This window comes from Lissotriton vulgaris, chromosome 5 (genome assembly GCF_964263255.1).
Source record: "Lissotriton vulgaris chromosome 5, aLisVul1.2, whole genome shotgun sequence".
Classification (NCBI taxonomy): Eukaryota; Metazoa; Chordata; class Amphibia; order Caudata; family Salamandridae; genus Lissotriton; species Lissotriton vulgaris.
The window spans coordinates 1,752,948,523-1,753,020,611 of record NC_141693.1 but is presented as its reverse complement, the minus strand read 5'-3'; the positions used below and the strand labels follow the sequence as shown (position 1 = coordinate 1,753,020,611).

The 72,089-nt window shown below is 43.4% G+C and overlaps 1 protein-coding gene across 1 annotated transcript; it reads right to left on the bottom strand.

Annotated features, from left to right (window-relative positions):
* Nucleotides 1-18,595: 18,595 nt before the first annotated feature.
* On the bottom strand, nt 18,596-63,957 carry MEOX1 (mesenchyme homeobox 1). Its single transcript, XM_086924010.1, has 3 exons — nt 63,172-63,957; nt 21,394-21,566; nt 18,596-19,190 (listed from the first exon to the last, which is right to left on the bottom strand). The coding sequence occupies exons 1-3, from the start codon at nt 63,623-63,625 to the stop codon at nt 19,068-19,070; spliced, it is 750 nt and encodes a 249-aa protein (XP_086780136.1). The 5' UTR covers nt 63,626-63,957; the 3' UTR covers nt 18,596-19,067.
* Between the last annotated feature and the right edge of the window lie 8,132 nt (nt 63,958-72,089).

Sequence of the window (72,089 nt, the reverse complement as noted above, 5' to 3'; positions counted from 1 at the left end):
CATGAATAGGGGTCCCCGAAGGAGGAATCGGACAAGATTCTTCCAATGCGGAGTCCTTCGTACAATGACAACAACACCATTTCTGGAATTTACCAAATCCAGGCATCTCTAGATGTGTATCCTGGTTCTAAACAACAAAGGGTAAAATATATTATTCAGTATACAACTGTACTTACCCCTTGGCTTGGGCTTTTGCAAAAGTCGAATCAAATACCAAAACCAAAATACAATTCACCAAATAAGTGGGCCACTCCCACTCTTACCTGACCGTTAATCTTCCATCACACGGCAAGTGTCACAAAGGTCTCGATCTCCAAAGACCAGGAACCAGAACTGGGGCGTCAGTCGGGGCCGCAGTCGGGTAGCCCACTGGAAGGGGGAATCACGCGATCCTAGACCTCAGCCCACAAAGAAAATGTTTTTTTTGTCAATGTAGTGGCGTGCCTCCCTTAGAATTCGATCACGGGCCCCTCACGACCACCAGACTCGATGACGACCACCGAACATGCCCCACGTTGGGCGCCAAATTGTAGAACAGGCTTTATGGAGACCGCTGCCCCACTAGGAGAGTCAAAGCCAGTGGTGCAGGGCACACCTTAGAATCTACGGGTTCTCCTTGTTCAAGTCATACATTACCAAAGAGACCAGGACAACCAGCCGTGGAGGGAAGTAAATTATTTATTAGCTCGAGCTAAGGAAAGAGGTCCCAGAATGGTACAAAGACAATTCTACGGAGACTGCTGCTTCAAACCGCAGCACACACATACTTACAGCGCTAGCCACGCCCATTTACACAATACACAGTTCCACATTTTGATAAGTTCCTCATCTGACAAGTTCTTCGTCGGTCTTGTGGTGCAATCATGGCCAGGGGACATCTGTCTCTAATTGCACAATATCAGAGCCCCGTGCTCCCTTGCTCAATGGTGTGGTCACAGGGTGCAGCCTTGTGCTTCCTTGATCAGATGGTGTGGTCACCGGGGACAGCCTCGTGCTTCCTTGACCAGATGGTGTGGTCACGGGGTACAGGAGTTGTGAAAGGCTGAGTTACCAACAATGGACAGGACGTAGCTGGGTCTTTGACACAACTGGGGGGCTGAGGCACACAGGCAGCTTCTCGGAATTGGCTCAACCACAAGGAGCGGGGAGGGTTGTGCAAGTATCAACAGGGACGTAGAAAACAGTTCTTCACCAAGTTCTTTGGTCGTCGCGCTCCTGACTGCTGGTGCAATTTTTTTAACTTGCTTACTTGCTATTTTACTCGCGCTGTGTGGTCATCGCGCTATAGAGCGTCTAGGGCTCTTTTTATTTCGCGCTGCCTCTTAGGTGCCGGATCATTAGGCCGGGGAATCAGATTAGGCTTACCTGCACATTAAATTGGCTTTCACCCGCATTTGGCGGGATACAGATAGCGTAGCGGGTCCGACCGCCATCTTGGGTGGGGGTCAAGGCTGGAAGCACTTCGGGCGCCATCTTGGTGAGGGCAAGGGACGCAGGAGGCGGACTTCCGCACTTGGTAAGCTTATTAGAGCTTCCAGAGTGCAGCCAGGGCAGATCTTTGGTCGTCGCGCTCCTGACTGCTGGTGCAATTTTTTTAACTTGCTTACTTGCTATTTTACTCGCGCTGTGTGGTCATCGCGCTATAGAGCGTCTAGGGCTCTTTTTATTTTGCGCTGCCTCCTAGGTGCCGGATCATTTGGCCGGGGAATCAGATTAGGCTTACCTGCACATTAAATTGGCTTTCACCCGCATTTGGCGGGATACAGATAGCGTAGCGGGTCCGACCGCCATCTTAGGGGGGGTCAAGGCTGGAAGCACTTCGGGCGCCATCTTGGTGAGGGCAAGGGACGCAGGAGGCGGACTTCCGCACTTGGTAAGCTTATTAGAGCTTCCAGTGTGCAGCCAGGGCAGATCTTTGGTCGTCGCGCTCCTGACTGCTGGTGCAATTTTTTTAACTTGCTTACTTGCTATTTTACTCGCGCTGTGTGGTCGTCGCGCTATAGAGCGTCTAGGGCTCTTTTTATTTCGTGCTGCCTCTTAGGTGCCGGATCATAAGGCCGGGGAATCAGATTAGGCTTACCTGCACATTAAATTGGCTTTCACCCGCATTTGGCGGGATAGAGATAGCGTAGCGGGTCCGACCGCCATCTTGGGTGGGGGTCAAGGCTGGAAGCACTTCGGGCGCCATCTTGGTGAGGGCAAGGGACGCAGGAGGCGGACTTCCGCTCGGTGGACTACCAGATAAGGATGGAGAATCAAGCGTGCAGCGGTTACGCGCAGCGGGCGCGTCGTAGGCGCGCCGGAGGTGCGCCAGAGGTAAGCCCGTTTGCGCCCGTTCGCGCAACGGGCGCGCATAGGGCCGCTTCCTCTGGTCTTCCGCACCCCCACCGTCTGGTTTATTCTCGGGCTGCCTTATTGGAACTAAGACCGACTCAGGCGCCCCCGACTCGGAGGGCTACTGCTCCAGGTTCTTCTCAATCTCTGTCTTGCGGACTTCTTAACGTTAGGTCGCTTTGCAAGCACCATACTGAGATTGCTTTCCTGATTGAATCCTCAGGGTTGGATGTGCTGTTTTTAACAGAAATGTGGACCCGGGAGGACTGTCTGGTTGAACTAGGACTGGCCTGCCCATTCAGGGTTTAAAATTATTCACACCCCCCGACTGAAGAACAGAGGCGGTGGAATCGGTATTATCTATAGAGAGTAGTTGGGTCTTTTCCAGCTCAAAATCAGTGCGGTTTCGGGCTTCGAATTGATGGGATTCTCCATTAAAGACCTGGAGCGAACACTACTCGCAGGTGTGCTATGCTATCGCCCACCGGGCTCTGCTCCCTCCTTATCAGACTTTCTTGATCTGATATATGACCTCTCGAATTCTCACTCTAAGCTGCTGGTCCTGGGGGACTTCAATCTATGGCAGGGCGGTCCTTTGGACGGGGCGTTCACGACACTCTGCCAAGCTTTTGGTGACATTCAGCTGCAGCAACTGGTAGGCTCTGCGACCCACAGGGGAGGTCACGTCTTGGACTTGATTTTCGGTGACGCTCAATCAGTAGTGATCAACGATATCTTACGCCAATGCTGGACCGACCATGCACTGGTGGCTTTCTCCCTTTGTATAGGGGTTTATCCCTCTGAAGCTGCCGGGGTAGGAGTATCGAAACTGGGCAGACCTTGGTCTCGACTCTTTAAGTCATCTTCACCACCTGCTTTGTTACCAGCCAACTTTTGTCTGAGCAACTCGGTGGAGGAAAGCTACCTCTCCTTGTGTCGGTCTATTACTGACTCGTTGGACAAGCTGGTGCCTCTTCGTAGGTCCCGAGGGAGAGTGAATCGTGCCTTCCCCTGGTACACGGAAGAGCTACGGCTGCTAAAGTTGAGTTGCAAACGTGCTGAGAGAGCGTGGAGGAAGCAGTACTTACCATCGGCAAGGGCCTCGTTTAGGCACGCACTGCAGGACTACAAGGCGCAGATTAAGTTGGCAAAGACGGCCTTTCTGGAATCCACCTTGAACAAGGCGCCTAATAAATCTCAAGCCTTGTTCAAAATTGTCAGAGACTTGTCTCACCCAGTGTGTGTGGCCAACACGGTCGTGGCGTCGCAGGCCCTGTGCGATCCACTGGCGGGTGCCTTTGACGAGAAGACTGCAAAGATCTTAGAGGGCTTAAAAAACCCTCTGCCCGCGGCCCTCGGTCTGGGAGCTCCAGTTAGCCCGCTCAGTCGACCCCGGCCAGTCGGGTTTTGCCCTGGCTCGGGAGCTCCGAACGGGTCACCCAGTCGACCCCAGCCGACTGGTGCAGCTCTTACACAGGGTTCTCTTGGTGTGGGAGCTCCGGGTGGTCCGCCTAGTTGGCCCCAGACGGATACGTCTGGCCCCAATCTGGGAGCTCCGGCTGGAACACCCAGTCGACCCCAGCCGAGTGATCCAGTTCTTTGTTTGGGAGCTCCGGAGACCCCCTCCAGTCGACCCCAACTAAAACTGTTTCCTGTCCCTCTTATGAGGAATTTTGCAGCCTGGCACCCACGGTTGCCTCAGGCTCTCCGCTTGACCCTTTACCTCCCAAATTCTGGAAGGCCTTCCACGCAGAACTCTTTCCGCCTCTGCATTCCATCTGTCTCCAGTCTCTGGAGCTGGCCTCGGTTCCTGACTGTTGGAAGTTAGCAGTAGTGTCACCTCTGCTCAAGAAGCCAACGCTAGACCCTGCTTGCCTCTCCATTATAGGCCAATCTCCCTGCTCCCATTTCCTATCAAGATCATGGAAAAATGGGTGACCCGCTCGCTCTCAGGCTTTCTGGAGAACATCGGTTGGTTTGATGAGGCGCAGTTTGGCTTCCGCCCCGGGCACGGGACGGAGTCGGCACTGGTAACCGTATTGGACAACCTTCGTTCGCGTGTCGACAGTGGTCGGGCAGCCTTTTTAGTGCTGCTCAACATGTCGGCCGTGTTCGATACGGTCTGCCATCAAACCCTCATCAGAAGACTGGAGGAGTGTGGGGTCACAGAGAGTGCAAGAGATTGGCTGACTTCCTATTTGGGTAGGCGGCAACAGTTGGTCTCGCTTCCTCCATTCTGCTCCGAGCCAAGGAAAGTTGGACAGGGGGTCCCACAGGGCTCGGCCATCAGCCCTATACTTTTTAATCTGTATCTTCGCCCCTTGGTCCAGCTTATAAAATCTTTTGGTGTCTCGGCTTTTAATTATGCCGACGACACCCAGCTGGTCTTTTCTCTGGAAGGAAACAACGTGGTTCCGCTGGAGACATTTCACCACTGTATGGCAGCCACAGCAGACTGACTACGGGCCAACTCCCTCCAATTTAACAGCTCAAAGACGGAGGTGCTCCACTGTTCCATTGACCGGATTCCGCGGGCTCTTCCAGAGAACTTCTGGCCTACCACCTTTCCTGAACCAGTAGCGGCGGCGGAATCAGCTCGCAACTTGGGGGTAATCTTTGGCCCAAATCTACAGCTTGATCTGCACGTAAACAAAACCATCTCTACGTGCATGATGCTGTTACGCAAGTTGCGTAAAGTTCTGCCCCTTCTCCCCGCCCAGGCCAGGCCAGAGGTAGTCCGCAGTACCATTCTAAGTCGATTAGACTATTGCAATGCGCTACTTCTGAAGGCCCCAAAAAATCTGCTGGGGAAGTTACAACGGGTGCAGAACATGGCCGCCAAGTTGGCTCTCTCTCGTTTCAGGTCTAGCTCTTCCACTCTTGCTCTAAGAGACCTACATTGGCTTCCGATACATCTGCGAGTGGTGTACAAAGCCGCATGCCTGGTGTTTAAGGTAGCACACCAACAGGGCCCAGTACCACTTCGTAATATGTTTGCCTGGTACTCTGCCTCGCGGCCCCTCCGCTCCTCTTCGGCACAACTGCTGGTGGTCCCGAGGTTTCAGAGAGCTAGGATGGGTGACCGCTCATTTAGTGTTGCAGCGGCCAAACTCTGGAACTCCCTGCCTCTTTCTCTGAGAAGCCACAAGGACTACCTGCCGTTTAGGAAAGCGTTGAAAACGCATCTCTTTCCGAAAATTGCCTGAACAGAGAGAAGCGAATCGTCCCGAAGTTCAAAGCGCCAGGATGCCTTCTGGGTGACAGGTTTGCGCTTTATAAATACACAAAATAAATAAATAAATAAGTTGCCGAGAGCATGGCAACATAAAATGGAGTTGTGTGGGTTCTTTTAAAATACAGTTCAACAATGGGTGCAGTTGCCGGATGGTGGGCAATGTTTGACATGGGAGTATTGGAATCAGAGGACTGAAGGGGAAATCTCCAGATTTAAAATACTCCAAGTAAATTCGTGGTTGAGAACTCAGGCCTGGGTAAAAATCGAAACTAAGCAAATGGAGATTTACCTCCAAGATCCACAACCCAGGCAAAAGGAGGTGGTGATATGGTATTAACATCTCCTTACAGCGGCCAATGAGAAGCTAAGAGCACCCTTCACCGTATGGGATGGATACTTGCCGGATGATGAAATGGAAGAGCTGTGGCAAGTATCTCTATCTACATTATATTCTGTAGTTTAATCTGCTGCACTAAAGAAGAACCACTTTTACACCCTGTACAGAGTCTACTGGACCCCAACAAGATTGGGGAAAATAAGGGGAGATGGTAATTTTAAGTGCAAAAGGTATGGGAGTAACGATGCGGATGACATGCACATGTTCGCTCCTTGCCCGATGTTGGAAGGCTTCTGGTCAGCTGTGGGTAAGAACATATCAGATGAGCTTGGCATAGAGGTAGAGGTAAGCACTATCCTGGTTATGTTTGGGATTAGGCAACAAGACGTGTGGGGTTCAAATCTGAACAATAAACAGAGAAATTTGATGTTCTAGTTAAAATTGATTGCGAGAAGGGAGATATGTAAATTGTGGACTCAAAGTATTTCCAACCTATGAAACGCTTGGAAGAACTCAGTGGCTTATTGTGAGAGAAGGACAAAATATATGGGGGGATCGAATGATAAGATATACAGGTTTCCTCTCTGAAGTTCAAACCCTCCTGTCTTTGTTTCTTTTCGGTACCGATTTGTCCAATGATTACATCTTCTTATAGCAGTGGGCATGGGAGGTAAAGGAATACAAAATAGCCCAAGAACTTATCTGCTAGAAGAAGAAGGTCCAATTCGATTGATGAGCGGCAACCACAGTACGCTACCTAAGGTGCCGGCTACTTGTGATTGGAGATAGTATGAGGACTTTAAAAAAAAAGACAGTACCATCAATTACAAAACTTCACAATTTGAAAGAGACAGAAATTCCTTCAACATTGAAGTGGTATATCCATATCTTAAGGAGGATTCTTACTCATGAGCAGAATCTCGAAGAGTCCTATTTGATTATAGATCCAGATCAAAAAATGTTTCTTTCCTTTTCTGAAACCTCCTCCTACGACTCAACGGGTGACTCAGACCCTGGTGAGGCTGCTTTCTATTATAAAAATGAGCATCAAGATAGATTAGCAGAGGAGGGACTCCAGCTAACCCCAGAGGTCCGTACATGCTGAGAATTCACCACTCAGTGGTCTCACATCTCATGAGTGGTGTTCAGTCCATGACCAATACGGGATCCTTCATTCTCTTCCACCAGGTAATGGGGTTGGATCGTACCTTGGGGAATTCGTATAGTAGGGGTACGCTCAATTACTGCCTTGTTTTATATGCCTGCATATAAGCATTGTTTTAGAACCATGGTGGAACTATATCTACAATTCACACTTATGGTGCTTTTAATCACTGTTATCTGCTTCTGCCTATTAATCATTGCAGCACATGTATTCTATATGAGAATAAAGTTGGTTCAATAAAGATTTTGAAAACGTCCCACTGTGTATTCTCTGTATACCTCTCTGAGAATAAGTTAGTACAAGTGACTGAACAAAAGGTTCAGTACTGTTTCCACTATACCTGAGGGGACAGGGTTGTCATGCTGTGCTCGTCCATGTTTCTTTAATACTTTCCATGCCTTGACACCATCTTGACACCTTGACACGTCTTCTATTGCTGCTGCCAATTTGTTCTGCTGGCAATACATCATTCTGAGGGATCCAATGATAGGCCAAAAGCTTCACCCAGAAGAGCTAGAGATCCTGGCTTAATTCCCAGACAAGGTAGCCTCGGTTATATGGCCCAGCAGAAAACCAGGTAACTGGACAGCACAGTGATGTTTGACATTTTGGCCTATGGGGTTGTGGTTCCAGTAATGCAATTTATACTTGTTTAGAAATTTTCTTTTTTCTCATTGAGATTGTAGCTGATGTAATCATACATGAAAATGTGAGGAAAGGCATAACTGTTAATTAACGGGCATTATAGTCAATTAATATATTAAAGAAGCTGAGTTGTTATGTGGATTTTTTGATGTATTATTGCACTGGTTAAAAATGTCCAAGTACCTTTTCATTTTTTAGCAAAAAATAACTCATCGAGAACAATTTTCATGCAGCCAGTGGAGCCATGGAGTGGCCACACAGAATTATAAAAAATATTTGTGTAAACCTTTGTGGTCTTACAAATGTTTTATTTTCAACTGGATAATTTATAAAAAAAAAGCAGGCTGTGTCCTGAACAGAGGAGTACAAGTCTTGTAATATGTTTTAAAAAATGTATGTCTTGGCAGTCTTTAATCTGTGACACCAATGGCAAGTTCTCCTATAAATAGCGGAATATACTTGGCCCCTTGGCTACATTTATTATTCTTAGCCAGTTTTCTAGACATTTGCATGACTTAAAAGCATTGTATGCCTTGCCATGATGGGTTCTCTCAAGACACGGTAGTATTGTTGCACGTTTAACAAGTTGAATATGTATGCGCACCCAAAAAAGTATTCATTTTAATTGTGCAATTCATAACTGTTTTTAAATAAGTGGATAGATAGTTTATTAACATAATTAATTCATATTTACAAGAAACAATTTCGAGTTCTTCTGTTTAAGAGTACAAGGCTTCCCCAGTTGGTGTGCAAGGCAATTGAAAAAATTAAAACCTAAAAAGGGTAAAACATCCGAGTAACTTTCACTGAGGTCCCAATACTTGTCCTGCCTTCAATAAAAAAAGTTTAGGCTGGCAGAGGCAGCAGAGGTTACTTGGATGTAATAATGGAAAATCAATAAGCTCTCCAAAGAGAGAATGAAATACAACTTTTTCCAGACATAGTGCTCCATAAAGTAGAAGCACATCACCCTATCAGTAAAAAACACAATATGGAACCTATACAGCAGGCCCTGCATCAAACACCTTTGGACAGGTTAACCAGTCCATCACAATAAATATAGGGTAAAAAATTATTTTATCTTTCTGTAAAATATTTTCACTTATTCCTCTGCATAAAAAATACTTTTAAAAAATATGGATAAGTCACTCCTTTGAAAATAATTTTTACCAGCAAGGTGTGTTGCTAGACAATATATGAAAAAGAATTGCTGAAATTTACAAAAAAGTAATGGTTGGAACGCAGTAATTCATCTCAGACACTGGTAATAGCCTGGGGCCCTATCTCAGTCCATCGTTATTTTGCACACCAAGGGGCATATGTATGAAAATCCCCATTTGCGATTCTCAAATAGCGATTTTTTGAGAATCGCTATTTGAGAATTGCAAAAAGGAATGTATGAAAAAAAATCGCAATTTTTTGCGATTTCTTAGTTTTCCTTAATTGGGATTAGCAAATTGCGAAATCGCAATTAAGGAAAACGTTCCCATTCATTTCTATGGGCCAGGAGGCCCATAGGAATGAATGTGAAGTCATTCTCAATTTGCGATTCGCAATTTGAGATAATGGTGTAATCGCAAATTGAGAATAATTTCAATTGTGCAAGGGTGTCATAAGGACACCCTGATGCACCCCTCAAATTAACATGTGTGCGCATATGGCACACATACATGCCTCCCTTAGGGCATATATGTACGCCATATGGCAACTTCACAAATGCCAAAAAGTGCATTTGTGAAAGAAATCGCAAATTACCACCAACATGAAGTTGGTGGTAATTTGCAATTTCTTGAGGAGAAATCGCAAAAATTGAATGCCCCCATAACCTTTAAATTGGACCCAGTCATAAGCAAATCAGTCTTAACCCTGATCCAATAGGAACAGTACAGCTGAAACTGACAGGCCAGGTCCTCCCTGATCCAGAATAGAAGCAGCCCAAGATCAGTTTTGCCCAAATTGTGGCTCTTTAAACAGGTGAATAACCGTTTCAGTACCACCATGAACACTGGACTCCTTGCGACGCTATATTAAAAAAAAGTAATGGGTGGAATGCTTGAATTAATGTCAGCCACGAGTCATAACTCTACTTAGCCCAGCCCATCAGTATTTTGCAAGCCATGCCACCTACGTTTAACCCAGCCATGTGCAAATCGGTCTTGATCCTGCTCCAATCGAAGTAGTCAAGCTCAAACTGCCAGGGCAGGTCCTCCCTAAACCAGAACATGAGCAGCCCAAGACCAGTTTTGCTCTATTTGGGCTCTTCAGTCGGGTGTAATTTGGGTCCAGTGGCACAGTGAGCAGGGCCCACCTCTGGGCATATTTGTCTCACTAAAGTGCACAAACATGCTACAGATGGAATGCTTGAATTAATCTTAGCCATCAGGAATAACTTCAACCAAGTCTATCGTTGCTTTGCACACAATGCTGCCTAAGTTTGAATCCTGTCATATGCAAATCAGATGAGACGTTTCTTTATGAACTGAGCATCCAATCTGCACCGGTGCAAACTATACCCTTGAATTGAAAACGGGGGGCACTTTGATATAGAGGTCCTGACCTTCACCTGAGCCTAATCACACTATTACTTTGACTCGAGAGGGAGGTGCCCAGACCACAAGGGAGGACATGGGGAAAGTAGCAGGGAGAGGCACCACCCGACCCCATCACCCAGGACACTAAATTGCAACTTGTCTATATTTTATGTTCAGTTTTTTATATTAGTGTGCATTAAATTACTTTTTTCATGAAAGTAAAGCACTGGGTTAGACCATCAGTTATTACACTATTGTGTGTTGGTTGGCTCCTGAGCTCAAACACCTCCACCCTACTTCCCTGAGAAGCCTGTAACTGCTTGCCACTACCACCAAGAGGAAAATGCTGAAGGTATTTTACTTAGTATAGTTCCCTGAGCGGTAGTAGGCAAATTACTAGGAATGTGTGAAATTCATATAAATTTATTTTTGAGTAATTGTTTGAAATTCTGCAAAAATAATGCAAGATGCAGAATCATCATTTTTTCTATTCTATTTATTTTTATTTTTATGTATAGCGCTCAGCTACTCCGAAAAGTGTCCCGGCGCTTCGAACCCAATGCAGACCAAGAACAGGCGATAGATGCTAAACCCTACTGAACAAAAAGCCAGGACTTAAGATCTTTTCTAAAGGCTGACAGGTTGACAGTCTTTCTCAGAGAGACCGGTAAGGCATTCCACAACTGAGGCGCCAAGCGTCTAAAAGAGCAGCCTCCCATACGGGTTCGACTAATACCAGGAACAGAAGCCAAGGCCAGCGAGGCTGAACTAAGTGATCTCCATGGCTGGTAAAAAGCCAACCGTTTCCTGATATATTTGGCGTCAGTGTCATGGAGAGCCTTAAAGGCCAAAGTGAGCGCCTTAAAAACTGTACTTTTTCGAATTGGAAGCTAGTGTAGAGTTTTCAAAAGTTCCTTTGCACTGGCTCTCCGATGAAGGCCAAAAATGGCTCGCGCGGCTGAATTTTGGACTATTTGCAGACGTGATAGGAGATACTCAGGAAGTCCAAGATAGAGCACGTTGGCATAGTCCAAACGAGAGCCAATTAGTGCCTGCAAGGTGATTTTTCTATGGGCCTGAGAGAGCATGGGAAGAATTTTCCTTAGCATTTTAAGGAGGCCGAAGCATTTACCAGCTATGCCAAGAATCTGGGGCCTCAAAGTAAGGCAGTTGTCGATCTTCACTCCCAAATTCTTGGCCATATCGGAAGCAGCGGCAGGAGGAAACATGGCCGCAGGCCACCAAAACTGCCACCTAGGATTGGAAGGGCAGCCAAAAAAGAGCACCTCAGATTTGTCCGAGTTGCACTTAAGGCTGGAACCATTCAAACACAGTCCCAAGGCAACCTCTGATATTCTGAAATCGGAACCCTTCTCGCAGGAGAAGAGGAGCTGGGTGTCATCAGCATACGAGACGATCTGGGCACCGTATAACTCTGCCAGTGCCGCCAAGGGGGCCATATAGATGTTAAAGAGAGTAGAGCTCAAAATTGAGCCATGTGGAACTCCTACCTCCAATGGCGGCACCGCGGCAGAGAAAGGGGGGTCCCAGATCATTTGACGGCGGTCCGCTAGAAAGGACTCAAATCAGCTGAACACCACCCCCCGCAGACCGATCGCACTGAGTCTTGAGAGGAGACCACTGTGGGGGACAGTGTCGAAGGCCACCGAGAGATCAAGCATCACCAACTTCGCCTTTCCCCCCGAATCCAAGACCTCCTTATTTGCCTCCGTTACTTCTAGCAGCGCTGTCTCCGTGCTCATATTTGCACGGAAGCCAGATTGAGAGCAATGCAAGATGTTATTGGTCTCAAGGAATTTGGAGAGGGAAAAGTGGACAATGCTGGGAGGAGAGAGATGGGCCTGTAACTGGCGTGTGCCAGAGGATACAAATTTGGCTTTTTCAAAAGCAGCAGAATAAGGGCCTGCATCCAGGCTGGCGGGACCACGGGATAGAGATAGATTAAGGGCTAGATGTAGGTAATTTCTATTTACTGATTCCTAAATACCGAATTTTACTGATTCGGTATTTAAGAATCGGTAAATAGAATGTAGGTAAAAAATAGGCAAATTTTACTGATTCAGTAAAATTCAATACCGAATCGGTAATAAGGGGAGCATATTCAGGGGTGGTAGGGTGTCACATTGACACCCTGTTGCACCCCTGAATCATGCATGTGTGCACATGTGGCTCACATACATGCCCTAAGGGCATGTATGTCTGCCACATGGCACTTTTAAAAAAGCTCAACATTGCTTTTTTAAAGGTATTCGGTATTTACCACCAACTTGTAGTTGGTGGTAAATAACGAATCCTTAAAACAAAAATGCACTCACTTGAGTGCTCCCTACATAGGATTTAAGGATTCGGTAATTTACTGATTCCTTAAATTAAGGAATCGGTATTTTACATATTCCTTAAAATAACGAATCGGTAAATTACTGAATCCTTAAATCCAGCCTCCTACATCGCAAAGGGCTAAATACCGGTCGGTAATGGGAAATGTATCTATTTTCACCCGTTACCGACCGTAATTGCCCACCTACATCTAGCCCTTAGTGCTATATTTAATGTGAAATGCATCGCATGTCCATTTTGGATGCAAGAAAGTATTTTTTGCTAAAAACAAAGCAGCACAAAAAACACAAGTGCCACAAACCACAGCTGATCACGATTTGGTCTTTTGCAACATTCCTGTGCGCTTTTGCAAAAATCTGTAATGAAGTAACATAAAATAATGGTGTAATTTCCCAAATTTCCCGTAACAGGCTTGATATGAAATTTACAGAATTGTGCGAGAGAAAGCCGGCATGACAGACTAATTGTCGGTGTTTAAGGAGGTTGAGTTATTACATTAATGTTATTAGATTGTTATTTTGTAAGAATATTGTTCTATTTGCGGTCTATATGCATTAATAATTTGTTTAACAAGTTAATCGTAGGACGTTAATATTTGTTTTTGGTGTACTTTTCTTTAAGGTATTGACAGAATTAGTATGTTATGTTTCTCTGTAACAAAGAATTGCAGTTTGTTGCGAGTGACTTGAGGGTGGAGGTCACCAACGATGTATATGTGCTGTGTTGGGTTTATGTGACTTAAGTGCTTTGTTTGCATGAGGCATAAATTGTTGGTGATTGGAGCACTAAATTAGGCAACTCGATTACATACATGTGCTGTTTTGGGTATATGTGAGGTGCGCTGATGTATTTGAGCTGGTGATTTCCAGTGCTCAGCACCCCCACTTATCAAGACCAGTGCTTTCCATGAGCACCATTAACCGCATCGCTGCTGCGGTGATTTTTGCGCTGTGCGGCTGTTTTCTAATTACCGCGTTACATGACGAGCTCAGCTCGTCATCCGCACACGTCACCCGCGGCTGATGACGAGCTGAGCTCGTCATCAGCATCGAAGGGGTTAAGGACACATTCATTTGTGGTAGACACTGGGGGGCATATTACCAACAACTAGCGATGCTTATCGCTATGTTGGTTTAGCACGATTATTTCCAAAAGTTGGTAATAGGAGATAGAGATGTTAGCGACTGTTTCCAGTCGCTAACATCTTGGCACGCCCACTTTGCATGTCATGAGCGATAATTATCACTGACATGCAGAGTGGGCACCTAAATGCCCGCTATCTCCTACTAACTGTCGCTAACTGGTGTTAGCGACAGCTAAGTAATAGGGAGATACAAATATCGCCACTTTAGCGGGAAAAATTCCCGCTAAAGCGGCGATCATGCCCTTGGTAATATGCCCCTGGGAGATTAAGTGATTTGCCCAGAATCACAGCGGATGCAAAGACTCAAACCTAGTTCCCCAACTCTGAAGTCCGCAGTTCTGGACATTACGCCACACCCTATCCCCCCTTTCGTGGTTAGTAGTTGGTTCTGTTGTAGGCCCGGGCACTTATTTTTTTACAAATTAACCACTGGACTGAGGTGTACTTTTTAATATGTTTGGCAAGCTGTTTAACTAAGGCATACCTTAATGGCAGGCAAAAGTGTTGGTGTTTCTTCACCTGTGCCCTGCTTTGTAGCTGTACTCACCTGTTGCGGTTGGATAGTCATACACAGCAGCGGTCTGTGCAGGTAAGTGCCGCGGGGCGTAGTGGGGGGATGTCGACAGACGACAGAATAGGTTTTCGTTATTTATTTAATTTTCCCTTTTCCGTCACCTGTCAACTTCTGCCCCCGCCCCACCCCACCCCGCTTACCTTCACGGACTGCCGCTGGCCATACATAGTGGTTAATTTGTAAAATAATAAATGCTGTGGCTGAGAGTTTTGCTCAGAACTCTACACCCAGCACTATGAATATCAGGGATGCTGAAAACGAGGGCTACATAGACTTGACCCCACCAAACACCTCTTTAATCCCACACCAGACACTCGAAGTCCCTTTAACTTTCTTTTGGACATCCTTTTTCATAAGTTTTCTCCCTTTCTCACTGTTTTCAGTCTTTCTCTTCTTTTTTGCCCCTTCCATGTTTTCCTATCACTTTATATGGGTGAAAATCTGACGAGAAAAATAAATGCCGGTCCACAAAAATGAGTGATGGTGGGCCCCACCTGCAACCAATGGCTCATATCAAGAACTGGTCATATTAATTTTCTTTATGGTGTGCTGAGGGTGCAAAACATGATGATATTATTATTGGTATAATTTGTTTTATTCAGCTGAGATATACAGTACCATTTGTTTTATTCAGCTGTAATATTTGTCATTGAGCAGAAATGAAGTTGGGCATAACCAGAACAGGATTAATGTCTGCCTGTTCCAGTGACGCATTCCTCTGGCTATACTGCTTTTTAGGTTGTAATCTATTTCCTTCTGCTCTACTTTCAGGTATATACTAATAGTACATCTAATCTAAATGCCTGGATGGCGTGCTAATGTGGGCGAAAAATTCATTTTTTGCAGATTTTTTCTCCACTAATGTTTAAAAAGTCCAAAATGATGTGTGTGTTGTATAAGAATTAGCGAAAAATGTAATTAAACATTTCTACCCATACAAGCACAGAGCTAAATACACTCCATAGACACAGTGCACTAGTGGCCCACACACCAATGCACCATGTCATCCCCAACGCTGTATTTAGTGCTACAAATTAATAGGAAACACCTAACAACGTGACATTATATCAAATGGGGAGAGCAGTTAGCCTACGGGCTAGGGCTGTTGACCTCGAATCTGGAGAACAGGGTTCGAGTCTCGGCAGTGATGCTGAACATCCTGTGAATCTGGGCACATCACCTTATCTCCCTGTGCCTAACAAAAATGAATGGGTCTTCATGATTGTGTCCTCATGTAACGCAACTGGTGCTATGTAAAGCATTCTGATACCCGATACCTTTGGGTCAAGTTCGCCCTCGAATCTGGGGAACTGGTGGGCATATTATCAAGGGGGCTTATCTCCGCTTTTTTGTCTTTAAAAGCCAAGAAAGCAGAGATAAAATGATCTCCCTATTACCTATCTGTCGCTAACACCAGTTAGCGACAGCTAGTAGGAGATAGCGCCCATCTTGGGCCCCGCTTTGCATGTTAGTGAAATTTATCACTAATGACATGCAAAGTGGGTGCAAACTTTGACAATAGCAAGGCTCCTAAGCAATAAAAATCGCCGCAGCACGGCGATAAAAATATTGCCGCTAAGCCAACATAGCTATAATTATCGCTAGTTGTTGGCAATATGCCCCTGGGTTCGAGTCTCAGCAATGATGCTGAACATCCTGTGATTCTGAGCAAATCACCTTATCTACTCGTGCCTAACAAAAATGAATGTATCCTCATGTAATGCAACTGGTGCTATGTAAAGCGCTCTGATACCCGATACCTACAGGTCAAGTTTGCGCTATATGAAAATCTGTTAAAAAAAAATCTTTTTCAGTGACACAGGATGGAGAACAGCCATTACCACAGAGAATGTTTGGTGACGATTGGCATCTATTTTGATAGGATGTACCAAGACTTCAAGCATTATGACAATTGGAGTGCGCCAGCATCAGATTAATGTCACTGTAACTGGGAAAAATGTAAAGAGTATTCCTTCAATGTAATTGTACTTTGCGGTGGTCCTTCACAGTCTTGTTGACTCCTTTGAATTATCATGTGTGTGAAGCGCCGGGACACTTCCGAGTATCCGTGCGCACTATAAATGTTGGTTAACATAACATAACATGACACAACTGTAACAATGCCACAGTGCTTAACCCGTTGCCTGCTTATGACGGAGCCGTCATGAGCCACAGGCGGCGTGTGCTCATGACGGCGTGGTTCCGTCATGCGGCTGCCGCTCCTCCCACGTGGCATTAATTCCTCGCCTGTGCTGGCGAATTAATGAGCGGGCCGGCCGTGATGGAACCACGCCGGCATAAGCACACGCCGCCCGTGACTCATGATGGTGTGGTTCCATCACGAGCACAGTAGCGCCGCCCTCACCAGGAAATTCCACCACGGCGAAGGGGTTAATCTATAGCGCTCTAAAACCTCTGATGTTGGTATCATCACCATTCACATTCACCATTCTGAAACAAAAGTTTTAATATCTGTTTTTATTTTTATTTTTAATTCGCTATCTTTACTGTCCCATTGTTGGCAATAATACTGTATTTTGTTTAACTTTCTAGTAATCTTTTATCAGCAAAACCACGTGGCAGTCATTACAAAAACATTAACAGAAATATAATTTATTCCACTTGGAATGCATTTGGCAAAACAGATTTTTATACCTGTGTTTTTGTACATTTCTGTATTATAAAATTAAAAAACTCTCAGCCTTTATTTTGGTGCTTCGTACGTATGAAGACAGAACACTAACAAAATGCACTTCGACTGGAACACAATACTTGTTACAGTAAATAGGCACGCAGCATTAGCTGCCTTTAAAGTTCACTCTTACTCATATAGAGGGCATCTGTACGCCGAGGAGATCTATACACTGATAATTCCTTTCCTCCAAAGTTTGTACTTATAAAAGCCTATTTCGTATTGTGTTTCTTTGTTTGGATGCTTATACTTGTCAACTGTATAATTTCACCCATCAGGTCTGCCACTTTTTCGCTTGTGCTCGATTTGTTCTTTAAAATACACATCTGAACTGCATAAAAGGAAACACAGTTTGCAGGATAAGCATTGTCATTGTCTGCAGGTATAAATATAAAGGCCACGCCCACACTCTCGCTTCTTATATCACAGGTTATGTGCGGATGTGCACATTTAACAATTAATCAAATGGACGTATGCTCCTTCTATTTACATTTCGGTGCACCCTATAATTACATGTTGGCATATAGAGCGAAAATGGCACTCCTATTTCATAATATATTAATATAATGGCTTCTGTAACCGTTATTAGGATTTAAGACTAGATTGCAGAATGTGCCATGACATTTTTGCAAGATTTAAATGAATGAAAAGATGCAATAATCACTAATAAACCTGGTCCACTTCTTGTTGACCTCAAATATAGTTGGAAGTCGAAATTGTTTGCACTATTCTGTGACCTGCCATGCATTGATCTGACAAGAAACAAATTGATCAATGTGGGCGTTCTTTCATCTTTAGGATATCTCGTTGTTTATTTTTTAATTGACCATGGTTTACAGACACACCCTATCAGGGGTAGACCATGGGCTGTATGGCTCCCAAATGGTGAGTGCAAATATCTCTCATTTCGTTCTGATTGTTCGATGATCAATGCATGTAGGCGACTTTGTTGCTTATGTCAGTTCGGTCTCATGTGATAGTGTTCTTATCATTAGAGGGGTGACAAATATAAAGCATTAAATATTTTGCATTGAAATAATGGCACCATTTTAGAATGAAAATCAATAGCAAAGGTTATTGTAAATTGCATCACCACAAAAAACTCAGAATCTTTCTAATCGACAAACACTCCGTTGGGAGTTGGGGCTTTCATGCCTCTCGGATTGAACTGAATGTTTTTATCACAAAAAAAAATAGTGAGTTCCCTCTTTCAAAACATCTGAAAAGTGCTCTCATGAATTTATATACGTTTACAAATGGCTGGTGCAGTACAACTTTTAGAGTAGCATGACAATAAAAAACACAGATTATGCACAATAAAGGTTTTTGGTGGTCTCATTGACTTGGCACAGTTTTATCAGATTTGGCACTTAGAAAGTAACTAATACTTTTTTTTAAAACAAAAGGCAGCTAGAACTCAAAGCATAAGTATTACTGGAAAATCAGTTTTAATAATGTATAAAAATAATAACTTAAAAAGGAATGCTTCAACCCTGTCTAGGCAGCAGAACATATTATTGCCCATAAGAGGAGTTCATGTATCCAAGGGCACATGGTAGTGTCTTCTTTTCTTTTGTACGTTTTTCTTGAACAAATGGATGCACACATGTGTCAACACACTTCAGCGCAAAAACAATGGATAGCATCGTATTTGCTCCTTCGCATCCTTGGATTCAGATTCCAAGAAGTATGTGTAGAACGAATGTCTTTCACCAGTACAGAACATCCTTTATGTATTTTTTATTTTATTTGTGTAACTGTTCATGAACGTTATTGGCATTTGGCTTGAAGATAAACATAAATGTCATGATTTATTCTTTGAGCATGTTTTTTGTTCATAGTCCCTATGGCACTTCTATAGAAAATATGAAGTTTTTTCTTCACAAAATAATGATGTTCATGGTTTTCATTTCCACAGTGTTGAAGGATGCGGTTCAATGCAATCAAGGCAATCCTCCCGTGAAACAGCCGACAGAAGACTGCCTGGCACCACCTGCCAGAGTCCAGCTAAAAGTACTTGAGGTTTAATCAAATACATGTTTGAGAGGGGTGCTACTCCGAACTTGGGGAGTTTGCAGAGTCAATATCTTCTCCGTCCTGGTCGTTGGGAGATACTGGTTGTCCCCCCTTAACACGTTTCCATTTCATTCTTCTGTTCTGGAACCAGACTTTCACCTGTAAGAAGAAGAGAACACCATAAGTAAACTAGTTTATGTTGTGTATACATATTGACTCCATACCAGGCAGTCTATGCAATGGCCTATTACTCTGTTGTGTTGCTTTTGGACCATTCACTTTCTGTATTTGTTCGTAATGCACCTGCATACATATGTTTTCTCTGTCCTACTAGCTGCTCTCTGTGAGTCTGGCTTAGACCTCCAGCCTGTAGAGGTCTGTTTCTCATTCAGAACCAAGGGTGATGTCCCTAGGTGCAGAGTCCTGGAAACTGACCATGGGAGAATTCCTGATTCTGTGCTCCGGAATCACCCCTTGGCTAGTTAACGCTGGCCACATCCAGAAGGTGGTGCAGTATATGGATGCTCCTACACATTTCTCAAACCACCTTCCCTTGGTTTCCGTCAGCAAACTGTATATCACCTTCTGGGTGGTCAGAATCCCGCCTCTTAAACGGAGAACTTCACTGGTACATTTTTACAATGGGGAGTGTTAGGAACCATGAATGTACTTATTTCTCAAGAAGAACATATTTTTGCGAGAGAAGGCTCCCTGTCAGCACCAAGGTTCCAAACTACATACATGTAAGAGAATTAAAGCTGCCACATAAAAGAGTGTTTCCTAAGTAGGATACGAAAAGGAAAGGTTACTTGCCTTCAAATAGTCATTAAATGTTTCTTTTTATTGTGAATTAACATGCTAGTCATGCTTCTGCCATCTCGCCACTCTGCTCTCAGTGTATATTTACTAGGAAAATAGTTTCTTGACAAATATTTCTAACATTTAGCTCACCTTTGAGCAACGCTTTCAATGCTTTACTTACACAAACACATTCTTTTATTCTGATTGCATTTATAAAGTATATTTCTACTATGTGTACGGTCTCGAATTGCTTACTGGTACTTTGTAAGAGACGTTAAGATTTGGGTGGGGGGGGTTAAAATGCAGGCGAGAACAGTCTTTAAAACCAGTATTTTGAATTCAAAGAGAGTTGGAAGCATGAATATGATGTAGACAGGGACAGAGGACAGCCTTTGTTTGATGTGATTAGTAGGGACTAGGACTGATCACCTTTTTGATCGATTGATTTTGGATGCTAAAAGCTGCTCCTTGACCTTTTCCTTTGAGTTTGACTTCCATCCGAAAAGCACCACCCCTGCTAGGAAGCTCGTATGAACTCCAGCAGAACATTACACTCACTGCTACGAAACTACATCTAAGGTGGAGCCTGTGTACTCCTTCATTCTGGGTTTCACAGGGCATGATTGTCAATCTTCAGCGCAGGCCCTAGACCGACACAAATACTTTTAAGAAAAACAAGTTGTGATACTCTGAACCCAACAGCAGATGGCAGAAGAGTGCAGAGCATGTGATCTACTGACACACATGCTGCACGCGTCTGCCACAAACTTCATTTTCTAACTAGCACTAGTAAGCACCTATATCAGCAGTTTTTCATCTTACGAAATAATGTATTTCTATGTTAGAGCTTTATAACATATTTTTAAGTGTTGAAAGACTGTACACTTGTGTGATTTTCTTTGTACAAGACTGACATATTTAAGTGCAAATAAACGTTTAAATCATTGACAGATAATTCAGAACACATTTTTGTATTGTCATTTTGCATACACTTTGCAAAAGTATGCATATAGATTCTTGCACAAACGTCTGCATGCAATGCAGCGGAAGTGTGAAATTTAAAGGCCTTTATTTTAACAGCTAGTGGTTGAGCAGATTGTTGGAACAAACAGGCTCTGTGTAATTACCGAGCCAAGTCTAGTCAGGATTATTCCTTACACTTATTATTTACTAAAATGTGGCTTTATAGGACAGGCCAGGTAGGACAAGTGCTGAAGAGGTTTTTAAAAGTGAGGTAGAAAAACGTATATTTATAAGATTTTGAAATCTATTCTGGCTTTCACAGAGTAGTCTATGTAGTTCCTGCCGTGCCAAGGTAACTGTTTTTATTTTTTTGTTTACCTCAGGCAGTAATGAATTGTTAGGTTGCATTATGGACAATCTAGAACTCAGTTGGAATTTTGGAAGGTGGGAGAGACAATATATTTTAGGGGGATATATTTGTTAGGCCCTGGTAGAGACACTGGATTTAGTACTTTAAATTGTTTTAAGAATCTCACGTTTTGTGGGAAAAGAGCTCAGCATATGACAATTAAAATGGTTTCATTAATCGGTTCAATACCTGTCGTTCAGTTAAATCAAGGTTCACCGCTATTTCATATCGCCTCAGCCGGGTCAGGTAGTTATGGTGAGCAAACTCTGCTTCTAGTTCTCGTAACTGCTCCTTGGTGAAGGCGGTCCTCTCCTTCCGCGCCTTGCTGTTCCCCTCCACCTTGGAAGTGGAATCCTGGTTGTCTAGAAGGAGAAAGAATGCATCACAATGATGATCTGGTCTGTGTGCGACTTAGGCTGACATGTTGTCTTCAAGTTGAAAGCAAGCAAAGACAAAACAAGATAAAGGTTTATTTTCTCTGATATTTGAATAGAGTACGAATATATTGGCTAATCTATAATCGTATTTCAAATGTAAAAGGCAGGGTAAGATCTCAAGAGGAAATCATCAAACTTTCCTGTGCACTGTTAGATTCTGAAAATCATCAGAAGCAAAATATAATTGTAAAAACAATCTGAAAATAAGCATTGCATAAACTGTAAAGACTCTCTTCTACCAGTGTGTATTTTTTAATATATATCGTAGTGTTAGGAATGACCGCTGTCTTGCTGCTAAATTGATATAAAGGGGCAGTCTCTGTGGAGCCCATTTGGGATACTGGCAGCTGAGAGTGCGTGTGTTTAGCCCCACCAGTCTTTCCTTAACTTACCAATTCATCACTCTCTGTGGCTGAGTGGCTGATTATTACTATACCAGGCCACATGGCTCCTTTGTGCTGGAAAAATATTGTTTATTATGGACAAGTTGTTCGGTTTTAGGTAAGTATTTCTCAAGTTTGAACTGGCACAAGGGTGAAGAAGGGGACCTAAACCTGCACCAACACAAATCACCTGTAGTGACGTGGGGTTTAAATATCAAAACATGGAACAATAGTACTAATGCAAACTCATAAGAACTACATTGAAACAAAAAAAACTGAAATTCTGTGAGCAAGAATTAGGAAATGCAATAAATTATGAGAATTATTTCTGATACAGTTAAAATATATAATTGCTCCAATTTTTACATTTAGAATACCTATTATTATTTTTTTAATTTCTCACGTAATATTCCAAGTTGTTTAAAGGGGACTAATGCGTTTAATATTGAAAAAAAAGAAATGTAGGGGTATCTGCAAAAAAGATGTAGAACAATGAGAGGGAGTGAGCAGGAGAACTGCATATTACAAACCCGGGTCGTTTAACTGTTTCCTGAGCGCCACCGCACGAGACAGTGGCCCAGACGTTACGCCATGATGTCATTACGAAAACCCTATCCTCGGTGCTCGGTGACATTTTGCAGCCAGGTCTGTGGAATGTTTTGTCTCATCTCGAAGGTTCCCAGTTTTTTTACTCACGAACATTGTTTTCAGAAGTAACAACTTTCCATTGCGGTTTCAACCTCCGACAAGCGAGAATCCTCGCACATTGGCGGGTTAATGAGGCTGCGTCTGGTTACCTCATTGCGGGCCATTAATATGGCGCTCCTGACAGCTCTGGAGCGCGACACAATGGGGGGATATCAGTCGCGCGTAAAATGAAAACAAGCAGCGGAGGAAAATACGTTTGAGGATTCCAGAATGCAAAGAAACTCGATGAAGGAGGGATTAGCCTGTGTCTTGGAAGTGCTTGGGTGTCCTTCAGGGCAAGCTGGTGGCTACCTTCCAATCTGCCGGACTTCCAAATATGGCCTCTAAAGCCAGCTGCTCACAGGCGTGGAAAACTGGCGATTTTTTCCTCATGCAATGTACGAAATTTTTGGGGAAATTGTACATATAAGGCTAAATAAAATTTGCTGCTATGCATAAAGAAATGTTCACGTGCATACTGAAATCATATGAGATACTACTAGGAGATTGGCTCAAGTAGAAAATGTCTTGCAGTTGTGGCACACCTCGCTTTCACAATTCTTGTTAAACATTTTCTGGTCGAAAAAGTCTCCTGCTGGTGAAAATGAGGTGAAAACACCTTCCTAATAGGAAAAGAAAGAGTTTGTGAAGTAGGCAAAATGTGTTTGCCAAAATGGCAATGAGTTTAGTGCATAGCCTCTAATATCCGTGCTAGCTGCAGATCACACCTTCACATCTAAGTGGGGGAGAATAAGCCCTCCATCTTTCTAAGGTTGATATTTTGAGGGATATTAAGTTTAGCTAAAGTAAAAATTGTAGCTTGCATCTCTACACCTTCAAATTGTGAAGAAAAAACTGGTGCACAAGTGAAAAAACTCTAACAACTCAATGAAAGGAACTATCATTAGACGAATCACCCAAGTGAAGGTTTTGAAGAATTTTTAACTTTGGGTTGTACAGTGGAGAAGCCATCATCAAGGATCGTCAGGAAAATGGAGGACACTTTTGGTGAAAAAGTGAGCATTAATGGGGCACATTACAATGGTGCACCATGTGAAGAGATGCAGCCTAGAAGTGGTTGCTGCCCATATCAAGCCCTGAGTAATTTGAAAGATCAGAGGTTTGATCCATAGCACTAGCGGTGACATACTCAATCACTCACTGGCTATCTGGATCATTTTTCCGGGAAAAAAAGAAATTTGTACAATGTCCAGTGGAAGTTTAGACAGCTCAATAGACACTGAGGTACTACCTAACATAAATCGACCTTTACTCAATACCCAGCCTTTATGGCCAAGGTCCGACAGCGATATCTTACTTTGCAGAATGGTCAAAGTCTTACTGTTGAACTAAGTATACTTTTAAAGTCTATCTATATTCAGTGAATATTTTAATGTGAGCGGCTCTATCCTTCTTTGAGTTTTTGGGTGAAGATCGAATGTTTCTTTTTCTGCATCAACACAACCATCAGAACAAAAGAAACAATTAGGCTGCATCCTAGCATGTTATCCTTCAACGCAAAGCACACATGCATCAGCTGTGCCTGCGATCTCAACTTAGAACATTTAAAGAGTCCGTCCAGGTACTATGTCATCATTGTTCTCAAAACCCAAGCTGGCATCACCAAACAAACAAACATTCCAGATTGTATGTTAGTGTTGCAGACGTGCTTAAAGAGAACAGCTTTTTCCTCTGGATGGCCCCTTGAAGATATGACAGTCTGAGTGCAGGATCAGTTTTATTTTTTTGATAAATTGTGCCAGGGTGCATGTGATGCAGCTCTGCTTTGTGTTCTACAACCTACTTTTCGAGCGGTTCATAATCATTCCAGGTGCGTTCGAGACTAGATGGATCAAACCGCGAGCAAGATGGCCTGTATCTCAATATTGGTTCCCAGTAAAATTTAAGACACCTCTTTGCCCTGTTGCCAAGCAGGCAACTCTGCTAGTCGTGTTTCCTACAGAGAGCACCATGACATTGGGAGATAGTTCTACGGGTTGGGGGCCAGTGATAGAGGTCTCATTGTAAAGTGCCATGTTACTAATTTACTTGCCTCCTTACGTGCCAACTCATCTTTCCAATTTATGTATTGGCATTTTTGTATTGGCATTTATATAGCGCACTACTTACCCGTAGGGTCCCAAGGCGCTTCGACCGCTGCAAAACCCTTCCTGGCTTCCCTGAGATGGTCCCTTAATGGGTATCTCCAGGGTGAGACCAGGCATCCCCAGCAGTCTGGTGGGGCTGTTAGTGAAGATGAGGCAAGCTAATGCCCAGAGTTGCCGAGTGTGATCGCTGATCAGAATGGGCACCGAGGCGAGAGAATTATCGAGTCCGCTGACCCTGGTCCAGAAACCTGCCGCGCCGGGAATCGAACCCTGGTCCCGGGCCGTCCTCTGCTCTCGGGTCTGCCGCCTCTAACCAGTGAGCCACACTACTTCACAATTATTGTTCAGCTGATCGATAGCAGCATCTTTAGTGAATCCCAATGCTTGTGATATTTCCCGTACTTGCCTTTAATGAAATTATGATTTTTTTCCCACGCAAGTGAGGAAAATCTCCATTAATTGGAAGTGCTGCACAAATTATCCATACTTCTATTGTTATTGTTTTTTTACGAGCCTTCTTCGCCACAATTCACATATTCACAACTCATAATATGGGAGTCTGTATTCTATGGAGCTGAACTGCTGCATTTGTCTGATTAATGCGACTTTCTGTTCCTTTACGACCTGGCTCCCCTGCCCTCCCTAAAGTTTAGATTGGCCCGATGCGACTTGGAACCTTGGCGTCGAATTGTGGAAAATCTAGCATTTCAAAAATTAACATAGAAATGATTAGCCTGTCCGCCGTCAGGGTTCCTTCATCAGCGCCATCCATCAACGTGATTTCTTTTTTTTTTTTTTCAAAAGAACTCTGTTGTCATCAACGCAGGTCCCGTCGTGACATTTCTAATTACGCATAGCGCTCCCTGCTTCTCAGTCGCCATTCATCCTCCCTCACGTTTGAAGACAAATAGCCAAGCCCAGTCAAACGGCATATTTCTTTCCTATGCTGCCCTCGCCGCGGGAAAGACATCTGTAGGGGCCAACACAAACTTGTTTCTGTGTGCCCTGACATTTCCAAGATGACAGCGCCCATTAATATTAAACGGGAGCGAAAAGAAACCACTTATTCAAGGGAGGGAGGCTCGAGGGCGAATCCGACGTGACCGCTTCCAGACTGCGCGGCGTGAGTGACGGCGTGCGTGCTGTGGGCCCGGGACGGGACTTAAGGGGATGAAGGGAAGAGTGCGTGACTGCGGTAGTATGACAGAGAACAGGGCAGATTTACGTTTCCTGGCGCATCCCTGTAAATCAGCAGGGATGCGCCAGGAAAGATGCGTGACGCAAGTTTACCCTCGCGCCACCACCGATGCGCTGCATTTATAATGCGGCTCATCATGGCGCAAGGATAAACAGATGCGTGTCGCATCTGCAGGCGTGAGGTTGGCGCAGTGCTGGAGTTGTGACGGGGGCGCGACACAACTCCAGCACTGTTTCAACCCTGCCTATGCACAACATGGTGTGTTAAGCCTTATGCTTTCTTCAAGTAGGCGCATGGTTTTGACCCAGAGGCGACTGAAAAGTGTCTGAGTGCACTTTTCCAAGGCTTTCCTGCGACGGAATGCCCCCCCCCTGTGCAGGTTTCATGTTGCGCAGGGCTTTACAATGTGACGCATCTCCCTGCGTCATAGGGCGCAACGTGGCGCATGGTTTACGCCGCCACTGCATCACAGAAGTGACGGAACAGCGGCGCAAATGAGGCACAATGGGCTTGTAAATCTGCCCCAGAGTGAGGGAGCCAGGAGGTAGTAGCAGAGGTAGTTAGGAGTAAAGTAGGAAGTTGAGCGAGCGAAATGAGTGAATGCATGAGGGAGTGACAATAGGGACTTGGATAGTGGCAGTGTGTTTAGGTAGAGTTTAGGGGTGTGCTAGCCTGCCACGTCCTTCTTTAATCGGAAAGTGACTGCAGTCTAGTTAGGGGCTACATTTCGAAGACCTCACCATTCCTCCATCTTAAGTAGGGAATGAAGGGTGTAGAATGGATGGCCGGCTTTGATGGGGTAAGTTCATAGTTGGGGGAGTTGATGTATAGTTTGTCGTTGATGGGCAAGTGCAACTAGGGGTTTGAACAGATGTAGTAGGATTTATGCCACTTGCAATGCCTTTTGGTGTAGCAGCCCCATCTCTAGAGTTTTGAAGCACTACATAAGGGCAATTCAATACAAGAGTATGTGAGTGAGTGAATAAGACGCTTTTCTCAGCACATTTATAAAATAGACTGAGCCAAAAAGGCCACATTTAATAGTGTTTTACTAAAGAAGAATATGTAGACGAGGTGTGAAGCAGGATGTCAGTGACAAAAACACTTCCAAAGTGCTCTTGGCATGGATATCTGCGACTCGGAAGTGTCTTCATACGCATCTCTTGCCCAACGTTTTCTTCCCTGTTTCAAACATTTATCCACTTTTAGAGGTCTTCTTTGGTTACTATATTAGAGGATTTTTCAAATTTAACTTGCAAAATGACAGTCCTGAGATATTTTAAAGAAAACTCATTGATTCATTGAAAAGAAAAATGGTTGTGTGATGGTAGATGTAGGTTAGGGCAGAGGGGAAAATAAGTGAGATGTCTACAGAAATAGCTGTCGTCTAGATTTCAGATTCCCAATTTCATGGCAGTAGAATCATTACTACATATTGTATTCCACTCTTTAAGCCACTCATGTGGTAAGGAACCACTGTATAAATATACTACAGTGCAATGCTAGTGATTCCCCATTTATAGGCAAAGAACCACATAGGGTCCACCTATGGATGCATTATAGTTTTTATATTCTAAAATCTGAAAAAAAACATGAGCATGATGTTTTATTCAACTAGCTCCTGAAATTCAGAATGTTAAATCCTTTTCATCGGAGCTTTGGTGATAAAAAAAGTACCTCATGTCAGAAGGTAGGTGATTACCTGCTTCAGAGCCAACTTCCACCCTAGACAATTTCGGGCACAGAGAGATTAAGTGATTTGCCTAGAATCGCAGGATGTTAAGCTGATGCCAAGACTAAAACCTGGTTCCAATGTTCCAAAGTCAGCTGCTCTGGCCGTTACCCCACATCCCCTCCCTATTTTGCCTAGTTTGGGCAAATTGGCTTCACACAGTAGGATTAGGCAATTCCCCCACTTCGTCTTTCTTTTCTTGAAAAATTAGTGATAGATGGCACACACTCTCCTTTCTTAAAGCCAGACTGGGAACATGTTAACACCAAGCAGTAATGGTGTATAAAGCCCATTAACTCCCTTCACAACAACTACACTTTTACCAAAGGCTCATACATGTATATTTATGCATTTGGTAATGTTGAAATATAGTCAGAAAATAACTATTTTGAGCATCTACACTCAGCAGCAGGTACAGGATCCAGGGTGTTCCGGTCACATATCAAGCTACTGTGTCTGGGACAAACTCATAAGTCTTCCTCAGAGGCCATCTCAAGAAATCCAAAAGCTTCGGCACCCTACATCTCCAGCGACAATGTGGCTACCGGACACATAAGCAAAGAAAAGCAATTTGAAAAAAGGGGAGGGATCCACTCTATTTTACCACTGTACGGGGCTGATTCCAATGCGGTCGGAAACGGCTCCGACCGTTGGTCAGAGCCATTCCAACCGCATCGGAATCAGCTGTTCGGATTCCTTTCCGACTGACCCATTTTGATGGGGTCGGTCGGAAAGGTATCCAAAACGGATTTCCGAATGGCCTCCGATGGGCTCAGAAAGCCCGGCTGCCATTCGGAAATCCTCCATCAATCCCTCAGGCGGCTTTTTCTGGCCGAGGGATTACAAATGGAAGATTCTAACAGCCTTTCTGTGCTGGCCTTTCCAACACAGAAAGGCTGTGGGAATCCGACTTTGGGGGCCCCCAGCTCGGCCCTTATGGGTGTAAGGCCTCCGTATGGAGGCCTAGGGGGCACCTATGGTGCCCCCTGTTGAACCCTGCGCCCCATGGCAGGCACCTTGAGGTACCTATCACGGGGTGCAAGGATGAACTGCACCTCTTCACTTTACACTAAGAGCATACATTCCGGTAGGACTGCATGCTCCCATTGTAAAGAATAGGAATGCGACCGAACAGTGTACAATCGTATCCTAATTCCTGGGCTGGAACCAACAACAGCAGGTCGTTCAATTCCAGTTCCCAAATGATGTAGGACTTACTCCGGTCCATCTGACATCGTAATTGGCCCCTCAGAGTGAAACATACAATGATCAGTGGTACTTTAAAACTGTGTATTCACGTCTACCTGCAAATCAGGCTTCCTTAAAAATTTATGGTGTATTAGTCAATCAGAACTTTTCTTCAGCCTCTTTTCCAGTCTTAAGGTGGTCCATCATATATTGGCATCGTTATAGTACATAGTCTATCAATCACTACTCGAGCACTTCTTTCCCACATATGGTGGTGCAGTGTAAATAAGTTTCTCTGCCCCTTTGCTTTTTTCCCCCTAATGTGGTACATTGCCAATTGGCCTTATCTCTCAATACTTCTTTCACATTAAGCTGCAGTATGATTGATTACTCGCCTTTTCAGTCCCTTAGGTCTCCACTACAGACAGACTTTAGTTGCCTGTTGCTGAAGACCTATTGTGAACAATACTTAACAATGGGATTTAGTTCAGCCCATTGTTTACAATTGGTTGCCTTTTCTTTCATCCATTTGCTTACTTCTTTTATGATGACTTGTATGCCTCTTCATATTTTTGTCTCTCCCCTGGAGCACATTTTATTACCTTCCTTTTGATTGGTGGACTGGTATCCTTCCACTGCTCACATTCAGGGAAAAACTTTTTTATTTTGGTTTTAGCACTCAATGGGAGTGCATATGCTGTCATACTCTCTCCTTCATGTTCTGGTTCCCCCTTCAAATCCCCACACCAATGTGCTGTCTGTGTTGCCACTCATCTCGCAGGCAGCTCCCTGCTTCTTGCCTCATCCCTCCCAGTATGGATTTAAAAAAAAGTATTTTCCTGCATTTACTCGGCCCTCCCTAGCTGGTCATTTGTTCCATCAACCCTGCCTGCTCTCCTTTTCTCACCAGCACCTCCCACCTACTCAAGCACACTGACTATTCCGCCCAACATGTTCCTCCATGTTTCACACCCCTTTTTTGCATTTTTTAAAAACTTTTTTTGGGGCCAGCAGCTGCAGTTTATTGCTGGCCCACTCCTTTTTTTAAAAGTCACTTTCTCTCACATTTTATTATTCTTTTTTTAATTTACTGCTAGAAGATTGCATCTGTATAGTAAAAGAAAAAGAACAAAATTGGTTATCGTTTTATGCGGTATGTGTTTACATGCATTCTTATGTGCCATCACAATGGGTCGCTATAGCATCATGGCACAAACACACGCATGTGTGCTGACGCATGAACGCGTACAAATCATGGACCTTTTTTTCTCATTAGGTCTCGCCTGTCGATGCGCATGCGCATCGAGCTTGCGAGACTATGGGGGCTTATCCACTCTTGAACCAACTTGCAAGGAATCGTGGCGATTCCTTGCAGTGCCCGTGACTTTTAAGCTCAATGCGCATGCGCATTGAGCTTAAAAGCGCGTGCACATCAGTTCCCTCATCCGCACGTCGCATTTCTCCTCCCCCCTCCCCTTCTCTCTTCCCTCCGTCTTGTTTATTTTTTTTTTACCCGCTCCGCCCCCTCCCCTGCCCGCCGTGTCGCATTTCTCCTCCCCCTCCCCTTCTCTCTCTTCCCTCCGTCTTGCTTATTTATTTTTGTACCCGCTCCGCCCCCTCCCCTGCCCGCCGTGTCGCATTTCTCCTCAACCCTCCCCTTCTCTCTCTTCCCTCCGTCCATTGGTCACCTCTCTGCTGTCAAGGTAAATTACATCCGTATACCGGTTTATTTTTTCGTTGGCGCATCCGTTCTCTTTCTTCCTTAACCCAAGCATAATACGTGTGGCCCAGGGCCCCTTACATCCTTCAAATGTCCCTGCTCAGCAGCCCCGCATGCCTTCCCCAGCAGCACCGCACACACGCCCCTCCCCCGCTGTCCCCGGAGCAGCGCGCAGACACCCGCCCCCTCCCCCGGTGACATGTCTCTCGCTGCCTCTGTTTGTGTTGGTGCAGCGAGAAATGTTCTGTCACAATCCCGGGAAATATCACCACCTCCGGGGATTATTTATTAACAAGCGGGCTCCTGCCCCGCCTCTCTCCTCTCCTCATTCGATCTCTCTCATTCGGCTTCTTCTGCTGCTCTCCCCTCCTCTCCTTTCCCACGCTCTCCTCCTGAAAGTCGTCTTCGTTTTGTCTCACAGCTCTCCGTTTACTTTCCTGCCTCCCCCTCTTTCACCCCTTTCTATTTTATATTTCCAATTTTCTCCTTTTTAGTTTTATTTATTCCAGTTCGTGTGTCGCCTCTTTCTTCCTTTGCCCATCCAACCTCCGTTTTTGTTCTTCCTTTTTCGTTACATCTCCTGCCCCCTTTCCAGCTCGTGTTCTTCCTCCCCCTCCCTTGTTCCTCCCCTCCTTCTCGCGTGCACCATGCAGTCCTTCCGCGTCTCACCTCTTTCCCCACTTTTCGACCTGCTAATCTTATAACCATCCTCTCCACTTTGCTGTCTCTTTCTCCACGTGGTCTGTCTCATTTCCCTCGTTCTCTGACTGCCTTTGTCCCAGTGCATCCTGATGCACACCACCACACATGGATGTCACTCTCTTGACACCTCTGCGCGGTCTCTCGTGCTCCTTCTTTCCTTCCGCTACGCCACACCCCCTCACTATACCATGCCATTGCACCTACTCCTCTACCCCCATCTCTGCCTACGTCTCACTTCTTCCACGTCATCACTTCCCCAGCCCTCCCTTTGCCCCTTCTCACCACCTTAAAGCATCTTCAGATCAGATGCACACTCTAAAGTGTGCACACACCCTTTTCATGCCCTGTCCTCCCTCTCCTCGTGTACCCTCTAGAGCGGCACTCTCTTTTAATGCTCTTTCTTTCTTCTCATCACTTCTCTTTGCCCCCCCCCATTTCTTACAATATCCCACCCTTGAGCCCCCTCCCTCACTTTCTTTTCTTCCCTTCTTACGCATCCACATTTCATTCTTTTCTCTCTTCCCTCTGCGCCTTACGGCCTTCCTCTTCTCCCCTCCACTATTAATTCTCTCGGAAGCCCTTTCTCTCCTTTTTCCTATGCTCGCTCCCCACCCTTCTCCCGCACTTCACTTCTCCAGCCTCCGTCTCATCCTCTCATCCTTATCTCATTGTTTTCATCCCCTCCGCCAACGTCTCATCTGTATCTCGTTCTCTTCTCCGCTCTCGCCTCATTTTCTTCATTTTCTCTCCCTCTGCGTACCCGTCCTCATCTCCTTCTATTCTCCCCACCCCTCTTTCTTATCTTTTTTTTACAAACGTTTAAGCTATTGCCATTTATAAATTACAATAAATTTTCTTTAAGTATTAATTATTTACAAAATTAAAAGCCATTGTTATTTGCAATATCAATACATCTAAGTCACGTAAAGACAACACACATTGCATTACAAATGCTATAGGTGTCACATTTGCGAAAGTTAAAACTATTGACATTGTAACTGACAAAGCTATTACTTTTGCTATTTTCAAAACCAACACATAAATAAAAAAAGTGTCATTTACAATACCAATTGCTCAAACTTTCCTAATGCGAGACCTATTGCATTTCCAATGCTTGTTTTTTTCTTATTTATATTCCAATGTGGAACAATATGGGGGGAAAACATTGGGAAAGCTCATCGGTCTATACTGGCAAAGCAAAAAGGCAAGTCCTATAGGCTTGCCAAGTTTACTGTTGAAGAGGGCTCATAGTCAAGAGGTTTTATCAGTCAGGCAACTTTAATTTATAAGGATTTGTATATTTATTGTGGCCCCTTTGAAGGTGGTACCTAGTAAATAGAAACCAGGTTGCCTTTATTTCAGTATTCGGATGATATGCATTGAAATGGCGCCACTCTGTAGACTTTCTACCATTTACATTGTGTCAATAATGAATAACTGCCCGCATTTCCTCACTGCTTCACTCTTAAGGCAGCACATGGTCAATCAAACCCTTCACTTAAGCAATTGTTTTACAGTTAGTGGTCGTGTCAGTTCCTCTTCCCTCTCAGCGTGGAATATGGTCAGTGGACCGTTCCCTTGAGGCAGTTATTCACTCTGAAAGAAATACAGTGTCAGGCAGCGAAAACAAGTGTAAGGTTGACTCCTAGTGATGAATAATGGAGACTTCAGAGCTCAACCCTGCTAATTTGTAATATCCCTGCATTTCCCATACACACACGCCGCAGCTCCAGGGCTCACACTGCACATTGGTGATAAGTGTCTGGCCCAACAGTGTCTGCCCCAGCAACGTGAAGGCTTTTCTACCGGTCGTCAAAACTTCTGTGAAAGCATTCTTCCCATCCCTTCTATAGTGCAGGAACCGTGCCTGTTTTATGCATATCTGGCTTTTTGTCCTACACGTATTTATTGTGTACCGTATTGTATCCGTTCTAATACTCAAGCAATAAAGATGATAAGACTTTGGACTTTGACTGATATAAGGTCACGCTACTCCCCATCTCGGAGAGATACCTCACCTTCCAGACTGTCCTCCACCACTCGAAAAAACGTCTCAGTGCAATGGTGTTGCCTGGTAAAGCTCTTCTAGAGTGCAACAGGCTCTACACTCTGAAATGCTGTTGCAACATGTCTGAGACTGGATAAATACACAGTGGAACTCCAGAGGTAGCTGAATACCCACTTTTCCCATTGCATGTTCGAGTGGTAGTTGGTCCACCCAGTGGTGTCCCATCACCTCATATCACTCAACATCCACGGTTCCTCCATCAAGCCTGCATGCACTCCGACCTCCCTGGAGTCCCGCTTTATAGATGATGCCAACAGCTCTCCAGGAGACCTCTCCATACTATGTCTCGGGCCCAGCGCTATATTCATTTACTGTAAGAAGCTGCCTTAGGGCACCACAACAAAAGGCTGTGAGAGGGCCCCACCTTACAAGAAGCTGCCTAAATACCCATTGTTGAAAGGGTGCTGGATCACAAATTAAAATGTTATCATCATTTCGGCATTTTGATGGAGTTGGGCCAATATGCAATACCGGTTCAACCAGATACAAATAGTTCCTGCAATGCAAAACTCTATTAAAAGGCAGATGTGCCTAACCACCGCCACACAACCCCTATAAGCTGTCTGTGGAAGTTTACCAGCAGCATTTTAAATGGATGGACAGCATGAAAAGAGAGCGGCAGGATGGAGACGGGAGTGCAATGTACAACTCCAAGAGTGGGCTATATGATGGGAGGTTTAATGTGATGGAGCAAAGCAGCATGCTGAGTCAACCTCCCAGATGACCTGCTCTGCGTCCACGACACTCTGTCCTTCAGGGGCAGGTTGGATCTCCCACTGTAGCCAAGAGACCTAGGTTTACTCTGTGTCCAGAATAGAGCTGACTAAGCGCTGACTCACTTTCCTTGTGCTTCCTAAGCTTCTTCCTCTGGATATCAGCAACCTGTGCAAAAGCAACTGCAAGTGAGATCTGCTGATGAGTCAGCTGCTACCACTCTGAGGAAGCCAGCTGAACACATCTTTCTGGGAAAAGGCTTCCCTGTGAAAGAAAGAGAGCGGTCACTGTTGAATCTGTATATGCGAGTGTGTGTGTGAGTGCACGTACGTCTGTGTATGCATGAGGAGGCAAGAGGGAGTTAGAGCAAACAAGGAGACAAGATTGAGTCCTGCTTTCCATATATGAAGTGGTGAAGTTTCTTTTAAACAATCCACCCTCTATAATCAATACATAAGATAGTTCACAACTGTTTCCATGTTATAAATAAAATAACTGCAGTCAATCACTTGTCCAGGTTGACGTTTCACAGTTACGAGATCTCCATGTTGGGATCAATATTGTGAAATCCTGGATTGCTCAACCTGTTGATCTATTAGTCTAAGGCCTGTTGAGCCTTAGACGGGTTAAGTGAGAGAGATACATGTTTTAGGCCCTTCAAAATTGCCGCCCCATCTTGTTCTTTACAGAGTAGTTCAAATGAGAACCCATTTCACACAAGGGGTAATGGGACGCACTTATTCACGCAATAAAACCCACAACATTCAGATGCAATAATGGCTTAAAGTAAATGGATTGAGATATCGTGACTTCATTAGAAACATATCTATCAAATTCAAGCAGCTGGAATTGGGGTGGACTGCATATGTTGAGGCGGAAATGTTCCTTGCATGTAGGCCTGGGTGGTAAATTCCATCCCACCCGCGTAATATGCGTAATTTACCCGTTCTGCGGAGAATGCAAAATTGGCCAAAATTCTGTGCTCTGCGGCTTTGCGGAATTTTGTTTGTTCGCGTTCTCAAAATGCGTGTTCACGAGATGTTTCTCCCCGAGCACGTAAACAGCGATCGCGAACAGGAAAAAAACAATGGCGAACAAGCAATTCCGCATGTTCGCGGAATTTCTGCATGTTCGCGGAGATTTTTACAGTTTTGCAGAATGTTGCGTAGCGCGACTACGCAATTCCATCCACCCCTACTTGCATGGCCCGTGATAGCATGCACCCAACCTCTGAGGGCCCCAGGTAGGGAGAGACATGTTCAGTTTGGATTTTTGTTGTCTCGACACACATTGGAATTATCTGTGTGTGCCTAAGGACTGTTGTGACATGAAATACGACCCAGAGCTGGACGCTGTAGTTTAGGAGCGTATCTCATGTGCTCCTCATTTCCTGAGTGTGACTACTATCACCTCACTGGGCTGTGGACAACTGACAGTAGTGGCAGTGAAAGATTATATCTGCAGGACATGCCTTGTTACCTATTCCCTGTGAAGGGAGGGATGCCTATTGGCCTCTCCTGTTTAAATAGTCTTTTAATCTTTTGCAGATGGGTCATTTGCTTCGCTTATGTGGGACGTAGATGGTGCTTCTGTGTTTACACTATGCATGAACAGAAACCTTGGGTGCAGTACTCCATTGTCGCAGTCCAGAAATCCATTTTGATTGGGAGCCTAAAGCAGCAAGCATCTTTAAAACAGCTTAGCTCTCTCCTTCCTCTTTTTTCGGCCTGCATTTCTGCCCTGGCTTGCCCCAGAGCTGACTGAGCACAGCTGAGATTGAGTGTACGGCTTGAACCAGAGCTGACTGAGCATAGCTGAGATTGTGTGTATGGCTTACCCCAGAGCTGACTGAGCACAGCTGAGATTGAGTGCACGGTTTGCCCCAGAGCTGACTGAGCACAGCTGAGATTGCGAGTATGGTTTGCCCCAGGGCTGACTGAACACAGCTGAGATTGAGTGTATGGCTTGCCCCAGAGCTGACTGAGCATAGCTGAGATTGAGTGTACGGCTTGAATAAGAGCTGACTGAGCACAGCTGAGATTGAGTGTGCGGCTTGAACCAGAGCTGACTGAGCACAGCTGAGATTGAGTGTACGGCTTGCCCCAGAGCTGACTGAGCATAGCTGAGATTGAGTGTACGGCTTGAATAAGAGCTGACTGAGCACAGCTGAGATTGAGTGTGCGGCTTGAACCAGAGCTGACTGAGCACAGCTGAGATTGAGTGTACGGCTTGCCCTGGAACTGACTAAGCACAGCTGAGATTGCGTGCATGGCTTGCCCCAGAGCTGATTGAGCACAGCAGGGAAAGAGTGTATGGCTTGCCCCAGAGCTGACTGAGCACAGCTGAGATTGAGTGTACGGCTTGCCCCAGAGCTGACTGTGCACAGCTGAGATTGAGTGTATGGCTTGCCCTAGAACTGACTGTGCACAGCTGAGATTGAGTGTACGGCTTGCCCTAGAGCTGACTGAGCACAGCTGAGATTGCGAGTATGGTTTGCCCCAGGGCTGACTGAACACAGCTGAGTTTGAGTGTATGGCTTGAACCAGAGCTGACTGAGAATAGCTGAGATTGAGTGTACGGCTTGAACCAGAGCTGACTGAGCACAGCTGAGATTGAGTGTACTGCTTGCCCTGGAGCTGACTAAGCACAGCTGAACTTGCGTGTATGGCTTGCCCCATAGCTGACTGAGCACAGCAGAGATTGAGTGTATGGCTTGCCCTAGAACTGACTGTGCACAGCTGAGATTGAGTGTACGGCTTGCCCTAGAGCTGACTGAGCACAGCTGAGATTGCGAGTATGGTTTGCCCCAGGGCTGACTGAACACAGCTGAGTTTGAGTGTACGGCTTGAACCAGAGCTGACTGAGAATAGCTGAGATTGAGTGTACGGCTTGAACCAGAGCTGACTGAGCACAGCTGAGATTGAGTGTACTGCTTGCCCTGGAGCTGACTAAGCACAGCTGAACTTGCGTGTATGGCTTGCCCCATAGCTGACTGAGCACAGCAGAGATTGAGTGTATGGCTTTCCCTGGAGCTGACTAAGCACAGCTGAACTTGCGTGTATGGCTAGCCCCATAGCTGACTGAGCACAGCAGAGATTGAGTGTATGGCTTGCCCTAGAACTGACTGAGCAGAGCTGCAATTGAGTGTAAGGCTTGCCCCAGAGCTGGAAAGGACAAATTATGTTTATGGTTCAAAGCATAAAACACAATTAAATTTGCCAGTTACAATGAGCTATACAATCTTGTGCAGGGCGTGTGCTGTGACAAGGGTATTGCCTTCACAATGTGAGAGGTGTGGCGCCACGGCCAGAGTGACTGACGCTGGAATCTGGGGATCATGGTTCGATCCCTCACCAGTGTGAAGTAAGATCAAACCATAACAGATGCACGCCTGCCTGCCTCTCATCAATATACAGGTTACTTGCTTTGCTACATTCATTGCCCATAAAGCAGTGGTTTCATAACCAATGTTTCACAATGATGATGTTATACCAATGAATACTTTCGTTTAATTCAGAGATACAAGCTAACTTATTCTAATAATACGCCTAGTCTCTGCCTGATTTCCTTCTACCAAGTAACTCGTTTTATGACAAGGAATTTAGATGATAGAAGCATGAAACCCCTTCTAAGCTTCACCATTTCCCTCGCTGAATCTGCATTAAAGAGGAAATTTACAGACAACAGCCATAAAACCCCTCTTGGCTCTGGTAAAGAATGTGCCTCTTACTATAACGCATAATTAAACGTTTTCTCTCTCTGTTATTGAAGACAACCAAAGTGTACAACCCAGTATTTATCTTATTATTTATTTACTTACTTATTATATTATTACATTCATTCTACATTTTTCTGTTTGAAAAATGTTTTATTTTCCTGCTACTTGCATTAAAATTGATATGTAATGTTAAATATATACATAATGAGTTTCGTGCAATTAGTGTTTGTAGTCCTTAGGCATTAGGTCGCCTTATTTATTATTACATTGTCAGAATTTCCTGACAGCATTACCCGTGGTGTAGCAAGGTTAATATGGGCCCTAATGCAACGCAAGGGAATGCCCACCTCCTATTCCCAGGTTTGGTAGTAAAGAACAACTACATTTAGGGAGAAGAGAGCACCTCAGATTCCTGGGCCCCAATGCCACTGCACCTGATGCACTATTGATAGCTATGCCCACACAGCATTACTGAATTATTGGACCATAACAGGCAAGATATATGACATATTAACATATCTTTATGCATATATATTTACCTCCTATCTAGCTTTCTATCGTTTCTCTATATATTAGCACACACATGCACACACACACACACACAACCCCCACAATACATTCCACCCCGTGGTAATGGACACACAAGCTGATATTTTATGTGCCAGAAAAAGAAGTAAAATCTCCCCCTCTGAGTTTGTTTGATCCATGTGCTCAAGCCACATTTTACCGCACACAGCTCTAAAAGTTAAGCACCTGCAACTCATTTGTGAGTTTATAACCACCTTCTTCTCCCCAGGTAAGAAAAAAAACATATTAGCATTTTTATTAGTGCAGAAAAATGTTCTGGTCAAAGTCAGTTCAAACTATTTAACCTTGGGAAAAGAAAGACTTAACTAATATTGTAACTCTCTAAGTTTATTTGCTTATGTGTGTATTTTCTGTTTTCTAATCCAGTTACAATGCATTATATCATAAACAATGCACTTTACCTTACACTTTTATTAGGGCATTCTCTCAACCTCCGATATACAAACCAGATATTTAGGGTAGACGTCTGTTGCCTACGCTGTGATAGACAACCATGTTTTGCAACAGGAAACAAACTTTAAACCCTGCGTTTTAATGGTACCAACATCTAACATTAGGGCTACATATTCAACATCTGTATCTCTTTATTTTGTAATATGTTTCCAGACTTTTCAAACCCTTTGTGTCTTTTGGGGATCATAAAAGGGGATTCAAATGGCAGGTTGCAAATTTTAGGGAGTAACTAACTTTAGGAATAAAATCTATACTTTAATAGTTGGTTACAATTTCCCACCAGGAGCAAAACTAAAATAGTTTAAAGTTAAATTGAGTCCTTCATCTGTTAGTGTTTTCATTATATTTGCTGCTTTCTACTTGTAATGAAAAAGATCTCAAGTGTTTTCAATGTAGCGCACACATCCGTACGCAGCATTAAGCAAGGGATAATATCCTTCGCTGTGGAGACAAAGCTGAGGTATGGGTATGGTGGTATTGGATTGGGAATTCCAGTCCCTTTGCTGCTGGGTAGTCATTTTAAACACAGCCTCTTCTATGATATAGCACTGCCCTAATGGGACTAACAGTAGCAGCTTGCCAGCGACCAGCCCAGCCAGAAAAGGTGGCTCATGATACAATGATTTAGTCTACTTTACACCTTCACCTCCTGCAATCTGGCACCCCTACTGGTTGTCCATAAGGCTGCCTTGCCTCATACTCTATGAAGATCTTTTAAAAAATGCAAATATGCATTATAATTGCCACATTTCCTAGGTAAAGCAGCAGAGGGGTGCTAGCCCACAAGTGAATAAGCCATAGTAGGTATAGTCTAAAGCAGTGCTTTAAATGGGCCGGTACTGTTGGTACGGAGTACCGGCACTTCTTTATTTTGAGAGGGAGAGTACCAGCACTTCTCAAGAGTGACTTAATACTTTTGATTGTAGAGTACCGGCACTTCTCAGAAGCAAGCAAGTACTCTGAGTCAGAGTACCAGCACTTCTATTTTTCCATTTCAAGCACTGCTTTAAAGAAAGCATCTAACACAGGGTTTCATGACTCATGACCTTTTGACTTCTATTGACATCAAATGAACCACTATTGGAAATCCAGGGACTCTGTCTGAGCAAATTTGGTATGATTTGAACCTCAAACCAATACACAATAATAGAGAATTCTCAAACAAAAAAAGCTGGAATTTTAATTTTAATGGAAAAGTTGGATCTTTTCAATAATTAGTTATATTTCTAAAATATGAAGTTATAACATTGTTAGACTCTAGCATATTGCTTTGTTGTTTTTTTGCTCTTAATTCATGCTCTCTTTTAGTTGGTGCATATCGGCACTTTATTTGAGGCTACCAATCATTCATACCTTATTCTGTTTTCACACAGATTCGAAAATCAAGCTAAGAATGTCAACTTCATTTTTGTAGCCTCCAATTTGAAATTCCTAAACATTTGCAAAGTGTTTTGAAATGTTCAATTTTACATTTTGCCTTTTAAAAAATGTTTATATATTTTCTTAATGCTCTAACAGTATTTAATTTTCTTGAATCCCGGGTTACCAGCTGCTGATGTAAAACTAAGTAAAATGTTGGTTCCATCTAAGGTATGGGATCAATTTAAAGGGAAAATAAATTGTAGACCACTTTCCTGCTTTGTCCTCTATGGGGATTATTTACAAACCCCTTGTGCCACTTTTGCGTAATTTTTAAAATGGGAAAAGTGACGTAGGGGTGGTGCAAGGGGCTTGTAAATAAGCCTCTATGTGTTTTAAATGACTAAGAAAATGCCTTCAGTGGTGTGAATGCCAGCTCAACGTCACAAAATCATTGGTGCTTCTTGTTTTGCTGAATATATATTATTAGGTCTGTCCCCCATGAAATTGGTCTGTTTGCTCAGAACAGTCAGGGTGAAGGAAAGCAGTGTCACTTCGGTTACCGAGACCTGTTAGTGAAAAGTTGCAGACTCTCTCAGCTTCACAATCAATTTTAGAGAAAATCGCTGATGTCCTAAAAGCCAAAATATATGTTCCTGGCTCTACCTAACAGTTTCCTTTTGCAGATGGCTGCAGCCATCTATTACTAGAGCACCATGAACTCCCATGAGACTTCTGACTATTCTGAAAATAGATTTCTGTGTAACCTCAAAATATTTGTAATCTGCTGGTTTCATTCTTTGTTCGGAAAAACGTTTGGTCAAGCTTAACATTGAGTTCAATACACTTTAAGAACGGTTGTCTCGTACTTAAAGACGTCTGCCACTCTAGAAAGCAAGAAGTGTTTGGAAAATGTTCTGCAAATGTTCTCATTCTATTAACAACGCTGTTTGAAATAATTTTTGGATTTCTAAGAAATAGTTCTGGCACTTAAAAACATTTCAGTGAAGCAATGTAATATTTTATTAAATCATTTTGCACTTTGAAAACACTGAATGCCTATATTTTAACAGTACAGAACAAATGCTGTATATTTGGGAAATTACTGTATGTTCAATATTAAATAATTTTAAAAAACGGATCTGCTCAGCACTATATACATTTTTCGTAAGCATCCTATTCTTCAAGACTAACAACGTATGACCTGATGTACAAAGCTCTTTTGTGGTTGCAAACCCTTTGATCACACAGTTTACCATTGCAGAAGGACTTTTTACAATGTAAAATAGCCCTTTTATGAGTTGGGAAAGTGTTTCCAACATATAAAAGGGCTTTTGTGACCCCATCCAAATGGCAAACGGGAGGGAACGTGAAAGGGTATTCTGCCTATTTGCGATTCAGAAAGGTATGTATGAGAGTGATTTGCACCCACATTTTCAGTTACACACCATTGCTCAGCTACTGACCCCAGAGTTGTAGCAGTAACTGATTCGTAACGAGGAAACTGTCCCAGTGAGACAGCTTCCTCTTTGTGAATAGTGTCATTGTGCCTCGGCGGGAGCAGACAGTAGTCCAGGGAACCACTTCCTACTGGCCTCTATCCATGTATTAGTATATTCGTTTTAATGCCCATCACCGGAAAATATGATTCTTAACGATGCAAAGAAAAATTGCTGTTGAATTTTCATTACCTTACCCTGAAGACGTATTTATATGCACCTAGATGTCTAACAATATCTACAAAGAGTGATAAAAAAAATGGAAAGGAAAAGCATTGGCCAAATAAAGTATTATCCCACCTACTCTGGCACTAAAATGCACTTATTTTAGGAGGATGCTCACATCCTATCACAAACATTGCACAACATCACAGGGCAGGAGAGCCCAGGGTAAAAGTGGGCAGACCCATTCTCCTATGATTTTGTGGGCGTGAATGAAAATTGAATAGGCCTATGGATGAAGAGGGCTGGCCCACAATACGTCTATGTATAGCTGTATGTGTTTTTATTTATTATTTTTTAGATTATATGAAGCTGGAAAGACAGATAAAGCTGTCCCTTGTCTAGACCTAAAAAATGCTACGCTTTTGGGAGCATCAATGCAGGGACAACTGTCTCCTGTCCCAAGAAGGCGTTTATCCCTGCATTCGAAGGTGTCACAAGTTGCAACCTGCCTATGTAATATTCATTAAGTCACTAAAGGACAATGTTTAATGCTACTTATTAGTACACAGGTTGGATTGAAAAATGCATCCCTGTTCACAAACCAGCCAGAGCACAGTATGCACTTACCTGGTTTACAAATAGGGCTCATACATCAGAACCAAAGTTAAAAAACGAACTTCCTGTTCAAAAAGGAAAGCACCGCATTTTTAGGTTTCGCCCATCAGACAGCACCGGCTGTCTGGCTGCGAAAGACTTACTATTGGTTGGCTTGATTGTGACACTCAATATCTTGCTTTTTGTTTGTTGGCTTGCTTGGGTTTGCCTTCCACTTCTCTGTTTGCCCCTCCTGTGGAGCATACCCTCTTTACTTGTGTCCTTCCACTGCTTAATTTTCTAGAACTACAATTTTCTGTTTGGTTAAGCACACTTTAAGACTGCATATGCTTTCCAGATGTCTCGCTCGTGTACCTCCGTACAATGCTCCTTGTTGCTCTCTTTTGCCTGTGTGCTTCTACCTCACCATGCTCCATGTTGCGCTCAACCTCAGGTGCTTTTTTCCCCGTGTTGGTTTCTTGGTCACAGTCTATTCAGTCGAGTGCTGCTTTTCACTTTTTACCTCCTCCGCACACTTCCCATTAATGCCCCTCCAACCCAGGACTGTTCCTGAAAGTTTTGCCTCCCTAGGAAATGTTCTCTTTTCTATGTGTTTGAGTGGTGCATTGCTTCAATGGTTTGGCTATGGGCACTCAGGTCCATCTAGATTGTGCTTTGTTGCTCTGCCTGATTAGCGCTTTGTCCCACAGCTCTACTGTGTCTGGAATGAACATCATCATGGGTCTGGTCTAGGAGGCTGGTGCTTTGGCAAATGGCTGTGGTTACATTAATGGCTAAGTTGAATTTTACTTAAAAACATGCCTTCATTCCTAATCAAGTGTCGGCTAGGTGTCATTTCTGGGGTCCTGACAAATTGCCTGCAATCCGATTGGGCCACAAACGCATGAAAGATGCTGACCCTACTTCACATATTTTAAGCTGTCAAGGTTCATTGGTTCCCAGGACAGCGTGAGTTTGTTTTTACTCTTGTCAAGGGGACCACCTTTTCAAGCATTCCTTGGTACCCCTTAGACATTTTAACCACTCACTGCACCATCCAGCACTCATGATATCCTCACTTGCATTCACCAGTACCGCAACCAACTCAGAAGATCTCCGGCAAAGAGTCCCTTCAGGGGGCCCGTTGCAGTTGCCATTTTGTGTAGACTTTAAAGGAGTATATGAAGCGGCCAATTTACACCGACGACCACTGACCGAGCATCATGTGGCACCTTTATCCAGTCACGGATTTTCAGCCAAAAGCACTTTGCATGCTGGGACGTGCAGACCCAAATGCCTAACTGAATGAGTATTAGTACTCAAAAAGCCATGATTAGATATACCTGCTCTCTATCAAAGATGGCCAACGTTGGTCCATGAGGACCAGGGACATGACAGGTTTGCAGGATTACCACAATGTAAATGAATCTCACTTAGATGATTTCAGCACATTTTTCTCACATAGAAATACCGAGAAGCAGGAATGAGTTCTGACCCGAGAATCAAAGCAGGACACCATTGCTGAATTCCTATTCTCCCAGTTTTCCTTATTTAACAACTTGGGAGCCCTTAAAACCAACAATATTAAGTAATGGCTGTCCACTTTTGAATTTTTGCCACAAGTCCATAGTAAGAAATGGCGAGTTGAGGCATTGGCTTCCATGGTCAAACTGTCTATGTGAATCACATTGATCTGCTCCAGATAGTGCGGCTGCGGGTCAGGGCAGCTGTCACCTGCCACCCTTTCCCCGCCCCACCCCAAACACAGAAAATAAATGTCTTTACTGGGAAAAGGCTAGAGCAATGCATTTTTAACTGTGGAGAAAATTATTACAAATTAGGTGCAGGTGTTTCACTGAACAATAAAACACCGACCAAAGAGAGATCAAACAACTTGGGCCCGATTTAATAAGAGTTTTTGGGTAAATCGGATCCAGATGTCAGCAGCCACTGAATCTGTTTTGGACTTTCCAGTTCTTTGGGGATTGCTGTAGGTCAGCATAGTTTTCAGCCTGATTTTTGGAGTTCCACCGTGCTGCAGGTCATGCATTCATGCTCATTTCACAAATTATATCAAATTTTAACAAATTAAAACTCCCACTAATTTTATCGACTTGAACAGAAGTATGACTGGACTTGTGTGGGAATTTGAACATTTTGTCCAAGATTAAAAGGATCCCAATAGTTTTACTGTTTAGCACCTATGTGAGCGGCATCTGTCCGAGTCTACTGTCAGGCAAGAGAAGGAAAAATTGTGTACAAAACTAATGTGTGTTTATAAGGCAAGGAGGATTCTTATCATTCAATACATTTCCAACATTGATGTTCAGTGGGGTAGGCTAGGCTGAAGATGCATTTGCTTGGATAGTATCATGCATTCAGGTAAGGGTAGGAGGTGACTCCATGTCGATGGAGTCGCCGTCTTCAAACCATGGCCATTCATTTAGAAAAGCCAAAAGCATTCTGGGAGTTTTAAATCTTGTTCACCTTATTGAAACGATTGAATAAGACTGTATAATGGCTTGCACAAGAAGACAATGCACAGAACAACTCCGGGGAATATCGTATTCCACCAGACATGGAGCTATCTCATAACCTTAACTGAAGCGTCAGATAAATTCAGAATCCATCATAATCAATTTTCCATGGTCTTTGCATAGCCACCTCACCTAATGGACTAGGATCTATTCTGCTTCTAGTACCTCCCTCGGGCATAGCGTGCTCACCCAGCACTCAGCTGCGTGTGCATGGAGACATCACTTGAGATTTCTCTGAATGACACAGTGCCAACACTTGATCTCATAATTTCCTGATCCCAAACCCAGATTGTCTACAAACTGATCAAAATACGCACATTTTCATTAGTGTGACCAATTTTGTTTAATATTGCATGCATTTTGCTTTTTAGTTTTCTGCAGCTTGCATCTGAAAATCTCCCATGACTAGTCTTTTAAGTGGATGGCGGCGTGGAGACTCGTCCGTTTATGTTCTAGAAGGTATGTAGACATTGAACACTGTTAGTTTAGGCTTATGTTTTATGCAGCAGCACACCCGATATCATAAAGCTGTGCATCAGTATTGCGTATAGTGTACCTTAAACAAGCACATGCATTGAATTGTTGGTAGAGGGAAAGACAATTTGAATGTGAAGGAGACTGTACTGCTCTCTGCTGGACGCCAGGAAAGTATGCATGAAGCACCCAGGAGTGGGCACCCGTGGCAGAGTAAACATCATTGTGTGGCCGGGAAATTGATAGGCTAATGGGCTTAAATTACTTGTTACTGTTGCCCACTGAAAACTAGAAAGTAGGTTATATGTATCGCTGGGAATGGTGTGGACTCAAAACAAGCTATAATAAAGGAAGCACGTGTGTGGTGAAAAGTAGTGAGAAATTATGATAGAACCAAACACACTAGAAAAAAAAATCATGTGGCAACCCTGAATCCTGCTACATATATTCACCCTTACCTGGGGTTTAAGACAAAACTTCTAAAAAGGGCTATTAACTAGTATTATTGTCAGACTATGCAGTCAGTAATGCGCTTTTACGCCCAATAACAGTGTCGGACGAACCATAGCCTGCACCGGGCAGTTTCCCAGTGAGCGGGGAGAGTGGGGCCGTTTATTAGGTTTCGCTGGGGAACGGAGCCGTTAGGCTCCGCCTCCAGAGAAATCTATTGATTACAGTAAGCACTCTGGAACACGCCCCCCTGTCCCATTGGCTAGCTCCATAAATGGAGGCTAGCCATTGGAACAGAGAGGCGTCCGTCATGGCCGGAGGAGACTCGGGGGCGTTCCCGAGATTCTTTGGCTTTTGGCTACGTCATGATACGTCAGCCAAAAGCCGGGAACGCCCCCGAGTCTCCTCCGGCCGGGCCGTGCTTGCTGCTGTCCTGGGCATCGTGAGTGTTTTTGCCCGGCACGTTCTCCCGCCGTTCGTGTTCTCTCCCGCCCCCCTCACGCCCCCTGTGTCCTCTCCCGCCCCCTCCCGCCGTCCGCCACTGCTTTAATGTTATTTTGTCATCATGGCGCCAGCTTCGGTGCCCACCCGGCATTTGCCCGATAAAATCAGTCCCCGCCTGCCTGCCTAAGGAGAAGGGCCGCTGCGCTGCCCGCAGCGACCCGGAAGTGGTTGGCCGGAAGTGCCCGCCCCCGCAGCCCGGGGGGAAGAACCGCCGTCCGCCACTGCTTTAATGTTATTTTGTCATCATGGCGCCAGCTTCGGTGCCCACCCGGCATTTGCCCGATAGAATCAGCCCCCGCCTGCCTGCCTAAGGAGAAGGGCCGCTGCGCTGCCCGCAGCGACCCGGAAGTGGTTGGCCGGAAGTGCCCGCCCCTGCAGCCCGGGGGGAAGAAAGAAGAAGCCTGGCGGCCGGTTTGCAGGGCTCCCGTGATGCGAGGGAGCCCTGCTGCATCTAGGAGAGCCCAGGAGGAGAGGAACCCCGCCCGCGGCCCCAAAACGACCGCCGGAGGAGTGCTGCAGGGAGGAAGGCTCCAGTGTGAGGAGGTTAGCCCCGCCCGCCAGAAGACAGCCGGTGAGTGCGGGTGCTTTCAAAGAGGGGGGGGGCTGTACTTGTAAATGCTTGTTTATTCCTGCCCCCAAATCCACCCACTTGCCCTCCCCACATCCGCCGTTCGATAGCAGCCGCCACTATCAGTACCCTATACACATATCAGGCTACGAGTAAAGAATCATTATGTTCGTTTTGTATTTAGAGCATCCTTCAAAGACAGCGGACTTTAAAAATCTTGTGCAGTATCAGAACACATGTTGAATCAGTGCAGACAGGTAACTAGTCCCGCGTGGGAAGATGGGTTCCTTGACTTAAACGTATTCCTCTGTGATGCAACCACAGGAACATGCTCTTTAATTGGGTGAAATAATACAGAGTTTGAGCCCCTGCTGCACCCTGTGTGTTTGGGACTGACAGATGTATGGACCCATCAAGGGGAAGAAGAGATATTCACAATAAACCAGTCCACATTCTACCCTGTCCTGCTGACGTGCATAGCTAACCACGGCGACTGCCATTGATTGCGACACAGATGTGCACGTCTAAGTAAACTGTGGTGTCTCACTGGCCCTTGGCATTGTCTGCTTTCTCAACACTAGAATGCACAGGTGTGCATGTAACAAAAGGTACATTTGACACGTGCTGGATGTATCCAGTGAGCGCATAGACTTATTTTGTTTCTTTCTGTTTATTGCGCATTTTCTAGTATTTTTCTTGCATTTGTTTTACGAAGCCTTGGAGTTGTCACTGGTGTACTGTGGACGATGTTAAATGATATCATTTTTGTTTCTATTTCACTGTTGGTTAAATTTCTTTTTGTGTAATTAATGTTTGTAAGCGAAGGAGGCAAAAGACCATGCAGAATATTGTACCTCTACCTTTAAAAAAAATGTTTCATGCTGCCTGGTGAAGAGATACAGTGGAAGATATGGAAGAATGTATTTGTGCACTATGCGCCTGTGTGTGGTACTGCTCTTTCTGTAGTGGAGCCCGCGCACACAGGCCTTCTTTGTGCCTCTCGTAAAATAGCATGATGCAAAAATGCCCAACCTGGGTCCCCACGGTTAGAGAGACTCATTGTTCCGAGCAGTGAGCATGGACGCCAGCCAGAGGCGGGAAGCTGAGCTTTCGCACACAATACCTGTTCAGTCTGCTCCATGAATCCTGTCTGTGGATTGTTGTTTCCATGGATGTGGGGAACAGGTAATGGCGGGAGTGTTTAACCATTGTGTTTCCAAGGCCTCCACCACCGCTAAAGGCACAGTCTGCACAAAGCATGTTAAAGCACCACAACCATATTCCAGTTCCTGCAAGGAAGATGACAAACGAGGGTGATTCTGGCAGGGGCATCCACTGTGGACCACCACCCACGAGCACGACACATCTCCAAAACACATGTCACAGTGCAGTACATGGTATAGGCCAATTATACTACAGTACCTGCTTCAGTGCACACTTGCACTGAGAGCAACTGCTGTGCTGTGACAGCTGTGTGGGCGGATGGCTGTGAGAGCTGTGTGGGCTGTGAGAGCTGTGTGGGCTGTGTGGGCTGTGTGGGCTGTGTGGGCTGTGAGAGCTGTGTGGGCTGTGAGAGCTGTGTGGGCTGTGTGGCTGTGTGGGCTGTGAGAGCTGTGTGGCTGTGTGGGCTGTGTGGGCTGTGTGGGCTGTGAGAGCTGTGAGAGCTGTGAGAGCTGTGAGAGCTGTGAGAGCTGTGTGGGCTGTGTGGGCTGTGTGGGCTGTGTGGCCTGTGTGGCCTGTGTGGGCTGTGAGAGCTGTGTGGGCTGTGAGAACTGTGTGGGCTGAGAGGGCTGTGTGGGCTGAGAGAGCTGTGTGGGCTGAGAGAGCTGTGTGGGCTGTGTGGGCTGTGAGAGCTGTTGGCAATGTAAATAACAATGCCATTTATTTATAAGTTAAAAAAAAAAAAGAAATGTCATGAGCAATGCCAATAACTCTAACTTTTCCAAAGGCGAAACCATTGCATTGTAAATGCTTGTCTTACATGGGGCCTGTTTTGCAGCAGTGATGCAATATCAGTCCCTAGTAACAAAAGCAGCAGTAGTGCTTTTCACTAGCATCCCTGCACCCCCTCCTATGGCCAATCAAACTAAATTTCCCAGGGCTAGTTTGTGTTCTCTGTTTAGCCCTGTCCAGTAATGATGCTAAAAATTCGACTAAACCTTAACATTTAGTTCATTTTATGTGCTCTTTTTCTAAATGACTTTTCACATATTTTTGAAGCCTTGAACATGCAATATACAAGTTCTTTGTTGTAACTTGTAGTTGGAGAACCATAAGTGGATAATAGTAACATCTGTTATGTACAGTGCTTAGAAACGGCAGAGGTGTGGTACAAAGGGTAATAATAAAAAATAGATTATCATTAACTAAATCCTTCATTACCTATGTTTTTGATACATAGCTCACTTCAGTAGCTATAAACCATGCCTTCTATCTGATTAAATTCCATAACCATGCTAAAAGCCCAGCTGTGCCTACACGACAACAAATACATATATGGTTCATTGCCCTAGCACTGACAGTCAGAAAACAGTAACTGTGAAACACATGAAACCCCTTGCAAAGAGCCACTGTTAGCAGTGATATATGTGGAATATATATCACACACATCAGACCTCCCTTGTGAGGGGGTGCTGCTCAGTCTATTGCATACCTAAGGCCATATTTAGAAACTTGGATGTACACCTTTGTGGAACTTAGGTAGGTATAAACAGCAACTTATGATTTTATGGTCTATCTTCTGACTCACAAGATAACCAGTGCCAGATTGTCCACAGTTTCGGTTTAGTGGCATGAAGGAAGAAGATTTCTACAAGCAGACCAGTCAATTTGCAGATCTTCTGCAAAACTGTGTGGGTAGTTTTCAACTCTGAAAAGTATTGTAAATTTACGTCAATAAAGTTCAGGAGTAAGAACCTTTTGAGAGACTCAACGTCCTGTGAAGTGCATCCAGGGAGAGTCACTCTCATTCTACAGCCCTCCGCCCTCCTATGGTAATGTGGCTGCGTCCCCCCTCCAACTCCACCCAATGGAATTCAGCTCTCTTGGTGTTTTTTGTTTTTTGACTTGTGTGCATCCCGCCATTTTGGGAGGGTTTCCGTCGATACCCACAACCCGGATCCGCCATCTTGTTGACCTTTGTCCGTTCCTTCTTCCCGCTGGATTCCATCCTGGCGACCCTCGAACGTTTCTCTTTCTTGCTGGACTGCCTTAACTCTAACTCTCCCTCAGGTTCCCTTCTCACCTCTCCTCTATCACAGACTCCGATTTTTGTCCCCCCCTTACCTTCTCTGCCCCTTATGACTGGCCATTTACTTTGTAATCATTGTGTAACTAATGTTTAAAGTATTGTACCTTGCAACTCGCTGTAACCTTTGTAAAGCGCTCTGATACCTCTGGGTCTAGCCAGCGCTATATAAAACTCATCAAGTAAATCGTGGCAAATGGAGACCTTCTGCCACGCGTCCTGTTACCAAGTCAAGTGAAGATGCAAAGGGTCAGAGAAGAATGCCAGGGCCCTTGAGTCCTTAAATGATTTTCACAAAACTACTTTTGTCCATAAGCTGTTTTCAATTTCCCTGGAAAAAGCACTCAACTTTTCTGCGTACTGTATGTGCACAGTACTGCCAGAAGGGTTCTACCAACTGTTAATAACATTGCAAAGATGACCAAAGTTTCTTTTGCTTTCAAACAGGCTACTCCTTGTATCCCATGGAGGTACCTGGGGCTTTCAGAGCTGATGCTTTCCACCTTCGACTGGCACACTCCAGGCTCCACAAACAAACCATGCGCCGTATTCAGAGTTTGGTGGATGCAACACATCCTCCTAAAAGTGTCAGATTTCCAGTTTGCCCTATTCCAAATGTATAGCCGCCCTAAGCAGCACTGCAGAGAAGCAACCTTGGAGATGGAGGGAGGAAGCAACACGGGGGCACGAGTTGGGGGCAGAAGCAAAGTGGGGGGCATGGGTGGAGGGAAAAGCAAAACAATTTTAGCTGCAAATTTCTTAGACCAAAAGTTTGTATGGGGCGTGGGGGGGATTCTTTGCTCAAAGGTGAAGCAATGTGAAATCCAGAATTTCGACAGCTTCTTGAAGTTATGTAATTGTGAACGTCGCCCAACGCCACAGTGGAATGTAAAGTTCTGGTTATATTAATACTCGGTGTTTTTTAGTCCTCGTAATATAACCTCAGAGCATAAGTAACACCATTAAACTTTTCTACACTGATTTGAATGAGTGCTATTTTCAGTTTCAACCTCTGGACAAATATTATTCAATCTGAGACGACTTCCCAAAAAGCTAGTGTTTTTCCAGAAAATACTTACCCAACTCTCAGGAGGATCCTGCAAGAGGAAACAAGTTCCATATTTTACAATCTGCTGACGCGCCCGTCCAGCTGTATTTTAAAGAATTGGCGATTCTGGGGAATTCAGGAAATGGAATCACTGCTAAGTAGTCTGGATGACACTTGGAATTTACCCTTTTTTGTGTTTTCTTTTTTTTTAACATGTTATGACTTAAAACCCAGGAGGCTTCAATGGCATTCAGCTTGAAATGGCCCCAGAAATCTATCACAACTGTTCCTTAGACCATAGACATACAAAGGACTGTATCGTATGTGGTCCAGTACGTGAATAAGTGCTGCGGACAAAATATTCGAGTTGTGAGAGACCAGGAGTACCAGGACTTAGATTTGAGGACCTGCATAGGATATTTCCAGGTGTATGTCTGGCTTACACCTTGAGGGGGAAAAAACGTATGCGGTGTACTTTACGGATAGTTCACAGGAGCAGAACAGGCATGAAAATGTCATACACGTGTGTAATTTGCTCACTTTTACGTACACTTTAACACTGTTGTGTGTTCTAAGGAGTGTGTTAAAAGCAGGTCAGGGCAAACCTCTGTAGGTGGGGTGACCAGTCATTCAGTCTGCTTGGTGTGTATTCACAAGAGTTTTAAATGCATTTCCAAAATGTTTTATTGCATGTAGATGCACAAGGATTATTCGTGTGAATACCAGTTTTCAAACGTGATGGACCGGAGCAAATAGAGAAGCCATGAAAAGTAATTTAATTGTAAAAGAACGTTGATAAAAAATGTACATAAATGGTTTTGTGAAATAGCCACCATCTCTTTGTACTTTGTTGTCTGATCTATAAAATGTTAATGTGCATCAAAAAATATAATTCTAAAATTAAAATCTTGATATTTATAGTGATAATAATCTGGAGTGTAGTGTAAAACGAGAGGAGGCTGTCATTGAGGTGTAGTAAGTGGTTGCACTATGCTGTTTGCCATTTGGTGGACTGCTTTGGAAGGTCTAAGATTTAACCAATCAGACTTATGATGATCTTTGGTATGTAAGAATGCCTTGGAGCTTCGGCTAGATTTCATAGCTGGTTGTCTGCATCTGTTATTAATCCCTCTTTAACAAGAACCAGCACTCTCCAGTTCTTAACAAACCTAGTAAAGAAATGATGTGCAATGTATGCAATGTACTGATGTTACGGTCCAAGGCTTTAGTAATTCACTGCCTGTGAATGTGATGGGACTGTGGGGTCAAATCTCATGTTCACTAGTCTTTTACTCATATGGTCTTGGTGAAATAACATCACTGGTAAAAGCGTGAGCACATCCATACATGAATGTTTGCATATTGGAAACATATTTTCAAACAACATATTTAGGAGCACATTTACAATCCTATAACGCCACTGAAGGGTCACTTTTCCTGAATCTTTGGTGGCGCTGCTCTCTAGCCCATATTTACAGAGTGACATTAAGCCACTTAATGTCACCCAGTAAATGTACCCCTTTCCGCAGCAGTCCGCTGCAGCAAAGGAGTGGCCAATTAGTGTTGCTGTGGGTGTTACACTGCAACACCCATTGCTTTTTGACGCTGCCCCATATTTACAAGGAAAGGGCAGCACCCAGTAGCTGCCCGTTGAGGGAGTTCCGTGAGGCGATGAGGTGGGGCGGGGGATGGGCAGGGTGGGGGGTAGTAAACACCGAAATATGGATGAACTGAGGTAAGTAAACTTTTAAATAAAAAAAACGAATTTTGTTGCATGCACTGCATTGCAAAATGCGATGCAGCGGGCGCAACGAAATTCGTTTTGCTCATTTAAATGTTTACTTACCTCGGTTCATCCATGTTCTGGCGTTTACTACCCCCCACCTTGGCTCTCCCACGCCCCGCCTCAGCGCCCCACAGAACTCCCTCCACGGGTCGCTACTGGCAGCGCCAAAAACCAAGACCAGGTAATTTATTAATTTCTCCTCGTATTTTGCTTTTTCTTTGTGTGTTGCATTCTCCAGCATACATAGAAACAGCAAATTGCCTTTAAATATTGTTTATGTGCAGGAAGGTGTCCCTTCCTGCACATAAACAATCCCCCCTGCAGCGCAGTCATCCTTGTCACATGGTACCAGCATGCTGGCACTAGGCATCTTTTTTAGCGCCAGGGCTAGGGGAAATGCAGGAGTGTGCCTTATTTTTGTAAGTATGATGCATCCCTATGTTTAAAAAATGTCAGAGTGCATCGTTATCAATTTTGGAGTAACCCTGCGCTCCGACATTTTATATTAAATATCCCCCTTAGTTTGATGGGGGAGTGTTAATGATATATGTTAAACTTTGGTGTAATAAAGAAGTCAAACATTGCATTTCAGTAGTGTGACTAGAATTTTTTTATAGCAAATTACCATTCAATAAACAGGGATGCAGTTGACCATGTTATCCAAGGTGGTATCATCTTCGGTTTAATTAATATTTTGGATCCAGTGGAGTCTAGGCCACAGTTGAAGCTTTTACACAACATTGGATGTGGAGAATCCAATAAACACAGACATTTCTGCATACCTATCCATGGTGCAGCAGGTAAACCTACATAGTCAATAGTTACCATGGTGTCAAGGTAACTGCTTTTGGAGAGTGGTGTGAGTTTGAAAATATATGTTTGGGTATATAGAGGGGTGTGCAAAGTTTCTAAGATTTTCCTCACAAATTCCGAAAGTTCTTTAAAACTGGTGCAATGTGCTTTACATTCTGAAAATGTTGTGATGATTGATAGAAACTGTAAGTTAAAATCCTAACAAAGTTGGAAATAATCTGCTCTGAACGCAGGTGTATATGCAGAATTGTCTTCCACAAAATGTTTTAGATACAAATTCTGCAATCTTTGCGAACTGTGAAATGTGTCTACTTGCGGGCAAAATGTTGATTTCTTTCGCCCTTACATTACACGCTCTGTTGCTTGCCACCAAGTGTCAAGACATGCAACAGTTTGTATGGAGCTCCGTGTGATTGGTCAGTATCATTATACAGTAGATCCCTAACTACAGGACCGTTATTTATCTCTTTTTTTTCTGAAACTTGATATGTATTTGAAATATCACAGGACAGATGTGAGGCTTACATCCAGGTAAAGGTTTCTGTGCACAGAATTCTGAAGCAACTGACAGTTTTGGAACCACATGTGTTTCCCCATGTGTCAAATAAATTACAGGATTTAACAGCAATATAACTCAGCTAAATACATTTACATTGTTACTTACAAACAGTAAGGTCTGGAAAAGCTGTGCTCCTGCTAATGCAATTTGGCATAGTTAATTCCGAAGAAGACCATTTTTGTCATTTACTAACTTAATTATCTTTTCTTTCTAACTATATAGGGCCTGATTCGCAGATCTTTCTGAAAAGGAATGAGTAAATTGCTGAGGGCACAAGTTTTCCTTAAGCATTGAGTAAGTTGCTGCGTTTTGCTAACTTGCAGACATTTGCCTTGTGCCCTGTGACACAGGCGTTCCTTACATTACCACAGATATTTTATTTTGTTAGTCACACAGAAAGTGGCCTCCGCCTATGTCGGTAAACCTGTGAACTGTAGTGTAAGTGTTGCACAATTATTCATGCTCAGGGTTAGGAATACATAAATATTTACATTTCCTTAATTTTCCTTCCTCTTTTTTGAATAAAAACACTTTCCCCAGACATGATAAAGCTGCCTGCTTACACCTCTTGTATCCCGGATTCATCGGCACATTTACCCTGCTTCCCACCTTGCGCCAACTCCTTTAGAGTTCAAAATCCAAGTGCATCTCTAAACTTTTGTGAATGCCTCATAGTGTGACTAGGTTATGGGAGTCCTTCAGCTTTGCGTTGTGTCTCTTGGCCTTTCTTCGGACACTGCCCTTTTTACATGGTTACACCCATTCCAACTCCCACATCTTCACAGTGACTCGCACACTACTTTTAGAGAAGTTACCCAACACCAGCTTACAACACACAGGCGTAACCTACAACAGTGTTGAGTTTTTGCATACATAACTTATATGTTTCTAACTTAGTGAATCTCGCACAGGACAAAATCGAGTATTTCCAGGCGTGAGGCAAACTTATACCTGAAAAAGGCTGTACCAGTCGGCTATTACTCTACACCTTGATGGTTGAGTTAAAGGGCTTCCGGCCTGGGGCTGAGGCCTTGTCAGTGTCTTATAGCTCGTCAGTTACCTGCCTGAGCAATTTACTGTTTTATTTTACACCTTTCCAGCCCCTCTGTTTCCCATGATAGCCTAGGTTGAGAGTATGCCGCCAGCAGGTTCGCATTTGCGGTGCTTGGCCTTTGTAAAGTACACGAGGCAATAAAAAGGATAATTTATTGAGTGGGGTATGCATTTCTATAAGGGCTCCAGATGTTTAAGAGATGCAAGGCACACCTGCAGCAAAGTGGTAAGTGGTCAGTCCAGAGACTATGATATGGCAAACTACAATCAACACGCGCACTCATTACAATATGGAGCAGAAACACTGCTATTTGGCGGGTGGCGTGAGCACTCATAACACGAGAGGTTGTCCACGCAAACCTTGGGGACACCAATTATGCCGCTGCAAGCAGGAGCTTGACTATGTCACTGGTAAAGTCTTAAAACAAGGATGTGAGAAATTAGACAAAATACTAGGACTGACAGATGAATGCTTGGACAGACGGTTGGATGAACTGATCGATGGATGGATTAATCAACATAAGAATATTCAATGCAAAGCATCCATTCACAATAATTACATCATATGTCAACACTGCAGTAGAAATTAATTTCATTAATTGCAGATTTTCAGCCAAAGAAATTCCAATAAAAAAAAGTGCCCATTAAATAAAAGGTGTGTGTTGTACTCCAATAATTCCACCCTGGGATTCTTGTGACATTAACAAACCATAAAACACCCATGATGGTAGTTTAATTCCATTGATGGGTTCTGATGGCATCATTGGATGAGTCCATAGCTTCAAAGAATTATAGCATTCTTGTCAAATGCAGGTATTGTTTATGACGCCAACCCTCTGAATGACGGGTTTTGAGAGCACTGCTCCTATAAAAATAGTCAAACGTGTCATAACTTTTTGGGCGAATAAAAAGAGAGTGTTATCTGAAAAATACAGAGATCAACTGCGGGAATGTTTGGTGCCTTATTTCCGAAAAAACACTGAAAGTATTTTTCTCTCTTTAAAAACTTGAGGAAGAGGTATCAACTGGCCCCTTTTTCAAAAAAAAAAAAATCAAGAAGGCAAAACTGTATGTTTGTGAATCCCGAGGTCATCTAATGCCCAGCTGAGGCTTGGAGTGTACCTCTGTTGCGTGGCAGTGTCACTACAGGTTGTGGGGACACATACGTGCATTAAGTTTCCACCACCTCCTTTACAGGAGGCTCTTTCCATGATGCCATTAAAAGATGTCATTAAAGAGCCCATGTTTGACGATCAGACACATAAAATGTAAAAAAAAACATAAAAGAGTGAAGATATTTATCTCCTGATGATCAAACCTTTTATTTAAAAATGTGTGGTGTATTCAGCGCAATCCTCAGAAATGTGCATTGCATGCACTTAATTCTATGTAAAGCGCCCCAGCACCAAGCTCTGCACTTAGCTAAATAAAGCAAAGCTTAGATTTTTTTTTAAAGAAATACATTTAGAGGTGCATATGGGCCTGCGACTCTAATGTTGTTTACAGCTATTGCTAAAGCGGCCAGGTATACCCCAGTTTGTGAGTGTGCATTTATAAGTGATGCATATTTTCGTTTAAAGCTGTTCTACCTACTTAACAAAACATAACCTAGGACCCTGAAAGTAGCACAAAGTGTGGAGACTGGGCATGCTGCTGTGCTAAAAAAAGCTCTACAACGATTCGTCAAGGGTAGTAAGCACTATATAAATGCAAATTATTGTCAAATATGTTCTTACTATAGCTTTTTGAAATTGGTGTGAGGAGAAGACAGCCAGTGTCTCCTGCAGGTCACAGGTGTGAAGAGGGTCTCACTACTAGTTTAATCCTTCTTAAGTTAATAACACGAATACATCTGACAGATGTCATTTAAGTGCCAAGAGACATGGTCTGGTTGGTGGTCTGTGCAGCATGAATGGACTACATTAGCACTGTGAGGAGGATATTGTGAGTGGGTTAGCCTATCAGACAGCCCTTTTCTGCTGGTATGCGACTACTCCACCTGCTTAACTAACAGATAGAACCTAGGGTAGATTTGCACCTGTAAAATAAGGACCCATATGATTGGCTATTCAGGACAAAGCAGATAAAAGCGGTTCCCTATTTGTTGCCAATAAGCTGATGGAGCACCAACGAGCCAATTAAGATCCATCTTGCATTGCTAATTTTACAGCAAATACTTATGATTGTCTTTTCATGGTTTCCCTCTCTGTGTGGTTATCTGATTGGGTGCATTTGGAAGAGTTTAGCTACCCAAGTGCTGGGGACTGCACTACAAAAATGCAATGATAATATCCATCATCATCCAAGCAATGCTCATAGTCATATAATTACAGCATTGCTACCAGTATGTATTTATGTATGTATGTACATATTGCGTATTTTGTATAGCTCCAACTAGAGCTAGCCGGTAACTGAGGGCTTTAACTATTCAATAGCTTGTTACAAAAGAGTGAATACATCATAATATATTTCTAAAAATAGAAAATAACAGCTAAACTAACTAAAAACAATATGCAAAACATTGTAAAAAGAGAACCCTGTAAATCAATAAATTGAGTATACTGTAAATTTTATTCCAAACCTTAGAGTATCTCCTGGAAAAGGACTGGTTTAGGATGTTTGATTGTGTTAATGATGGGATGTTAAGCAGGTTATATTTGCTACCTCTATCATCAGGAACCAGCTCAGGTTGATTAGAACTGACTCTTGTCCTCAATGGCTAGAATTATTGTTTCATGGTCATTACTAAAGCGGTATAAACATGTTGAGATACAGGGGATGCCCCAAAAAGCATACAAAGGTGTAGGAAATTGGATGGCATACGTAAATGTAAATGTAAATGTAAATGTTGTGCTTTTATATAGCGCACGTATCATCCCCCAAAGGCATCTCACGGCGCTGTACACATACTGCTGTGGAACCCATCCTGGCCTGTTCCTGTGAGGCGCCCATTCTTGGGCATCCCAAGGTGAAGCCAGACATCCTAGCGCTGTTGGGGCCGTTGTGGAGATTAAGCAAGCTATTGTGGTATGCTTTGAGATGTATGCTTTTAAGGGGTGTGTTGGTGTACACTCAGTGGTTTTACTCCATACTCTGGCCTGTGGAAGTGTTGTGGGTTGTTGTATATTTTTTAAATCAATAACATTCTTTCTTTTTTTTTTAAATGGTGAGAAACATTACAATCCAACCCAACAATTAAAATGGTTGCTTTGGGCATTCCACTCTTCTTAAATCTTGTTTTTACCTCTTTCACTGCAGACCTGAGTCTATTCACTGCGCCTCACCTGAAAAAGAGGGCTCTAAGGTATCACCACACTTTCTGGGAAAAGGAGCCGGAAGCTGCGGAAGCAAATTATGCCCTTTGAGAGAGAAGACCACCATGGACCTCGCGGCTCCAGCCAACACATGCTATGGATGTTGAGCCAGCCACTAGGTGCAGAAACAAGGCTAAGAAAGACCCTGCAGCTACCGATGCAGACAGAGATGGTGGAAACAGACATGCAGACAGGAGAAAGATGTCTGAGAAGGGGTCTTGTTAGGAAGCAGGAAGAATCCTGGTGGCTTGGAAGCTTCACTGCTGACTGCCCTCACCCCTCCTTTACTTGGGACAAACCAGGCTGCTTAAATGTGAACTTGTGTCTCTTTCAGATAAGTGAAGTGTTTCTCATCCTGCACCTGGTATCTGTGGCTTTACTGTGTATGAATGCGTCTGCTGTTGATGCCACACCTTCAGCCACAGGTGTTGCAGAAAAGTCTTCACTTGAGACCATACAAAGATGCATTACTGCTTTCTCGTGAATTGTTCCAGTGATGTACATTCATAGTAACTTCCCATACAGGCATTTGACAAATTCTGACAATGTCAAGATTAGTTTATTTGGAGAAGTGTGGCTCACTGGTTAGAGGAGGCATACCCTGAAGCAGAGGTCAGACCCGGGACCAGGGTTCAATTCCCGACCGGCAGGGTCTGAGCCCAAGTGTCCACGGACTCGATAATTCTCACTTCGGTGCCTACTCGAATCACAGGTTCACACTCTGCAACTCTGGGCAATAGCTTGCTTAATCTCCACTATGGCCCCCCCCCCGTGGCGGGATGCCTGGCCTTCACCTTGGGGATGCCCGGTACGGGTGATCTCACAGGGAAAAGCCAGGACGGGTTCCCAATGCAAGCGCCGAGATGCCCAAGGGTAAGTCGAGCGCTATATAAGAACACACATACATACACATTTGCATCTGGAGTGCGTTAAACATTTATTTTTCATGGATAGCTGGTGTTCATTTTGAACGGGAGCTTTTTGGTGGGTGGTTGATAAACTAGGATGGAAAGAAGGCATTAAAATGGAAGGCATACAAAAAAATTCATGCAGCCGACAGGATGGCACAGTGGGCTAACCACCTACAGCTGAGATGTTAGTAACTGTCAAGTCACAAATTTGACTCACTTTTTACATTAATCATTGTAACCATGTACTCCTTTCCCAAAAAAATATATATATATCTATCTATATTCACAAATTTGACTCATTTTTGACATTAATCCAGTTTTTCACAGGGAACTTTGAAATATTGAAATACATCACAGTTAACTGTGAAATATGGTGCAACTCTGAAATATTGCTTTCATCGCCATAATGAAGTCCCAAAGCACCCTGAAGAGCTTTGTCATAGTCAGCGCCACGAAGATTGTGTGGCAAGGCTATCTTAACTATATGGCAAGGTGCCAAGGTTATCTTACGTATGTAGCAAGTTTTCTAAATTATGCAGCAAAAATGGCAAGTTATGCGACACGACCTCTGGTAGTATGTTTTTTCCATCTGAGCTAGAAACAATTTTTTGGTGGGAAATCTGCAAAAAGGGAAATCTGGCAAAATAGTAAATCCATAATTATGTGGTAATATGCTGCTGTCGCTGAATTCGATACACCCACTGCACCTCACCACTGCCCGTTGTTTATTAACAATTTATATATGAAAGATAATACACCTAAACACTCTAATTCCAATCTGTGTCTATTGTTAGCTGTACTTCGAGGAATACAGCTTTTTCAAACAGACTGCCCTAGAAAAAAATCGTAATATTAAAAAATATATTAAGGGTAACGTGTAATATTGTCCTAAATTGCCATCTTGAGTTTCTGGTGAAATGTATCAAACACTTGGCCTTCGGTATCATGGTTTAGGATTTTATCAGAACCCCTATGGCATCCATGGAGACTCTTACTTGGGCTAAGAGTTTTATAATTTCCATTATCTGCTGAATCTAAGGCCCGTTGCCCCCACCATGAACCAGGGCGCACACATTTGGCACAGGTGCCAGTGGTCCTGTGCCTTGGCCCCTGTGTGCTTGGCTGAGGTGTTTGTTCTGCACCAAATTATAAACAGGCTGGAGTGCGTTTGTTAGTGTAACATCTGCATAATGGCTTGGAAACCGCGGGAGCCCTGAGGGCTCTTCGGGGCTTCACACGTACAGCAAATGGCTGCCAGAGAGTGAGGTAGCAGTCTGGCAGGGCGCGAGATAACCACAAAAGCACAATGTGGTCTCAGCCCCGTGCCAAGCGATAACAGTCAGGTGCTAAATGCGCGCCGCTGCCGAGGCCTGTGCAACACGTCGTCGCACGCTAATGGGCCTTGGAGAAATCCGGAGCTTTGTCGACATCTGGCCTGCGAGGAGCAATTCGGATGCATCATACCGCTTCACGATAGCAATAACGGGAATAGGCGCTTCGTGTTTATTGGTATGTATTTGGCTTTTACATCCAGTAATTGCCCAGGATTACACATCGTAGCGAAGAAGAAGCGTGGATTAAAAATCGTCTCCTACTACCACCGTAGGCAAGCCACTGGATAGAAAGTGCGCTATTAATGAAGTCTATTGCCACAGTGAAGACTCGGGTTAAACGCTGCAGATGTAGACTCAACGGAAAAAGTCCTAGATTGAAAAATAGCACACCGGGTTGATTTAATCTCAGACTATTCCGTATTGCAACTGAAGGCGAGATTAGGCCCACATGTTTGATGTAAATATTTCTACCTGAAAGAAAGGACTTTAATTTCGTAGTGTTTCCGAACAGGCACGTACAAGCAGCTCTTTCTGGATTTGCGACGTGGCCCCCCAAGCTTTTCATTTGACTTTGAATGCATTCTGGGAGTTGTAGTCCTGGATTCTACTTATCGATGCATTTGGGCTATGGAAGCTAATTGTAACTATTTGTGACAGGAAAACCTCAAAACACTTTCCGTTTCCACGCAGAGACAAGCACTTTTGCTGTGAACAACAAATATTTCTAGAAACAGAGAAGCATCCTCGCATGCGTTCTCGAAAAGAGATGGTGGCAGGTGAACTCCCACAAATAAGATTTGATGCATTCCTGTAGTGTCCCCGTTTCTTGGCTTTCATGATATGCAATGTTTATTCGCGACGTCCAGTTTATAATGGGTGTTTGGATTCCCAGGGCATATCACCAAAAGTTCTCTGGTGGTGCATCCAAATGTTGCATTCGTTAGAGGCAGTTTTCCACCAGTAATAATTTTGCAACGCGATATGTAACAGTTGCAGCCAAAAAAATGACAGTTTATCCGCCCGGTCAACTGTAAAATAACATTCTGGACCAGTCGATCAGCACAAACGTCATTTCAAGATGGCTGCAAAATTGCAACAGCATCAGTGCCAAATTGTCCACCAGAGGTCTAATGTATAGGATTTGTCATTTGTGCTTTCAATCTTGTCAGATTCAGTAATTAAAGCATCATGAAATACAGGGACTTGTCAAAGATACTGCCATTTGACTAATTTGGGTAGCGGGGGTAAGAACTCAGGTCACCTGCTAATATAGTGGATGACTGAGCCAGTAAGCTATATCTGCTCAATAGTGAGCATCGATGATGAGGCCTCGTTTGTCCACGTCTTGAGGACTCTCTGCAGAAGGGTTAGGGAGAGTCGAAAAGTGCAGGGTTTTACAAGCCAAGTCCTAACATAGGTCCAAGGCGTGTAGACACAGCAGAACAGAGAATATCACAGGTACATGGACATTACCAAAGGGAATCTGCACCAAACTGCAGAAGTGTTTTACTAATGAGAAATACTTTTAGAATTGAAAATTCATAATAAGCGACTGACTGCCTGGAAATGACTCCAGAACAAATATAGGAAATTACTTTTAAAAGATAGTAATTTTATGGATCCTCTTCCCTACATAAGTGATGGAAACAAAACCACAGCATGAATTCAGACTATGATGGGCACATTATAAGAAGGTATGCGGTTGCAAGGGTAAGATTAAAGACCATATAGACTCAAGGTGGAAATACAAGGAAGCAAGTGTTTTTGTTTCTAGGCAGAATGTAGGTTTCGAGGCGAAGACAAGGAACCTATTTCCAGGTCCTGAAAGACTACTGATGAAGAAATCTCCATCCCTATTAAAGTGCAAGCTTAGTACCTCCACTGCCCAATAAAAGGTATCAAGACATCCTGTTTTTTTTATTTCTCTGCAATTGGGTGTAATATGGGAAGGAAGGCCTAGTTTAGGACAGGTGGAAGACCACATATTACTAAGGCATCTCAGGTAAAACAGACAATAGGTGAGGCTTATCTTTTAGGACTTGTAGCGTACACTCACCTGAAATCTCCTTTTTCCTCTTCGTAGACTTCTTCTCGGTCTCGGTAGGGCTGGCTCCCAGTGCACCATACTCATCGCTCAGACACCCTGACGCGTCCACCAGGTTGGGGCTGTTCTCCATCTCCCCAGAGCCTAAGGCTAGGCCGGGGTTCAGTCTCCGTCGTGCCTCGGCGGCTGAGAAGTGCCAGTCTGCATGGTGGAAGGTGGCAGTGGGGTGCTGCTCGGCGTACACCCGTTCATCCCGGGGGTAACTGTGCGGCGCTGTGGCCAGGCAGGAGGCCGAAAAGTCTGAATAGGCAGCAAAGTCTGGCTTTTGGTGGAAAGAAAATGGCGCCTGTTGGTAGGGGTGCAGTCCTGCGGTGCCGCCAACATCAGTATGGGGGTTGCGCATGCACCCCCAAAGCGGAGCAGAGGAATGAGGGCCCCTCATGCAACTGCTCCCCATTGGATCCATTGGCGCGGCCTTCAATTTGAGTCCAGGACAAATTCTCTGTGCCCAATGTAGGCCTCAACAGTCAACGCTATCACAGTTTTATATCTTGTCTGTGGCTACAGCACCATAAACACAAAAATCATAGCTTTCCCCCTTCTTACTTCTCTTTTTGTGAATTCTCCCAAAAAAATGAAAACAGAAGTTTTGGCTCTGAAGTTGTAATTCATTCAGAAGACCAGAATGTTCGTCATCCTTGGGCGCTGCTCAAGCAACAGACAAGGGACTGTCTGCAATTGGCCGCTGCAGGTTGATTTAATACTCCGGCGCTCAGGGCCCTGGGCTGCCTTCCTGTGAAAAAATCTGCTGCTGAGCGGGGAGGGCGATTCCTGGTTTTAAATACTGTGCCGGGAGCAAGTGAAAAGTTTGTGCGGTGTAACCCGAGAAAGGGGAGGAGGTGGGGTTAACAGCACACCCGGCCTCCCTCCAACCAAAGGGAAGCAGGCGGACATTAATCACCAGAAACCTTATACGCACATCTAATGCGCTTTGCAGATGCGGGCTGTTAAAGGAACACTGTCTGCATTAAAATCGAGAGGGGAAAAGAGTCACACACTCTCAAACAAAAAACAACCTTTCAAGTTTCCCTGCAAGGCTATTTTTATGGCTCTGTTAAAGACATTCCCAAACTCTGGCATTTGCAAAATAAAACGGCCTTCGATTAAATACAGGCTTTTAAAAGAGGGTTTAAATCCCCAAGGCACAAAACAGAGGGGATGAGAAATGCCAGAAAATTCTATTTCCCTCACCTCTGTGAAATAAACGGGGACGTTTCTTTTAATTGTAGCTTAATCCCTTACCCTGGCTACAAACATCTGCACAAATGCATATCATGAAATATGCGGATAGCCTGCAGGTCACGGGTTCAAACCCCACAAGATCGACTCCGCTTTTCACCTTTCCTGTCTTTGGTAAAATATGTACCTTTCAGCTAAATAATTAGATCACATTTTTTAAACGCTAAACTGTAACGCAATGTTCTCGGCGACATATACAACATATATTTTGATATGGATTCGTTTTGAACTATAAAGTGCACACCTTTACTTCTAGCTCCAACCAGAACCGTATTTTTCTCCTATTATCAGAAATCTCATAAGAAACTGCAGTATTTTCCCCTGGAGACAAGGTGACGCGTTCAAAGCATATACATTAATATTGTGGGGGGAACAACGAGTTAATATACACTTTGAGATGGGCCTTAAAATCACAGGTTGAATTTGATTAAATAAAGTCTCTAATGAGAGCTACATTTTTAATTAACATTTTGTACACGTCCCAGCCAAGATCAAGACGTATCAGGTCAGTTTCCAAGAAAACCAATGACTGGCTGAAGGGAATTCCCGAAAATAAAAGGTTAATTATAGGCGGGATGTGTTGGAAATATGCAACCTTTTCAGTGTAATTATAGCTTCACCACAGGTGCTACATAATGCTTCATCTGCTGCAAAATTTGCAGATTTCAACCAAAGTAGTGGTTCTAGCTCAAGCAGATCAAAAATTGTTAAACGGATGAAATGCACCACCAAGCACTTTGCAAGAAGTTAACTGGTCATATATCAGCAGACAATTTCTACACCCCTGAATTAAAGGGGTGGCAATTTCCCTACATGAACTTCACATCATCTGATGGTCTAAGAAGGGGTGTTGGTCTACAGCTGGAAATAAGTACTTTGTATGCCTAAAATATAATTTACACATTGGTAGTGAGATATTTTGTTTCATAATTCATGAACATGTAAGTTTAAATCGCAGTCCTGTTCTAATAGCAGTGGTTGCTTTAAGAGAGTGCTCATCAATTAAAACAAGCCAATAGGCCTGTCGTTGGCTGACATCCTTTTATTTGCTCTGGCAATGCTTGTTTTATTTTGTCATTGGCTAAAACCAGAAATATTGTTTGGTCGCAACACGCAGACATTGCCATAGTAGTCACTGGCACTAAAGGCAACTACTTTTGGTGCATGAGTGCTCCTTGTGAAAGAGCAGAATGCTGTCACTTGTGTTGAAGTTAGCCAATGGCTGACATGGGCTGACCCATTTCACCCATGTTGTATGCTGTGATGGGTGGAAGAAAATTGTGAACAACACAAAAGTAGAAGGCTGGCTGAATACCGCTATAAGTAAGTGTATGACATATATCATTTTAGTAAAATCAAGAGGTCTTGGTTAATGCCGACCTAAACATCCCAAACATGTTGTATCGCTTACGTAAGGTCTGATATCCTGAAGCTTAAAGTGTCTCCAAACGAGACACACTCATAATAAACATGCAATGTACAGTGCAGATCGGCAGGGCTGTTTCATAAAAATGACAGAAGTGGGGATTCCAGAGGTCTATGATTGCAGAAGCATGATAAACCCAAAATGGAAAGCAAGTTTTAGAACATCACTGAGATGCACAAAATTAAATGGAGGACACATGTTTGTTCGTTTATTATTATTTTTATTTGGCATATATAGCCATAAAAAGGAAAAGCTGCAATACATACAATTAAAATCTATTTTGTACAAACCCTATAACGTTAAAACAGTATAAAACACAATAAAATCCTGATAAAATCGAACAAAGAAACTGTAGCAGACCATAGGGAGTACCAAATTCCTCATCAGGGAGGGGAAGGAATCACTTATATATTAGGTATACATTTGTACATCCACCATAAATAACAGGGGCCCGGGGTATCCCCAAGCATGGGTAACATCAAATTTCTGCCCCGCCCCTTATAAATTATATAACTAATTCCTTCAATGACTCCTGTATAGCACTGCACATGTCACATTTAAAAATCTCATATTTATCAGCAAGCTAAGCGCTTGATCCCTACTAAAAATTTCATAGGCAGTAAAAAGGGGTTGCAAAAATGTTTTTCGTTCATCTAAGACCCACAAGCAGTCCAACAGAATATGTGGGCCATTGTATTTTACTTGCAATCCACATGTCCACAAACCATGTTCATTCATCATAGCGGATTTTATCATCCGATCCGTGTTGCATGGGTTGAGGCCCACTCTAAATTTCAAGATTATATTTCTAGGTTTTGGATTAGGTATAGCCTCAATATAGGGGAATATTCGGTCATTGATCCACCTTTTTTTATCAAGAACCGGGAAGACACATGTTACTCCAAAAGAATGTGTATGTTCTCTTGTTTTCAGCCGAGTGCAAATCTTTTTCTTTCAAAGGCTGAAAGCATAGCATTCATACAATGATGTTGCTGTGCTTCTGTGCAAGAAAATACATCAGTATTTTTTTTTTGAATATTGTTTTCAAAGCTGCAGCTATTTAAATCTTGAATCTGAAAGTCCAGTTAATGAGACAAAACACATATTAAATATGTAATGTACACAACTGTTGTCCTTGCCTTTTTCCTACAGGACACAGTGCTTCCTGAGAACCTGGGATTCACAGAATATGAGGGAGTTCACCTTTTATTGCTAGAAGTGTGGTTGTGTAGGTTTCTTTGCTGCCCGGTGCAACATTGCGTGTTTCACATAAACTTTTGTTTCAATAGTAAATAGTAAATGTTTTGTAAACATTATATTGCTGTCCTTCCTTGCAAGAAAGCAAATCACTATTTGTAGGTGAATGAAAGTTTGGATCTGATGTGAAGAGTGTGTGTAGTTTTCTTTCCTAAAAAAGTAGATAGCACCAAAAGTTTGAAAAGACCCAGGCTTTCAATATTAGATTTTATGTTATGATATGATTTCTTGTAGAACACTGAACGATGCAAATGGGAATGAGCTAAATGATTATTATAAGTGAATGTGTGTTACAAAATTGGATGAGAAAGAAAAAGATATTCATACATTGTCTGAAGTCTTCAGAAAAAGCTTGATTCTTATAGAAGTCCATTAGCTCATGTAGCTGGTAGAAACATGCCAATGCAGCTGGGTCTAGACTAAAAGTGATTTTGTCATGCAAATACTGCAGATTAGTTATTGTGAACTATATTTTTTAATCTGCTTTTTGTCACATTCTTGAGATGTTTGCACACAAACCAGTTACTGTCTTTGTGTTTCTTCACTTTTCTAAGGTGTTTGTTACCATTTCCAGAAACTGTTACCCTAAATGAAAAAAGTTGGGAACTAACCCTGACCCTCACATGTTAAGGAATGGGTTTGACAAGCATACTTTGTCAACAAGTTACAAAAAATTTCAATGTTTGCAAAATCACCCCAACCCATTGCTGTTCAATTGGGCCTTGTCACTCATGGCCTTCGTGACTCCAAAATGCAAAAATCAGAAACCTCATGGTCATAGTTAACTATTTATTCCCAAAGTCATCCTAATGATAAACAGTGCTCACAGTGCTTGCTTTACATTGTGTTGCAGAGTTTCCAGTCTCAGGCTGATTTGCAAAGCTTTTTTCAGACATGAGTGTGAGTCGCGCTTGGAGAAGGTCATAAACACACGTGAGGCTCATTTTTGTGTAAGTGTAATGCACTTGCTTGCATATACCCTATGGTCATTAGAAAGACAATGGTCACCTGGTTTCATTTAGACAACAACTTGGTGGATTCTTTGACAGCATCCATTGCTACTCTTATAAAATGCAACCCATGCCGTAAACCATAGCTGATGCATGCTATTTGTAACTGCCCTTTTAAGCACAGTAATAAAAACTCAACTCCACGTGGAAAGAATGTGATTTCCCTTGAAAAACTCACAGTGAACAATTGGGTAAAGGAAAATGCCTTTCCATATGTTCAATTGCTTATTTTTCTTTTGTCATCCCTTGGGAAAATATTTCCTCTCTGAAGAAACCTCTTTGTCTCCACCACCAGTTTTGTGGTGGTGCTCTCCGCCCATTCCCAGCGTTGGAAGGGATTCACTCCTGCCCATGACAGAAGTACATTTTTGACAATTTCCAGGGTGAAAATCTGTGTAAATACCCATCAACCACTACCGCCATAATTAGCACAAACCTTCAGGGCATTCCCTCTACGAATGAAATCCCTGCTCCATATCTATTGTAAGAGAGTTTCTCGTCTGACCATCAACATAGAAGTAAAGGTTTTTGCAAGTGTAAAACCAGCTTTCGTAAATTCCCAAACTCATCTCGTGCATAGGTCGAATTATTATAGGCAAATGGCTTTGTTAATTGGGCCTTATCAGTGTTTTTCCAACAGATACCAACATTGCACACACATCTGAGTGACCAATCATATGTATTACAAACATATTGAAAACAGCGAGTATTTACAATTGTTTGAGCATGCACTTGCCATCTCATACATAATTTACAGTCAAATTGATGAATTTTGTAGAAAGTGCAGAAAAATCCACCTAATTTGAAGACAGTTGTAGGATGGCTCTGAGAACGTATTTTAAATGCATGTAATAAAATGTGAGATAATGTTATTTACTTCTGCCCTCAATTCGTCGAGAAAAACCGTATAACAATGGCATGAAAAAAGTTTAGAATTTACCATTATTTGCTCCAACTGATCACATGGCTGGTCCTTTGAAATAGCTCATTATACTTAGAATATTTTTGATGCTTGCTGACTATTTTTGCATTAAACATGTATGTGTTCGATTTCTAAGAGATTTCCAGACTGTCTGTTTTCTTTCACAGCTGACACTTCATGCAAACAAATTCACCTCGTAAAAGAAATCACTTATAGAAAAATGGTATGCAAAGTATTTAGTTGTGTAACCAATGCATTGCATTTATAAAACAGACACAGGGTTAGAAAAATAGATCTCCAAAAAGTGATGGATGGAAATGCTTGAGGCAATGTTCTTTACCTCTGGAAATACCATTCCACTGCTATTCATTTACATCATTTGAGAGAAAGGGACCAAGTTTATGCAAATCATTCTCGACCCTGCCCCACAGGAGCAGTCGAGAGAATTGCTACCACACTCCATCTGCATGGAACAAAAACAAACCCAGATGCTTTTTATTTATATGGTTCTCATTGGTAACTGCAGCCCGAGTGCTTACTACACAGGAAACTGTGGTTAAGAAGTGTATTGCCACACGTGCTCATCCATCACCTTTTTACTGTCTCTCTAAGTGCAAGTCTGTAACATATACGAGTGATGTAAATAGGGTGTTCTTTTGGATCACTAAGACGTAATCTATAGATTAAACATAGTCAACGAAGAAGAGATATTTGTACCTTCAACACATGAACATTAGTTACTACGGGGCATATTAACAAGGAACAGGGAAAATGAACGCTAAGGGTACTTAGTGTTAATATTTTTAACGCCCGCTATCACTGGATAATATCGCCTGGTTATCGCGTTATTAACAACGCTAACCGTCTAGGCAATAAAAAATCCAGCAATAGTGGCATTTTAGGAGGTTATCGCTGGTAATGCAGCGATAAAACTACAAGGATAGGGATATCCTTGTTGATAGCCCATGGTGGATTTAGCCATGTAATCCACCTAACATTGGATTCCATGGCTAAGTCTGAAAATTAGCAGATGTAAAAATGAAGCATTAACCGTGGTTAGCGCTGATTTTTTTGTCTCTAACAGGGTTAGCGAGAAGCTTGATAATAGGAAAAATGTTGCATTGCAACATTTCTCCTATTATTTTGCTCTGGAACGCCCAGTTTGCATCTCATTAGAAATGCAAAGGGAAGCGTAGTGAAAAAGGTTGCTAACATGCAAATTTGCATGTTAGCACCCTGTTGTTGATAGGGCAATATTTGTATCTCAGCTTCTTTGGCTTTTAAAGCCAAAAAATGGGAGATAAACCCCTTGTTAATATCCCCCTACCAGCCGCGGTCCGTGGAGGGAGTTCTGATGGGGCATGCAGGCGGGGCAGGGGTGGGGCAGGGTGGGGGGTGATAAACACCGGAATATGAATGATTGCAGGTAAGTAACCAATTAAATTAATAAAACAAATTTTGTTCTGTGCCCTGCATCACAAAATGGATGCAGGGCACAGAACAAAATTTGTTTTATTAATTTAATTGGTTACTTAAAATGGGGACACGTTGCCTGATTAAATTTAAGGTAAACACCATCTCCGATCCAGCAAATTGTGTGAGACTGTCTGAAATAAAACTCAAAGGTGTCTTAATTTTGGGATACAGTGATTTGGCTCACTTAACTGTGAGAAACTAACACACTACAAAGTCTCCATTATTGACCTCTTAATTTCAAAGGCTACTCTGACTTCTAACCACTGATAACCCCTTCCCTGTGGATTTTTCCAAAGACATGAAATTCCTTTCAAGCTCTCGGATGCCCAGCCACAAAACCTTGGACCAATTCAAGAGAGAAAAATCATGGTTCTGCAACACTAAAAACATTGACATTGCTTCCTAGGCTTGGGGTACCTATTCCTCACCTGATGCTGGCAGGAAAGTAATACCACAACATAATAATAGAACAAATAAATAGATACTCTAGTCAATTAATATTCTCCACTAAAATGCAAAAAGTAAATGACCTAAGTCTTCTCTCATATGGTTCTCGCAGGATCTGTTTACTGAAATAAGTCATCTGAGACACCTTTAGAAAGTCTAATCACCCTCCAATCTTACTATCCTCAGGGCCACCAGGAGAACCTACAAATTGAAAATCTTCAAGCTAAACCTAATCACATTAAAACCATGCTTGATACTGCAAAATATCACCCAAGCTTCTATTTGATATAATTGAACAACCAAACCCCTACTTCCCCACCAGTACATTCTCCACATCAGCATCAAAATGTGAAGAATGTGTGTTCTCCTTTGCATAAAAAGTTAAGTCTGTTGAGCTATTATATCCACCAAAATCTAGTGGTGGGTGTAACTGGCATAATTCTTTCAAGCATAATTACCACAAAATTACTTGTCGTTATGTGTAATTATATGAGAAGTGCAATCCAGCCTTTAGCGCTTTTTTCTCAGTGCAAAATGCACCTTCGCTTCTAAAATGGGACAGAGGTTGCATTTTGTGCTAAGAAAATAGCATTAAGCTCCACAGGGCATAAACAGCAGTAGCCAGATGCCTCTTCTGTACTCTTATTTCAGTGTTCCTGCACTTCTGCAGTAGGATTTGTGTCCCAAATTAGTCTTTTTTGCTCAAACTGGTTAAATCACGTAATGTTGCAAATTTTGCATCATAAGAGTAATGGGAAATTGCTCTGATTATTCCGGCATAATTACAATTTCACCCAGGCATACCAAAATTCAGTATCTCAGATGATTGCACACTGGTCCGCAAATGCCAGTGGACATAGTTGCACTTTGACACAATTGGTGAGCCAGAGTTAATATCCCTGTGCCTAACAAATGGAATGATTCCATCTGTACTGCAACTGGTGCTCATGTAAAGCTCTCTGATACCTCAGGTCGAGTTTGTGCCATATAAAACTCTAAAACAAAATAAAAAGCATTCCAATCACCTCTTCAACACTTTGCCTGGGTCACTGAGTAAGGAAATTGCCAAGATGCTGCAAACTTACTGGACCTC

What these genes read in the sequence shown, in the direction of transcription:
- MEOX1 (XM_086924010.1), bottom strand. Translation starts at nt 63,625, where the DNA reads ATGGATCCAATGGGGAGCAGTTGCATGAGGGGCCCTCATTCCTCTGCT. An exon ending in GAGGAAAAAGGAGATTTCAG is followed by an intron (nt 21,567 to 63,171) that starts GTGAGTGTACGC and finishes TTCTCCTTCTAG; the next exon opens with ACAACCAGGATTCCACTTCC. An exon ending in TTGATTTAACTGAACGACAG is followed by an intron (nt 19,191 to 21,393) that starts GTATTGAACCGA and finishes TTCTTCTTACAG; the next exon opens with GTGAAAGTCTGGTTCCAGAA.